We start from the raw sequence: 72089 nt of genomic DNA, 5'->3' as shown, positions 1-72089 counted from the left end.
CCTCATGAGACCAGTCAACAGAGATGAGAAAAATGCTGAAGAAACCTTTATGAGTCTTACACCTGTGATTTTGATATAAGCATTTATGTAAGCATCATCTTTTATTTTTTCCTACCCTTCCTCTCATTTGGGTAACATGCAATCTGAAAAGCTACTGGGATTCATCTATCATCACATCCATTATCTACACACTGGAGTAGCATTTCCGACAATACTAGTATTACACTGTTTTATTTCTATTTGTATATTATGTGAAATTGGATCCATTTTTGATGGACAATTCATATTCTAAATCACCAAAGGAGACCCATTTAGATTTGGAATACTGCATCCAAATTTTGTGACACATCACATGTTGAGACATATTTTAGTGCGGAATCGGTATGTAATACAGCCGGACCTAAGCCCGGCGGATGAAATTCCAGTGCCGGAAGGCCGGCAGATGACGATCCAGACTAGGGTAAGTATGTCCCCTAACCCTCCCTTAGTGGTGCCTAACCCTAATCTCCCCCCTTAGTGCCTAACCCTAACCTACCCTAAGGGGTGCCTAAACCTAACCCCCCTTCCCCGCACCCTAAACGTATTTCGACCACCGGCATCCTGACTACATCCCCTTAGCGCATGTATGACCAATCTTTTTCATACATGCATTTGTGAGTTGGTGACTCTATTTTGGTCATTGTGCTGCTTTGGAGTGTTGCGCTATAGTATTGATTTGTTTTTTTTTACTTTTTAGAAACATTTAGATAATAAATGCAACAGTGATAAAGCCATGTACTCTTGGTATGTTAATCAGTTGCTCAAAAAATTCATATATCTCATCAAAATAATATTTTTTTTTGTAGACAAACACATTTACCATTATCTTTTTATAAAGTAATAAATGTTTTCCCACATATTCATTTGACATTAAATATATCAAAATGTATTTCTTAACATAATTCTAATATTGCAGTTGTTATATTATTGTATGAACATATTATTCTAATATAAAATGTTAGCACTCTGTAACTCGAACATTCGTATTTAAAATTTTACTTAAATGTATGCCTTTCTTTAAAATTAACATTATGGAAATTGTCTTTACCATTTTTACAGCAGATAATTGTTTTTTTAGAATTACAAATGTTTATAGCATGGGAAAAATTTAATGAAACAAGATTACCCACCTGGCAGCTTGCAAATTATATCTAGCCTTGGCTGTTTCATGTCAATAAAGCAATGTACACGCTGGAAAGATTTTACTCACAAAATTTTTAATTTGAAAGATGAAATGATCTTGATAACACCTGATTTCCAGTGTATACACTATTGAATTATCATTATGATCTGAACAATTATACGTCAAAGGTGATGTTTTTAAATGTACTATCAGGCAAACATGTTGTACAGATAATGTACACACTGCAGGTCAGATCCAATCAGCCGATCTGACTGGTTTTTAAATGAAAATTGGCCCTGGGTGCTGTTTACATACTCTAATGCTGGGCATACACTATACAATTATCTGTCAGATATCTGTCCAATCTGGCTGGTTGGAATGAAAACCTGGTAATGTATGGGAGCAAATGACAGTCAATCATATGGTCTTAAACACTGGAAAACGGGCAAAAAAAACAATTGTTCAAATTGGTTAAATTAGTGTGTTTTAACCAATTTGTCTGAACGACCATATTGCTCTGTTTTCCAGTGTTTGTGAGCAAATGGTTGATTGTCATTTGCTCCCATACATTACCAGATTTTCATGATTGGACAGATATCTGACAGATAATTGTATTATGTGTGCCCAGCATAAGATTATTGCACAGAGCAGTCGAAAATGGGCTGAACAACCTGATTATCATGTAATATGCATCTAGCATTAGTCTGAATTTTCAAGCCAGCTGACTAAAATACCCCGTGTCAGACCAACTTTACACTTCTCTGTAGTACAATGTATTGCCATTTTAGATTACATAAAAATGAAGAATCTTAACATTTTTTACTTTACAAAAAACTACTTATATTTTTGCCTGCTAATAAAAATGATGTAACGACAGTTGATATGAACTCTACTATCTGTGTCAGAGATGTTACAGGAAAGAGGGCGTGATGTACTAACACTAAAATGCAGCCATTTTCTGAGAGTGACTGCATTTGCCATGCGTATCAAGCCTCAGAAAGTGAAACTTATCGAAAGAGCTGTCCTTTGCAGTTAATACATGTCACTGTCCAAGCGGTAAGTGGCGAAATGTACCGCATTTAAAATGCGATGCATTATACATCCCACCTAGGGCGAGATGTATATCAAGCCTTGGATAGAGGTAAAGTGGACAAATTGCCCAAAGCAGCCAATCAGCTTCTAACTGTAATTTCAAAGACTGCTAGATAAATGACAGATTGGTTGCTTTGGGGCAACTTCTCCACTCTCTATCTCTCTCTAAGGGGGCAAATTCAATTGCCAGCCTGGTGCACTTTCCGCCTACATCGCTGGTTTGGATACGGAAAAAGTATCGCGCGCGCGTCCGCATTTCTCCCTATTCAATTCCAAGGGACGCGAAAACGGGACCCGGCAAAATGGGGGATGCACTGAAATGGGGGATCAGTGTGGATACACCCGAATAGCCCTGCTGAAGGTATTTGGGGTACTTAAATGGTGTCAATAGGTGCTTAATTAGCGTATTGGCATTAGGGGTGAAGAATAGTATTTAGCAATATTTTTTCATCAAAATTACTAGTTCCAGCAAATTTGGGGTACCTGAAAAATGGGGGCTAGCATATTTAAAAGTTGCTAAAGTGAAGTTTAAAAAAACATGGAAAAATCCACCTGCCGCTAACACCTGCAAAGTAAAAACCATCAGGGGCATACTTGGGGACCCCCTGGGAGTCTATTTGCTAGTTTTTAAGTTTGTCCCCCAACTTTGCACTTTTTCACCCCCAAAACGAAAGTACTTTTTTGTGGTGTTCTAAAGTGTTTTTTTTTTTACTTTTTGATGCAGTTTACCTTTCGGGGACTGTCCTAACACTGCACGGGAGTTCCCGCAACTTTGGACCTCAAAACCCCAAAACTGCACTTTATTCTGCCTCCATTCATAGGCAAATCTTTTTGCCTAACTGAATGCATTGACTTTCCGCTTTGGCGGAAAGTCATTGCAATTGAATTGGGCGGAAAGTCTCTGACTGGCGAAATTACGTCATCGGCGAAAGCTTTTCGCCTGCAATTGAATACGGCTCTAAGGCTTGATACATCTTCCCCCAGAGAGACAGGCAGTGACAGGGAGACATTGGAGGCGGTAGGGAGATAGTGATGGGGTTGGGAAGAGAAAGAAAAGGGGGGGAGAGATTGTCAGGGGGAGAGAGTGTGTGTGGTGGGAGGTGGGGGGGGAGAGAGAGAGGAAAGAAAGTGTGTGGGGGAGTAAATAAATGTTAGGCAATGCAGGGCATCATAGTTAGTTTAACATACTCTTTATTTACAATTTTTAAAACATATTTAGCATGTACTATAAATACTAAACTGATACTAAATACATGCATAAAATACTCCTAGACATAGGATAGTTTTCGTTTCCAGGTTATAAACTGTTACAAAAATAAAAACAATTTTTAGAAATTATTAACATTTCTCTAAGAGCAAGCACATTTACAGAATTATCTTCTTACGCTAAAGCAAAGTTTTTATTTGCAAATGCAATATATTTTTAGATATTGTGTAAAATGAAATACACAAAATGATACAAAATGTTTAGATTTTCTTAATTAGAATAAATAGAGGATAGTGATCATAACTTAGTTTCTTTATTATGCTCCTCATCAGGTTTTCACTTTGCCTGTTCTTTATAACCGGCAAATCATTTTGCTGTAGTGTCGCTCATGGTAATTACACATAGTACATGGAATGCACTTTGCAATAGACAAATAAACAGAAAAAATAACTTAGGGCCCTGCTTCACACATAAAGACATATTTTGTAAATACGTGTATTGTAGAAAATGTACAATTGTCACAATGGGTGAATATTCCCATGTTAGGTCTATTTATTTTTTTAAGACCTGTACTAAAAGTAAAATTTGATATTGACCACTGTAGATTAAAAAAAAATCCAAATATTAGCTATAGATATTCTCATCAGCCTATTCATACATACTTCACATATATATCCAAAACACAGGCAGATTTATACTAAATTCATGTTTCTCATGCACATGTGAAAGGGCTCTGTCTGTTTATCCAAATTAATTACACATTACAATTACATTTAATTTTGCACAACATTTAAAAAGGTCACCTTTAACTTTAACAACAAAAATGGAGAATATGTTACCTATCAACAATTTGGGAACTATAAATGCTTTGTGAAGAATGAAAAGAAATGTAGACAATGTCAACAATTTCATCAAATACCATCAAATATTATAAATTCTTAGAATAAAATAAATTATATAGATGGTAAAGTTAATCTAGAATTACTTACAAAAGTTAACACTGTAAAACATATCTTTCAAATAAAGATCTTATACAGAGATTTAGGAAAGTCCCCCCCACACGTAGTGACTGTGTGCTAAGTGTGGGACAGACAGTGGCAAGCTCCAGAGGTGGGAGTGCAGCGGCAGTCCAAAATTCAAATGGAGGAGCCACACCAACTGCCACCCCACACACTGCCCAACATCGCTAGCCGGGACTCACTGGCAGTTGGTATGGCTCCCCTTTTTTAGTTTTGAACTGTCACACAGGGGTAGATGTATGAAGCAGTGAAAAGAGTGGAGAATTGTGCGAATTGAGAAGTACTTTCTATAAAATGACAGATAGAAGCTGATTGGTGCCATTGGTAACTTCTCCACTGGCACACTTCTCCATGCTTTTCACTGCTTCATACATCTACCCTACAATCACTGCAGAGAGACTTTCCGAACTCCCTGTACAATATGCCAAATGGCATTTGTTTTCAACCTAGTGCCATACAGTTTTCATTGTTGTATAGGTACATAACGTAAAGTGCCTTTATTTGGAGCCAAAGTGACTGAGACTCTATAGCTACGGTAGCTCAGACCACTGAAGATAGTGCTATATAAGTTTCAATTGTAGTGCCCGGGCTTTAGACTCATAGCAGCAGTGGAATCATTAGGTTGTTTTAGTTTTAACACTGCTAATGATGAGACCAATGTTGAAAGTTGTAACTTTGTTTAGTGAACCACAAGTACATACCAACTACCAATAATTTAATGTACTTAACCACAAGTACATAACAACCAGTCCAAGAAATTGTATTTACACCTGACATTTGCAGGTCTTAATTGCTAACACAGAACGTATGTGCCCATTTCTGCTTCTGAAGGAGTGTGTATCGTATTCCTGGGGCACACATCCCTTGCCTAGTCCTTCAGCCCATACTAAGCAGTGATCCCTGTTACGAGAGTCCCTGAAAAAGATAAAATATTTATAATGGAATTAGAGATTTGCAGCAAATGATTCCCTTCCCACACCGTATGTGATAAAAAATGTTAAGAGCAGTATACTAAATTTTAATATAACACAAATATGCCACTTAATAAAGAAACGCTCCAGAATCAAGAGGTTCCACAAAAAAAATGAAAGGATCTAATTTAAGAAACCAAGGAAAATGTTGCATAATAAAAGCAGGTCAAAAACACAGTAAAATCAAATTTTATACCATGATTTAGCCTAAATGCATAGCTTACAATGGAAAAAAAAACCTCTTAAAAATGTTAATTAATATTCAGACCTTTTTTTTTTAAATATATTGTATATTACTTTAAGAAAAATATTTTACGCAGTTCGTACAATTGTGTACTGCTATAAGGGGTGATTTTTATTCATGCTGATTGATTGAGGTGTAAAAGGAAATCAGGATCTAGGAAGAGGGAGAGTCTAGACAGCTGTGCTTACCTGAGCAGACAATGATTTCCTGATGAGCAGCCTCCTAAGCACCGTCCCACATCAATTTCCTACAAGATTTACAGAACAAAGACATTTAAATCACATCCAATGCCTACTGATGTAGCACAAAAGACATTGGTTTTAGGGGAAATTAGTTTGCATATCAAAAACTGTTGAAACACAATGTAAATTCTTCACACACACAGCTGGCATGATCAGAAAGAGCAGAGGCATTGTCGGACAGTAACAAAAAAAATGCAAACAAACCCTAGAAGACTAAAGAGTGTCTAAACTACTTATTTATATTATAAAATGGAGTAGTGTCTAGCATGTTGTCAGATACCTATAGTGTCAGCAAGGTCATTTAAACTATTTATCTTATAAAAGTAGAGATTAGTAAAATAAAAAAAGGTTCTAGTCAAAAACTATTCCCTTGCTTATGTTTTGTTATATGAATGTCAGTTCTATTATTATGCTGGTTTGTGTTACAATAGATCTGTAAAAGACAGTTCTTGGCTATCCAACTAGTTTCTGTATTTGCCAGTAACTGTGGTAAAGAGGCAACACGAAAGCTTTTTCCTACAAGTAACCCCACTAGTATTTTGAAACACATCAGGCATGAGTTATAAAGCTGCGGAATGCATATCAGTATAGATTGCTGACATATTGCACTCGGTGGCTTTATTAAAGCTGGCAAGTCTTACCTTAAGTCTCTCCTCTTTGACACCCTTGGTGTTATATATAACTTCATAGTAATACTCCAGATAGGTGACCCTGTAACAGTTTTCTTTCATTTCACATGTTTCTACAGTCTGAACAACTTCTGCTCCATTTGGACTTTCAACAATCACTGTGTCAAATTTCGTTGGAGCACACTGAAGATCTGTAAAGCAGCAGATAATGAAACATTAACTTAGTTTAGGATAAACTATAGTAGGTGAGAGACAATGCCGGATCATTGACATCAGCATGAGCTAGTGAGCCAAAGCTTGCAAAATCCTGAAATCTTATAACACAAAACAGGGATAAATAAATTCCCACCAAACTGCTTCTTCATTTATCATCACATTTCTTTTTTATTGCCAGTGTTGTCTGTTGTATTACTTAAAACAATTATTTTCTAAATCTTACAGCAAAGAGTATAATGTACATTAAATGTCTGAGTTTTGGAGGGCAAGTAGATTCAGAGTAGTTACGATACCTGTGCTAGCTTCATGACTTGAACATTTCCCAACATCCACTGTTGACTCAAATGGTGTATCTGGGAAGTAGGTCTTCAGAAATGGCATTCGGATACACTCTTGTGGGGTGGGATTGCACTGACAATCCTCGATCACTTCTACTTCTTGAATTCCCTGGATTAGCAGCACCCTTTCTATACCGACTTTTGTGGGTTGACAGCTGGACTCATGTGGACATGAAGGCTCTGAGCCAGATGGAAGAGGTGTATCTGGCACCCTCTCTCGTAACTATAAAAACAATATGACAGCATTACTGTACAGTGAAAAGGATATAGCTTTAAAATATATATAAATTAATGAATCAAGTTAACTGATACAATTGCAAATTTTCTAAAAAATATATAATATACATTCTTGTGTAGCAGTCAAGTACTAGTAATAAAGCTAGCAGCATTACATAAAAAAAACATTAAATCAAAATACTAACCTTTTTATTTTTCAAGAATTCCAGCATTGAAGAGTGCTTTGGAAGTCCAGGAAAACCGGTATTGTAGTTTATTCTTTGGGGTGCTCCACAGTGAGATCTGCATATGCCAACATCCACACTTACAGGACTACTTGATATATCTAGAGAAATACAGACATCATTGTCAAATTTTGTCAGGACTGATTTAAATACATTTTTAAAAATAGGCTGATTAGTTATAATATCAGAGCTATTTTATGTATATAAAATATATATATATATATAACCTCTACAATGTGTTGCTAAAACTGACAGCCTAAAGCCAATTTATGCCACACAACATATATATAATTGCAAGCATCAAAGAGAGTACTTACCTTGTCCAACATAGACAAAATTGCTTTGTCTTTTACAGCATCCTCGATCCGCAAATAAATTCCTCCTGTCATTTGGTCTGTTAATAACACCGTCATCTGCCAAAAGCGTATGATAAATGACATTACATTAAACAAAAAGCACAGGTGTCTATCTGACAGCATATGAAAAATCTAGCGTTGACCAAATACTGGGCATCTTCAGTTAGAGAACTCTATTGATTCCTACTGTAATGGGAGATTATAACATTATGGTTCAAACATAATTGGACAAAAACAATGACAAAATGAGTACTTACAAGCTGTGCAGAGGAAACAGAAGAAACCACAGAGGTATATGATGATCAGCAGTGAATGCTCCATGTCTGATGACTACTCCTATCTGCAAGATACTGGATGGGTTTGAAAACTTCTGACCCAGACTTATATATCCTTAGGGAGACAGATCTAACATGTATATTGGTGCCAAAGCTACAAAAAGAGGCTACTCAGATTGTAATCTTAATTTAACACAAAAGTGGTGTCAAAAACCTTTAAACTAATTGAATTTCCCCACTTAAATGTCTCTGAGACAGTGGTTAAGGCCCACTTCAAAGAGTTGTTTCACATACCAAATTACCCCCTAAGCTTGGGTCATCTTTTGGTTTTATTTACTAGCTCAGCTTGAGGTGTTATTTTAAACTACTTGCACTATCCAAATTAAGCCCTAAGTAGCTTTGAGTCTCCTCCCTTTGAAAGGGTTGAAAAGCACTTAAAAGCTATTCATATGTTTTAGTTGTCTTTTATCTGTAGCTAAAAAGCCTTTATGGCACTTAAATGTTCAAATTCGCAGGTTTTTTTATAAACTGAATCTTCAGGGAATGTAAAAGTTTGCATTTGCAGCAAGTTGGTCGACTTCTTTGTAGAAATGCAAACTCAGACATAATAAAATATTTTACAAGTGCATCATGTAAACAAGCTAAAAAATAAAATACAGCTGTGGTGCATTATATATACGAAATACATCAAATTTACATTTTTAGGTCTTCAAAAGAAATGTTCTGTTCTCAACATTAACGTTTTAAGGGTTAAGGGCCCATACACCTGAGCCGCGATTTCCCGTTCTGCCGACCCGCCTATCAAAACTGCAGATCGACGGACATAGATGACATTGCGGCAATCCTTTGCAGATGTATGGGTCCCTTAAATTTGAATTACAAATTAGCCCTTACCATGCAAACAACAGGAAAAAATCTAAATCAGAAGAACATACTAATAGCATTAATAAACAAAAGTTGCACGGCTCTGGTAAAAGTTGCGTTTGTAACAATTCAGTGATGTTTCTGAAAATTATATAGCTGTGCTAATTTAATTTTATTTGATACAAATGTTTCTAAATTCTCATTGTGTTTGGTGAATGCAATCTTCTTAAGAAACAATATATTGGCATCTATTGGGGCAGTTATTATAATCATTTATATAGTGGCAACTATATTAAACAGCACTCATCATGATATCAGGGGGAAGATTTTCTAAGTGGTGGGTTTGCTGGGATTTAAAAACCAATGGGACCTGGCGTGAATTTACAGTGGGCTTTAAGCCTCAAATACAGTATGTACAAAGATTGTTTGGTTTCTCAACCCCTATCCTGCTGTACTTTAAAATCACTGCACAGAACCCTAGGATATGTGCAGGCTTCTATATTTAAATGCATTATTATAAAATTGGAGCATGATTTAAATTATTACATTTGTGTCCCCTAATCCCCTTCTGGTTATACCACTAACAATATCAGCACACAGCCTAAAACTACACTTAAATACCTCTGACACAACGAATTTTGGCATGCTGGAAGCGCTCGCAGATATCTGATGGAAAGACCACAACTTCAGGCATGCATTTTCAGCAGTGTGCATCCGCCTGATAACAGGCTGCTGGCCGCAGATGAGGTGGTAATGTTTCAAAGTAAAAATAACCGATAGAGCTGGCAGAAAAGAGAAGACCGAGGGGCAGGCTAGACAGAGAGGGGCAGGAGAGTGAAAGGGGGAGAAACAGCAAGACAGAGGAGGGGAGAAACAGGGGTACATAAAGCAAATAGTGGAAGATATATAAAGAGGGGGAAGATATAGCTAGCGAAGGGAGACATGGATGAAATCAGGTCACAATTGCCCGATCTCCAGACGCCGGGGCATTGGTGAAATAAAACATGTTGGATTTCTCGGTTTTGCCGATCATGATCAAAACATAATCGTGATCAGCAAATCGGGACTTTTTAACATGAAGAATTTCGCTGCTTCCCTGACGGATCAGCAAACATCGATTGCCATTGATCGGCATTTTTGACTGGCGGATGCATCCAATTGGGGATCAGCTGGTAGATGTAGGGGGGCCCTTTAGAGGGGGAGAGACAGAAAAGAGCAGAAAAAAAAGGCTAGAGGGGCTGTAGATGAAGAGAGATACGAGGAAAGAGGGGGAAAAACCAAAGCAATACTTTTTTTGGTAACTAAAAGTATTAAAAAAATTTGTTAACACAACAAAAATAAAAAAGAACATGATTTGAAACAAAAAAAAAATATATGTATAATTAATACAAGTCAACAAGTGTTTTATAATTTTAAAACAATAATTTAAAAAAAATCCAAACAAAGCCAGGCAATGCTGGGCTATTCAGCTAGTAATGCATAAATTCACAATCCCTGCCAAATTGATAACCAACCATAGGTCTTTAAAGCTGGGCTAGTAGTTTAAAAATCATGGGAAAAATGTAAGATCTCCCTGATTTTCCACTAACTCGCACTAGGTTTTACTACCAAGGGCTGGTGGAACAATAGAGGAGAGACCAGCAATGTGGGGTACCCCACCATCATTCCACAAGCCCTAGGTCAGTAGGTACCAGTGCTGGCTTTCTCTAGTGGGGTCAGTCCTTCAAAAATAAATGTGGACCATCCCTCCTAAGCATAGCTAGCCCTAGTGCCAATAGCACTATGGCTATTTTAAACATCCCTTGGGTGGTGTGTGTGGGGATAGTAATTGGTTATGAATTTATTACATTGTGTCAATTGTGACTATTGCTAGTCTGAATCTTTAATACTGTGTATTTTAAATTTTATTACGAGTCGTAAGTGTATTGTATTGCATTATAATTTCACTCATGCATTTTTTAATGTTGTAGTGACAACAATAAATTATTCTATTCTATTAAATTGTTCACATAAGTCAAAGCATGTCCAGCTGTCAAACATGACTGCTAGGGTATTTAGGGACTTGGAGAACTTATCCTGGCACCTGGACAAGGGAAAAATAAAATAAAAAAAACCCAGAGAAAAGTTTAATATGTTAACAAACTTTATTAACAAAAAATCTCCCCAAAAATCCCTGTATGAAGCCATGTTATGTGAAAGGGTTAAACTAGAACTACTTGCCTATGTTAAATAAAGACCTTTCTCATGGTAAGGCCTAATAGTGGGGTGGGTACGGGATGCCAGCGCTCGGGATCCCGGCGGCCAAAATCCTGATGCCGGCATCCCGACAGGGTTAGGTTACCGACACCTGTCGATAGGTATCCTAACCCTCATCCTCTCCCTACTCTAACCCTCCCTCCCTGGTGCCTGAACCTAGCCACCCCTTCCTAGTGCCTAAACCTAACCATCCCCCCTAGTGGCTAGCCCTAGCACTAACCCTCCCCCAGGGCCTAATTAGCTCTAACCCTCCCCCCAACTCCGCTACTTACTTTCGGGATGACGGTGGTCTGGATGTCAGCGTCGGGATTCTGCCAGGTGTCGGGATTCTGCCAGGTGTCGGGATTCTGGCGCCGGTATTCTAAGCGCCAGCATCCCTTGCGCCGGGATACTAAACGTATCCCCCTAAAGTGACCATGAGATAGGTCTATACTTAACACAGGCAAGTAGTTCCTATGTCAGAGACAGGTCCTTTATTTGTGCAGGTTTGTGGTGCTTAGTAGATCTGGGGTTTCTATACTTTTAATGGGGAAAAATCGGAAGGGACATTTCTTTTCTATAGTAAGGTTTGGCGGTGGGTTTGCAGCAGGTTTTTAGTTTAGTAAATTGATTACAATCCTGCCAAACTGCAGCAATCCAACATGCATTTCAACCCAAGAATTCCAAAGTCAATCAATATAAAGTTTGTTTTTTGGACTGTGGGAGGAAAACAGATTCCACATATAGGGCTTGGTTGGAATTAAACCCAGGACTCTGCCACTGTTCCATTATACTTGTTTCCTCTTTTGTAGCTCCTGCTTTGTTTCTTATACACCGTACAAGATATAACATAACAGGTACTAACTAAATACTATACAGGATTATTTATTATTATTTATTATATATGTTGGGAGTACCAACAATTATTTATCTAGCTCTTGACCAAATTAAGCCATAAATAGCTCCATCTTCCTTAAAGAAAATCCTTAAATATAGCTTTAATAGCCCTCAGTGTATTCTGTATATTACACACAATCTCATTCATTAATTTAAGCAATTTTTTTAAATTATAGTAATTATGTTTTACACATATATCTACAAAACATGTTTACCATGTAGAAAGTCTATACAATTGGCTATTTTTAACTAGAATTGACAAAGTATGGACCACTGGTTTTCAACTCCAATCCTCAAGTAGCCCCAACATGTCATGTTTTTAGGATTTCTATCTGTGGAAACAGGGTGGGGGGAATAATTAGTGACCCACCAAAGTAGATCAACACACATGTGCATGATTAAAGAAATCCAGAAAACATGACCTGTTGGGAGGACTGCAGTTGAGAACAACAGGTCTAGGCCATAAAAACTGTACCTGATCATCAGCTGAAGACAAATGGCCCTTGTGGCCTTTTGTTTTTGCACCTATTATTGATTTTTCCAGTTGTTATATGCCAGTCCTTTTTATATGGTTAATTCTTTCGTATATCCAAAAAATATAGGCTTCTTGTTTCCTAAATTAGCTAATGAACAATGGGTAGAGTTTGGAGGCTGCACTGGTTATGTGACATTCTGTGTAATATATTTTGTCTATAGCCTGTTTTTATTTTTGAGTTGCTAGTTCAGTGAATATAATAATTACAATATTTTTTGTTCAAAGTACAAATTTGTTTTCAGTGATTTTTTTTGTCTTTTCTTTTTTGTTATATAATGTCACAATATATCACTATTTGTACTTCTTAATTTCACAAAGCAATGGTCAAAGCTTTATAAACTAACCTGTAATCCTCAAAATAATTGCACCTTTAAAATGTAAAAGATGTTGGAACACAAATCATGAGTCCAGCGCAGCATTTGTTATCCTCTTTCTCAGGAGAAACGATAATTCCTCTCTCATCATAATGTCTGAACCTGGTGTTTCCTACAGAAAAAAATTTTTCATAAGCATTTTATTTGTACTACACCATTTAGACGAATGGAGAGATATTTCAGGAGACTGTGGGCTTATTTCTTTCTTTTCTTCAACATATAACTGCTTTTTAGCACTCTGAATTATAGGTGGTGAAATCCTGCACATGCAATTTTAGTCTAGAACACCTAATATGACTGATTAAATCAATTTGCATTATCAACTAAGTAGTATGCATCATATGTAAAAATTATACAGTATATAAATTATTATTAATTTTCCACTACTTGGACATTTAACTTTTTTAACTCACAAAAAGAAATACTCTGGAATGCTAGTTAACTTCCAGGCAGAAATGTTTAATTCTAATGAGTGTGTGGAGGAATTGTGAAGAATTGAAAAACTTCACAATTCCTCCAATATACTGCTATCAAATACATTATAAACTAGCCTACTTTCCCTTTAAAATCCAAATGGAATACCTTTTCAGATGTTAAGACAGCTGTGTTTATTAAATAAATATTTAATTCTTACGTATGCTAGGACATTCATTAACTTCTCTCCTCAGGGACCAGTGACATTTTCACATGTCAGAATTGGCACAATACTTACAAACAGTGGGTAGCTCCGCATAACGAAACAGGAGGATTCAATGGCTGGCATATGTAGACTCTGCACCTGTTCCCTCTTATGATGGGCGTCCAGAAAAGGGTCTTGTTAAATGTGAGAAAGAGGACCCTGCTGAACAAACCAGCAATGTGGAGCCTAAACTAAGTACTATAGGGGAAGTTAATTAAAAAGAATCCTGAAAGGTAGAATATCCCTTTAAAATTCTAAGTAGAACTTTAGGTTTTGCACCAAGACAATTTTTGATCTATGTGTTCCTCAAAGCTTGGGGGTGAGGGAATGTTACAGAATTGTCAAAGCACTGTTGATTTGGTTAGTAGAACTTTTATTTTACATTTTTTAACAATGGATATTGGTTTTGAAGTGAAACTTCAAAGACAAAGAGGAAAGGTCTATTATAGTGGTTCTTGCTGGTTATTAGAAAGGGTGTTTGTCAATGATGTAAATATGTGTTGACAACTATTGTTTTACAACACAGTAGATGCTACTGCCAACTATTTAACAACTTAGTTAACTAAAAAAAAACCTTTGAAGTTCTAAAGGTTCGCTGATGTTTTATTAATGAGAGTACAAGCAGTTCAAACATATGGTGTCTGTTGTATTAATTTGCTTGGTAAGTGTAGTACTTCATATATGTATATTAGAAAGTGATAAACTTCCTTGGGAAACAGTCTCCTAAGATAAAAAAAAAACAAAGTGAAAAGTAGCATGACACACAGGGGTAAATTTACTAAAGTGAGAGTTTTTAGAAGTGAGTTTTAGAAGTGATGTTGCCCATAGCAACCAATCAGATTCTACTTAACATTTATCTAGCACCTTCTAGAAGACAATAGCTAGAATCTGATTGGTTGCTATGGGCAACATCACTTCTTAAACTCACTTCTAAAAACTCACTTTAGTAAATTTACCCCATAGACACTTCACGTAACTAGATGCAATAGTGAATTAGATAATGCAACATAAATATACACTTAAAGTGTAATAACTGTAAGAATTTCCTTTGCAATTTATTTAAAAAATGCTCATATTCCACCTTGGTGAAGTCAGTTAACTTAACAGGGTAAATGTACAATAAAATAACCAAAAGCAATTTATCAGCTTTGAGCACTTTAATACATGATAGACAAAGAAAGTAGATGTTTGATTGGCTTTGTCAGTAAAGGAGAATTGTGCAGTTTGTACTTTGTGTTAAATTTTACCATCCAAATTATATAAAACTGATGTAGCAATAGACTGCAATTGCTAAAAATACTAAACAAAAACAACAGCTCTTTCTGTATAAGGTAAGGTAATGTCTCTGATGAATCTGACCCAAAGTGTCCAAAACTAAAGCTGGGTACACACTATATGATGTAACAAAGGCTGTGACTGTCACTAAATCCCAGAATATACAATAAAGAGTCAAGGGATAGTACCCAATAAACTGTTTCTTCTGTACGCTATGTGTGGTTGTACGTACAAACTACATCATGTGCACCACATCGTTCATTGCATCATCACATCTGACGTGCAGCACAACAGATGGGACAATGTGATTAACAACGGCGAGAATGATGAATTGGGCATACACACTATACGATGTATATGATAGATTGTTCTGATCCACGTTGAAACCATATATTGGATGATAGATCGTATAGTGTGCACCCAGCTTTAGAAAACAAAAATGTAAGGCAGGTAATATTCCAGGTGGACTATCATTATTATTATTATAATAAATGCAGCTACATGGTTAATATGATTAAGTTGTCCCAAATTATAAAATCATGACAGTGTACATATACAAGACATCATGACAGCGTACATGTACAAGACATGATACTTAAAATCATGACAGTATACATATACAAAACATCTTAAAATAGATAATAGCGCATAAATATGAGATTGAACTAAAATATGCACTTAAATCCTATTATTGTCTATACGGATGTGTCCACATACATCTATCCTCCGTGCACTACAAGTCGTGTTACACATAATGCGCGAACGCCGTGCGCCTCGGTAAGGCCGGCCTATATTCTGTAATTGAATGTGTTTATATCTGCCTGTGTAACCGGCGTACGATTCCGTAGCACAAAACATCTTTTCGTGCAACTTTTTCCCTAAAGCAGCTTCTGCTGATAAAAATGATATGCGGCATGCTATATTCTGTGTGCGACTACGGTTATATCTGCACTGTGACACTGTAACATAGCATTTAACATGCAGATACACCCACAGTAGCACACAGAATATAGGCATGCCACATATAATTTTTTAATCAGCAGAAGCTGCTTGCGTGTCCTATTTGCTTCGAATTGCGAATAAAACGCATTTAAAAGGTAAAAAGTCAAACAAAAACACGCTCGGCCATGACATGGCATGACTAGAAGGGCTGTTATGCGCAAGGAGGCTAAATGTATGTGGACACAACTGTATAGCACCAATAACATAATACAGATATGTAATCATTGGAGAGATTACAATATAAATTCCCTATACAGATTGGGCTTTGGGTGGAATCAAACCCATTTCCCCACCAAATCAATGCTAACCACCATGTTGCCCATATTTTGAATACATTATATGGGCTACAACTGTAAGAATATCTCAAAAGGATTAATAAAGTCAATGGCATTTAAAGACATACTATGTAATTTGAGGGAGTTTCTGTATAAGCATCATATTTGAAAATAGTTCTGTGAGTGTTTGAAGATACAATATATCAACAAGTTTTTACAAACCACACTCATGTATTGCTTTCTTGTGATCACATGGCTCATTTCCCACTTATCTGTGTGTGTAATCAAGGATTATTCCAGGCCAAATGACCCAGTTTTATGGTGCAGAAGTCCTTAATGCTGAAATTTAGCATAAACTTATGGCAGAAAATCACATCCCGGCAGGTCACCTGATCACTGGCTGTGCTACTGAAGTTGCTTCACCGATGATTGTGCTCAGCTCTGTAAATATAACATATATAATGGAAACTATAGCAGCCCTCCTTAACATACACCGTAATGGTATCATCTATGTCAGTGGTTCTCAACGCCAATCCTCAAGTACTCTCAAAAGGTCATGTTTTGAGGATTTCTGTCTGTGAAAGTCAGTGTAATAAGCTCTGACCCAGGATAATAATAATAATAATAATAATAATAATAATAATAATAATAAGAGTTATGGTATAACATACCTTTTGTTAACTTTTTTACTTTGAGGTGCATAGGGTCCACATAAACTACCTTGGAGTATATAGTTGGAGCCAATGAACCAAACAGCTACAGCTTTGGAGCTCCCAGCATGCACTGGTCCTCCTCTCTATATACCAGCACCACAGGCATTCAGTTTGTAAACAAGCCTAATGGCAAGAGACGGATAGTGGAGATGGAAGTACAATGTACAAAAGAAACACTCAACATACGAAGAGGGAATCAGTGATACAAAAAGGACAAAGAACAGATCCCAACTGAGGCCAGGTGCGTCAGGGTGGGTGCCCTGTGGACCTCGAAGAAAAAGAGTTAACAAAGGTATGTTATACCATAACTCTTATTTTCTTCTTCAGAGTCCATAGGGTCCACAGGAACTACACCTTGGGAATGTCCTAAAGCAGATCCCTTAATGGTGGGGACGCTCCTGAGCAGAGAGAAGAATCCGCCACCCAAAGAAAGCATCCTGGGAGACAAAAATATCAAATGCATAGAATTTGATAAAAGTATTGACGGAAGACCAAGTGGCTGCCTTGCACAGCTGTTCAACCGAGGTGCCGTGTCTAACCGCCCACGATGGTCTCACAGACCGAGTGGAATGTGCTGTCACCTTATTTGGGACAGGGAGACCAGCCTGTGTATAGACCTGAGAAATAGACGTATGCAGCCAGCGAGCAAAAGTCTATTTGTTTGCTGGCCAGCCTTGTTTGTGAAACTCATAACACAAAGAGCAAATCTGATTTCCTGATGGAGTCGGTACGACCCACATAAATACGAAGGGCTCGAACCACATCCAGGGAAGCTTCACCTGTAGACAGGTCTGAAGACTAAAAGGCCAGGACAACAATTTACTCATTTATATGAAAACGGGAAACCACCTTTGGAAGGTAACCCGCTTTAGTACTGAGGACAGCCCTATTTTGATGAAATCTCAAATATGGAGAGCGACATAACAGTGCTGCCAAGTCAAAAACTCTGCGAGCTGAAGAAGTAGCGAGGAGAAAAAGTATCTTCGTTGTTAGCCATCACAAGTCCACCGTATCCAAGGGTTCAAAGGGAGGAGCCTGCAGTGCAATGAGAACCAAGGATAAATCCAACGGTGCCACCGGAGGGAGAAATGGAGTTTGCAGCCGAAGAACCCCTTGCAAGAATGTTCTAAACATCCAGAAGAGGGGCAATTCTGCACTGAAACCAAACTGCCAATGCAGAAACCTGGACTCTCAAGGTCGCCAGGGGAAGACCTCAGTCTAAACCAGCCTGAAGAAAAGCAAGTGCTCTTGAGACCTTGAAAACCTTCGGATTATATTTTCTGTGAGAGCACCAAAGAACATGTGGGTGGAAGCAGGCTTCCTTGCCGTCAGCATCGTCTGGATCACAGAAGCAGAAAAACCCTTGGCCTTTAAGACGGAAGATTCAAGAGCCATGCCGTCAAAGCCAGCCGAGGTAAATCCTGATATAGGCAGCGACCCTGCACTAGCAGATCCGGCCGTAGAGGCAGTGGGTGGACTGTCTATGGATAGGAATGTCATATTTGGAGAACCAATGCCTCCTGGGCCAGGCGGGGCTATTAGTATTATCCTGCCACCTTCCTGCTTGAACTTTCTGACGACTCTTGGGAGGAGAGAGATTGGAGGAAACAGGTATGTCAACCTGAAGTCCCACCCCAACGCCAGAGTGTCCACGAAGGTGGCTGAGGGGTCCCTTGTTCTGGACCCGTACCTGGGGACCTTGTGGTTGTGACATGATGCCATGAGGTCTACATCCGGTAATCCCCACTTGTCCACCAGGAGTTGAAAGACGTGGGGATAAAGAGCCCATTCTCATGTGTGTATGTCCTGGTGACTTAAGAAGTCCGCTTCCCAGTTGAGAACTCCTGGGATGAATATTGCAGCGATTGCTCGAAGATGGTATTCTCCCCACAGCAGAATTTCCCCCACTTCCTTCATGGCAGCCAGACTTCGTTGGCCTCCCTAATGATTGATGTAGGCCACTGCTGTCGCGTTGTTGGACTGAACCTTGACAGGCCTGCCTTGTAGGAGGTCCTGCATCAATATGAGCACTCTGTGCACTGCACGAAGCTCCAAGATATTTATTGGTCGGTGACTTTCCTGAACCGTCCACCTTCCCTGAAAAATGTAGTGACCTGTTACTGCTCCCCATCCTCGCAGATTTGCATCCATGGTGAGAAGTACCCATTCCAGTACCCATAACAGATGACCCTTGTTTAGAGGAGTCGTCTCTAGCCACCAAGCGAGGGAGAGCCGAACCTCTGTTGAGATGCAAATCATCAGAGACTTTATTTGATGATAATGACCATCCCAATGAGCCAGGATCCATTGTTGCACAGACCTGGAGTGGAAATGGGCATAGGCCACCATGTCAAATGTGGATACCATGGAGCCCAGCATCTGCATTGCCAGGTGTACTGACACTGTTTGCGTGCAGAGAATACTGCGCACACGAGACTTTAGTGCCACAATCTTGTCTTCTGGTAGAAGAATCCTCTGTCCCAGAGAGTCCAGCAACGCCCCCAAATGCATCCTCTGCTAAGTTGGAGAAAGAGACAACTTTTTCCAATTGATTACCCATCCTTGTTCTTGTAATGTAGACAATAGTCATCTGCAGATGACATTGTAACATCTCCTGAGATTGTGCTAATATGGCAGTATCCTGACTGCCATTATCTTGGTAACTACCCAAGGGGCTGTGGCTAGACCAAAGGGTAGAGCCTGGAATTGGTAATGTTGCTGATCTACCGCCAATCTCAGAAAGCCTTGGTGGGATTGTGCAATTGGCACATGCAGATATGTATCCTGTATATCCAGGGATACAATGAAATCTCCAGGCTCCATCGCCAGCATAATTGACCGTAGGGTTTCCATATGGAATTTGGGCACCTTGATGAATCTGTTGAGAGATTTCAGAGATTGGTTTTTGAATCAAAAATACATTTGAATAATAACCCCTTCCCTGTTGCATCACAGGGACAGAGACTATAACTCCTGACTTCAGGAGGGCCCCAATAGACAACCGGTAGGCCGAAGCTCTGACGGGATCCACAGGCAGGGTTGTACCAACAATGCTCTGAGGGGGATGCCTTAGGAACGTGATGGCATAACCATGAGATCAGCTCTCGAACCCAAGCATTCATAGTAGTCTGATGCCAGGCCTGGGCGAACTGTAGAAGTTGGCCTCCAACCCTGATATCCTCCAGAGGGAGGCCCGCCAGTAGGTTTACTGTTTAGCCTGGAAGCAGGACGATTAGTTGACCAAGATTTCTTGGGCTGCGGCTTCCTGTGGGAATGACTCTGTCTGGAGAAAGACTGTTTCTTTGCCCTACCCTGTGGGTGAAAGGACCGAGATGACGACTGCCTAAATTTAGGGGTAGTCGTGGATGGCAATTCAGCCGACTTCCGTGTTGCCAAAGGGATCTTCGGGCTGCAACTGAGTTTGCAGAGACCCTCAAAGCCAAGATACCTGTGTCAATCACCGCTTCCCCATAAACACAGCTGCTTCTTGCATTTGACTGAGAAGAGTCTGTTGTTCTCTGGTTGCATCATGCATAGTATCTTCCAGAGATTTTGTCCAATCTGTCATAGCTTTGGCTACCCAGGCTACAGCCATGGCTGGTCTGGTAATAGCTACAGATAATGAAAACATTGATTTAAAATAATTGTCAAGTTTTCTATCTGTAACCTCTTTCAAAGAGGATGCTGCAGGAATGGGTAATGTAGCGCTCCTGATCAATCTTGTAACATGAGCATCTATCGTCGGGGGAAATTCCCATTTGTCACTCTAACCAAGTGCAAATGGGTATCGAGAGGTTATATTTCTTGTAGCATGAAAATGCTTACCAGGAGTACCCCATGCCTCAGACATGAGATTCATCAGGTGCTCTGACTGAGGGAAATAATCCTTAGCCACCTTCTGTCGTCTAAAGACCGAGTTTTAGATGTCATTGAAACCTCCTCTTCCTCTATACTGAGGACAGCTCTAACCGCTCTCACCAGAGAGTGGACATCCATAAGGGACTGATGGTCTTCTACCACTAAGTAAGATCCAGAACTCTAAGTATCAGAGTCTGCTGAGGAGGCCGAGTCAGACTCTCGAGGCAATGACTGACGAGAACCTCTCTTATGCCCCTGCTTTACCGCTACAGGTCTATCTGCCTGCTGAGAGGCTATAGACGGCAGCATACTCTGACTAGAGTGAGCAGTTGAATTAACCCAATAGGAATTCATGGGGGGCATATACATAGAAGGATGCACATGCTGTGAACACCTCATAATATGAGGTAATACCGCAGCAGCAGGAGTCTGTGCTTCTGAAGCCTTGTCTACTAGGTATGACAAAACCTGAGGCAAAATGGCCACCCAGGGTGGCTCTACTGCTGGTGCAGGTGTACTGGATAGCCCAGGTAGCTGTTTACAACAGTTACTACAAAATCCATCCTGTTTAACATCCTGGTCAGACAGGCCTGCAAAACAGGACTTACATGTTCTCAGCACTGGCGGTTCATCCTTCTCACCTTTACCTTTAGACATTACAAATGTGTAAATGGTATAAGGTGTATAGTATAAATGCAATGTGACCTCTATCAATGAAAAACCCCACACACCTCTGCAGAGGGATTTAGGAGAAACACAGTGATAGGTATAACTAACAGCTTGAAAAAAAAAGGCAGCATGAATACAGCAGCTAACATTACAGTCACATACAATGCATAAATACGCACAATTGCTATTGCAAATGGACTCTGAATCAACAAGCCAGCCCCGGAGGGGTAATGGTAGGATGTAGAGTGCTATATACCAGACCCAAGGGAGAGGTATACAGAGAGACACACCAAAACCTCTGAGACCACCTTCAGCAGTACACGAGGTGGTCAGATATAGTAAACCAGAGGCGGGAATCCGTAAACGGAAGTTTGTGTCTGGGAGGAGGAGCGGCCGGGGGAGTGCCTATCTCCCCTAGGCTGCGATTTTGACGACCGGGTACACTGACCTCATGGTAGCAAGATGTTGACTAGTGCGCCTCTAGTGTGTCTTACCACCCGTCCCTGGTGACAGACAATATGCTCCTGGCCACCTTAGTGAGGACACGTTACACGAGGCCTTCACACACAGCCACCTTCGATGCATCTCTACACCGGAGGCCAAGACAAAAACCTCAGGGCATATAGCGGTACTGGAGTTTCAGCGTAGGCGGAGGTAGTCGCGGTACATGCGTCATTATCGGCGTCTGATACCGCTAGACTCTGAAGTTCAAAAACTAAAATAAATCATAAAATGAAAAATCCTGGGACTGCCTTGGCAGTCACGCTGTATAATAGGTACGACTGGTTTTTGCCACGCACCAAACAAAAAAACTGAATGCCTGTGGCTGAGGGCGGGGTATATAGGGAGGAGGACCAGTACATGCTGGGAGCTCCAAAGCTGTAGCTGTTAGGTGCATTGGATCGCTCCAACTACATACCCCAAGGTAGTTCCTGTGGACCCTATGGAACCCGAAGATAGATTAATTCACTTGTGCATGATTAAAGAAATCCACAAAACATGACCTGTTGGGGGTACTTTGAGAACTGGAGTTGAGATCCACTGACATAGGAGATATATTGTTGCAGAAGAGATCTCCATGTCTGACTCTGCTTTGAAGTAGGGATGTGCAGGCTCGGATAGGTTCGAGTTTGCACGTGGAGTTCGGATTTTTCCCTCCAAAAAAACGGAACTCAGAACGAGGCAAAACGTCATCTTACATGGACGAACATCATCATTCCTGGTCTTTTGTCCAGGAATGATGATGTTCGTCCATGTAAGATGACGTTTTGCCTCATTCTGAGTTCAGTTTTTTTGGAGGGAAAAATCCGAACTCCACGTGCAAACTCGAACCTATCCGAGCCTGCACATCCCTACTTTGAAGTCTCCCAGCAACCTCATGTATTTCCTAACATCAATTTGTGATTTATTCAGAGCACACAATAGGAGTGCGATTAGCAAACATAACTATTCCTTGATTACATTTAGTTATGTGTTTTTTCAAAAACTCTTCATGGATATCAGTACCAAGTGTAACAGCTTCCTTCAATTTCATATGTTCTCACGAAGAGCATAGGCAGTAGAAGCACTGATGGACTTTCCAAGATCAACCCTCTTCTCAACTCCTTTACCCTGTCACATTATTCCAGTAATACAGAAGAATCAAGCTAACCTGAAAAGGAAATTGACCAGGCATATTCTATCCAAGCACCTATTAGTTATGCAACATATAAGAATAATGAGAAAATCAGACTCCAATACCCAAATTTGCCTGATTGGGACAATAAAACATTTACAGGTATATGTGTTTTGTACATGTTATGACAAACATATATACATATTTGGGTATTTTTTCCTGGGTGTCTAAAACAGAACTCATCATCTGCTATGGCGAGATTAACACAACCCACACCACCTACCTCCTATACTTCTCTGACCTCTTAGCAATATTCTCATCCACACACCCACTGACAGTTGGGGATGGGAACGGGATCCCGGCGGTCAAAATCCTGAGGGTTAGGATACAGACAGCTGTCAGTCGGTATCCTAACCCTCCCCCTCCCTTCCAAGTGCCTAAACCTAACCTTGCCCTCCCCACACCCTAAACCTAACCCACCCCTCTTAGTGCCTAAACCTAACCCTCCCCCTAACCCCGCTACTTACTTTACTGACGGCACTGGATTATGAAAAGTGTCAGGATTCCAGTGCCGTAATTCTAATTGCCAAAATCCAGCACGCCGGGATATTGACTGCATCCCTACAGTTGTAGTTAATGCACTGCACCAATGAGTATTGCTTTGTGGTGGAGCAGATTTGGATGGCAGGTGGATAGAAATGGGGCTCATACACCAGCAATCACAAAAAAATTTTTTTTTTTAAATTTATGTTTTCCCTCCCTCCCAATTTAACGATTCTCAAATCCACCAATATGCGCCCATTCATCGATTGCCGATATGTACCAAAGAACTGTTCTGCCAATCATGAAAGGCTCATTATTTTACTAGTAATGGTCTGTAAAATTACTGTTTGCAACTGACAGTCCCGATTGGTCGGCAAAATCCAACATGTTGGACAACCTTATTCACAGATTCTGAAACAGAAAGACTTTTACTATCGGCGTCAGTAACCAAAAACACTGCAAATCTGTATGTATCTAGCAAATAAAAGCATGGGATTTTCATCAAAACATTTAAAATTGCAGCTCGTCAAGAAGGGACCACAATTCTCTGCAAGTCCCTACCCTAGCATATATGCCCAACACGCCATTAAATTGCAGTTGCACTCACCTCTCAGGTACAGAGGGTAACATCTATGCAGTGAAAAGTCTGTTTTGTATATATACTATAACCCACCCTGGCTTTGCACGGGAGCAATTTCATCGGCAAAAGCCCCCTACATCTCATAACAACCTACAATGCTACTAGTGTCCCCTGCATCTCACCACAACCCCCTGCTTCTCACTCCTGCCCCCTGCATCTCATCAGTGTCACCTCTACCCTCACTGTTACTGCCCTGCAGTTGGTTAGGGCCAAGCCACTGTGATGTACTGTGAAGAGCAGGAGGATTATGGATGAGAGATTTGTATTGCAGCTTCTATAAACATTATCAGCAGCATGTCTGAGGCACGCACATGTGCATATTTCTGCAGCCTCCATGCGCACTCCCAGCTGCCAAACATGATGATGAGCAATGTCCTCTTTGCACAGTGTACCCTGTATTTCCTGGGCTTCCTGTTAAGCTTCCTCGCCTTGGTGCCCCTGCCAGAGAACAGCGCTGACTTCCATGGGAGGTGCCTTCTGTTCGCTGAGGGCATGTGGCTGAGCAGGAACATCACACTGGAGAGGATGCATTTCACGGTGGAGGTGCTGTGGCTGAAGCCCGCCGGCAGGTTCAGCGTAGGTATGGACATCGGAATCTGATGTTTATAAACCATCAATGTTTTTGTTTCGATGGTAGTGAATTTACCATTTGATGGTGGCGGTCCGATGTTTTCCACCATTGAATGGAAATCATTCGATGATGCTTATATATATATATATTATATATATATATATATTTTTTTTTGAAATATTTGATAACTATGCCTCCCTGGCCTCCTTCCTAGCAATTGAGTCTGTGTCAGGGCTTCTTCTTGGAGGCTGTCTCTCACTATATGTCTGCCTCAGACGTGACCTTGCTCAGGCCCTGACCCCCTACACTCTCTAGGCTGCTGCTAAGCAACACATTGCTAGCTCTGATTGGCTCTCCGAGACAGCCAATCAGAGTGCAGCACTCGCCCCTACAGCAACAGTCACTCACTCACACAGCACAAATTTTTTTCTGTGACTTGAGTCAGTAAAATTGTCATTGTTCGGCTCCCTCTGGTCACAGATGAATGGTTCACACACCTAAACCTTTCTCGACCAATGCTGTATAGAATAGTGAAAACCCCATAAAACTCTGTTAAGTGGTTCAAGAGATTAGCGATTAGCCCGAACAGACAAACCCCTAAACCAGGGACATTATATATAAATATATTGTGACAAGAATCACATAGACCTGGTAAAATCCTTCAGCATCTTTATTTCTCACCACAGGCAGGTATACAGAATACGGCAGTTTTACAGGCAAGATGAAACACAAAGTCTTCCAAACAGCAATATATTTCTTCAGTCGACTCGCAGGTCCAGGACCCCTAACACTAGTAGCCTCCGGGCCTATAAACTGGGCGATTATCTCTCCATTTCTCCAGTGTCTCTGCAGTTTTTAAACAAGCCTCACACAGGTGTCTGTAATCAGCTGCCTTCCAGATTCTGATTGAGGCAACACCTGAACGGGACATTACACATTCCTAATGGCTTTGCTCTGTCAAACCTGGGATATCTGGATATTCCACATTTACCTCAAGTGGAATTTTACTGTCCCTGTCACACTCCTCTCCCCTTAGCTTCAACCACCCTGGTGAAGCTAAAACACTTTCAGGCGAGCTATTTGCCTCGCCCACATCTATTTGTGCCATCCGTCCGGGTACACGGCTCTCTACCATTGTCCACCATTCGCCATCCTCACACCCTTCTTCCTCCTCCTCTAGCTTTACCATAGGAATGCTTGGAGGATCGGGCCCAACAAACCTTCTGGAAAGGGCATCAGCATGGAGGTGCTGTTCCCCAGACGATGCTACACCTCAAACTTAAATGGCTACAAACAGGAACGGGTACTGTTTACCTTGGCCCAGGCTTCCTGAGGGGCCCGGCACCACCCCCCTCCCTTCTCTCTCCTACACAGCAGCCCAGCAAACAGCGTGTGCTGAGCTGCAGTGAGAGACTGCTCGTGGCTGCTGAGCAGCAGCCACAGCGGTCTCCTATGCCTGTGGGGGGGGAAGCGATTACATTGATCGCTCCCCCCCTGGCTTTGTGCCAGGCTGAGGGGCTCACAGCGCCCCCCTTCGCGGTGCTTCAAGTGTTTTTTTTGTTCAAGGGAGCATGGCCACGCCTCCCGCAATTAGGCCACGCCCCCTCTGTACCTGGGCCCAGCAGAGCTCTCTCTACGGCCCTGGCTACATAGACAAAACCCAGCGGGTTACACGAGCATTCACTTCTTTGTTCGTGTGCATCTACTGTAAAGGGGCATGATCTGTAACCAACAAAAACTCCCGCCACAATAATTTTAACGAGTCTACTGCCCACTTAATTGCCAAGCACTCTTGCTCCACAGTTGAGTACTTGCGCTCCCTTGGCAGCAATTTCCGGCTAAGGTAGAGGATGGGTTTCTCTTCCCCTTCTACCACTTGGGAAAGGACTGCCCCCAATCCCGTACCTGAGGCATCTGTCTGCAATATAAACTGCTTTTTAAAGTTAGGAGCCTGCAGAACAGGTTCTGCACACAAGGCACACCTTAAATCCTGCCATGCAGCTTCTGCTGCTCTAGACCATACTATCTTGTCTGGTGACTGTTTTTTACTACACTCTGTCAATGGTGCTACCCTAGTGGCAAAATCACGAATGAATCTGCGGTAGTAACCCACTAGGCCAAGGAATGTTCTGAGCTGGGATTTACATTTGGGTTTAGGCCATGTGAGGAACGCTTCCACCTTAGTGGGCTGAGGTTTTATCTGCCCTCTGCCTACAATACATCCCAAATATTTTGCCTCCACCATTCCAATGGCACACTTCTCAGGATTAGCAGTAAACCCATGTGTCTGTAAAGACAGCAACACTGCTTCTACTCTTGGTAGGTGTGACTCCCAGTCAGGGCTAAGGATGACTATGTCATCTAGATATGCAGCTGCATATTCCTTGTGAGATCGCAGCAACCTGTTCATAGCCCTCTGGAAGGTTGCCAGAGCCCGATGCAAACCAAACGGCAGCATTTTATACTGAAACAAACCTTCTGGGATAGAGAAGGCTGTTTTGGCCTTAGCAGTCTCAGTTAAAGGAATCCTCCAATACCCTTTTGTCAAATCTAGGGTAGTGAGATACTGACTGTTTGCTAAATTCTCCACCAGCTTCTCCACCCGGGGCATAGGATAGGAATCAAACTTATTTCATTTGCGAAAATCATTGCAGACTCTTAAAGCACCTGAAGGTTTAGGCATTAAAACTATGGGATTATTCCATTCGCTACTTGATTCCTCTATGACCCCTAGGCGTAGCGTCTCCTCTACTTCCTGTTTAACCGCTGCCCACTTTGCCTCGGATATACGGTATGGTCTGTTTTATTACCACCCCGGGAGGAGTAACTATATCATGCTGGATAATTTGGGTTTTTCCCGGAATGGCAGAGAACACATCTTGCTACTAAACTCACCGCATCCTGTTTCTGGCGGGGATTACGGGAAACTTCAATGGGCACCTGACATTCCGGGGTTTTCTTGGCAACTAAAGAGGGCTGACCAGCGCTCTCTTGCCAGGGATTTAACAGGTTTACATGGTAGATTTGCACTTCTTTCCTTCTACCCTCCTGTCGAACCTTATAATTAGAGATGAGCGGGTTCGGATTTCAGACATGAACCCACCCGAATTTAAGAAATACGATGCAGATCCGAGTCGGCTCGGGTTTTCCCACCTGACTCAGATCTCAAAACAAGGCAAAACATCATCATCCCGCTGTTGGATTCTCGCGGGTTTTAGATTGTATAAAAGGTTCCGCGATCGCTGTAATATTTCATTCCGGCTGTGGAGAGTGAAGAGGGAGGGGGCTGTGAATTTGATCGCTGTGCTGTTGCTGTGCATAGGGGCTGGCTACTGTTGTTACTCAGGGGCTGGTTCCTTAATGTCCATAGGGGGCAGGGCTGGCTGGTGTCATGTCCACTCCATAGGGGCTGGCTGTTGTCCATAGGGGCTGGCTGTGCTGCTGTGTTGGATGGACAGAGCACCCCCTGTGCTCTGTCCATCATGGGTGCTCTTCACCCCCTTTGTGAAAAAAAAATTTTTTTTTTTGCTGTGTGTGCGCGCGCGTTAGCCACACTTATCAGCAACATAGGTGTGCAGGGTTGCTGCCTTTGTCATTTATCAAGGGGCTGCTGCCTCGTTCAGGGGTGCATCCCCCCCAGTGTGAAAAAAATTAGTATTTTATTTGTTTGTGTATGTCGCTTTAGCCACACTTATCAGCAACGTAGGTGCGCAGGGGTGCTGCCGGTGACATTTATCTAGAGGCTGCTGCCTCATTCGGATGCTCTCCCTACCAAGTGTCGAAACAAAATTTAATCAATATTTTTTTTTCTGTGTGCGCGTACGTTAGCCATGACATCACAAACGCCTCAGCTGAGATTTGCATAAACATTTTCAAAAGGTGAAAATAGAGAATATGGTTTAAAAAATAGAATAAACTAAAGCAGCTAAAACTGCGTTCTCTGATTATAGTGTCCCTACTCCCAGTCCCTACCCATGGCCCCTCTACCTGAATTTCAGCAAGTCAGAGGGGCAAATCCATGCAACTGTATTCCAGAGTGCAGCTGCTCCTCCTGAAGCCCAGGTCAGAAGATGTGTAGGGGGTGTGGTGATGATATGGACTAAAATGGAGCTCACATCCACTAAAGGGACAATGAATCTCCAATTTAACAGGGAGCGCAGCTGTAATTTATACACAACACAGGATGGGATGACGATATAGGCTTGGGTGATGGTATAATCTGGGGTGATGTATACATCATCTTCTTCACACAATATTAAATTTGACCTTGCTGGAATCCACCATTACAGGTGGCTCTAAATTTTGCACGTAATTGACGGTAAAGGTCTTTATCGTAGAATTTGTAGTTCATTTTGATGGACATCGTCTTTTCCACATTTTGGGGAAGTAGTCTCAGGCCGATCACCGACAAGGTTCCCGGCTGTGCTGAAAACTCTTTTTTGTACACACTGGAAGGTGGACAGCTCAAGTAAAGCAAAGGCAGTTTTGTGTAGGGGCCTCCAAATTGCCTCTTTTTCCTGCCAGTAGTGATTTACATGTATTTCTTTCTCTTCAGATCTGTGTCCGTTGGGAAGAAAACCAATGTCTTCATCCCTTCTGGGATGAAAAGCCACTCCCAGCAGCAGGCATGGTGCTCAAGAATTCTCAAGAAAGACACAACATAAGACTTAAACCTTAAATGTTGCATTTGCTGCTCTGTTCCGCTTGTCCACAATATCTGCTCCAGTTAAGTGGACAGTGGGTACAACAGCAGTTTGAACTAAAGGCCGCTGTTTTTTTAATGTCCCTCTACAGATTGGGAAATTCTTTTTCGGGAAGGTTTGCAAAGGATTATTTAACAGTCAATTGTTTTTGGAAAGCACTCTTCCTGGTCCACTTCTGGGATGAAAATCCACTCCTAGCCGCAGAAGCAGGATTCTCAAGAAAGACACAACGTAAGGCATTAAGTGGTGAATTTATTTACTAAAGTGAGAGTTTTTAGAAGTGATGTTGCTTGCCCATAGCAAATAATTAGATTCTAGTAATTATCCTCTAGAAAGTGTTAGATGAATGAGGTTAAGTAGAATCTGATTGGTTGCTATGGGCAACATCACTTCTAAAACGCACTTGTAAAAACTCTCACTTTCGTAAATTAAATTTATCCCTTAATATCTTTATGCTGGTTAAGTGGCAGTTTGGAGGCCACTAACAGTTTTTTTAATGACCCTGTACAGGTTAGGAAATGCTTTTTCATGTGGAAAGCACTACTAGAAGTCTTGCTGGTCCACTTCTGGGATGAGAAAATCCACTCCCAGCAGCAGCAGGCATGGCTCTCAAGGAATCTTCTGGGGCAAGGACTGATGTGAATGAGTAAAATATTTTTTTGTAAATGCCTCCCCTCCCTCATAAATTTACTTCAGAATCAAAAAATGTAATTCACTACCAATCAACCCTTCGTGTCCCTGCCTTCAACTATATACATACTCCAACTCCCTCTCTTGAATTATAAAAACATTTGTTTCCTGATGTGCCATGTTGGAAGATGAACTGCCACATGTTTGTGCCACCCACTGCTGCCGCTTAGCTTAGTCAGCCAGCTAGCTTAGTGCAAATTTTGGGACTAAACTGGACGAAAACAATATAGTGAGATGTGAGGTGGTCAAACTTGTTTGAAAATAAGTGGAAATAAATGTTATGGAGGTTAAAAATACTGTAGGCACAAAAACAGGCCCATTTTATGTGATTTTAGCTGTTATGATTTATTTTTTTTAATTAAAAAATCCAGATCCAAAACAAAAAGACAAAACACGGAAAGGAGGTTTTGGCAAAACCAATCCAGATCAAAAACCAGGGGAGATACAGATCCAAAACCAAAACACAGGGGTCGGCGCACATCCCTACTTATAATTAAAAGGTCCCAATGCCTATATAATATCATAAGGGCCTCGCCACTGGGCATACATTTTGCTTTCATTTGTGGGTACCAGAACCAGTACCTTGTCTCCCGGTTTAAAAGATCGATTAACCGCGAACTCGTGATCGACGTTTTTGCCACTGTTTGCCTTAAACGGTCATACAATTGGGTCACAAACTGAACAATGTTAGGCTCTTGGCATGACTGTTGTTCCCACCCTTCTTTCAACAGATCTAACATCCCTCTAGGTTGCCTCCCATAGAGGAGTTCAAAGGGACTAAATCCCGTAGAGGACTGGGGTAACTCTCACACTGCAGACATTAAATAGGGTAGGAGTAAGTCCCAATCTCGCTTTTCCTCAGAAACCGCCCTATTTATAATTTGTTTAAGGGTCTGGTTAAAGCGTTCAACAAGCCCATCTGTTTGTGGGTGGTAAACTGAGGTAGTAATCCTATCCACTTTCAACAGTCGGCTCATATCTTTCATTAATTTAGAGACAAAAGGGGTACCTTGGTCTGTTAAGACCTCCTTTGATATTCCCAAGTGGGTATATAGCATCAACAATTCCCGTGCAATTTTCATGTTACGTAGCGGGATGGACTCCGGGCACCTTGTGGCATAATCTACCACCACTAATATGTATTGATGCCCACAAGCAGATTTTTCCACTGGCCCTCTCAGATCCATACCAATTCTCAAAAGGTTCAGAAATGACAGGGAGGGGAACCATAGGTGCCCGAAACCCTGGCCGGGGTGCTCTCTTCTGACACACAGGACATTCGTGACAAGACTTTTTTACTGCTGCATGAATGCCGGGCCAGAAGAATCTTAACTGAATACGCTGGAGTTTTTCCTTCCCCGAAATGGGCACCCCACAGGTGTGTATGATCTACCCTTAACACCAACTGCTAGTGTTTCCGGGGGAACCAACAATTGGTCTACTCTCTTACCTTGCAAATCGGTTACACAATATAACAAATCATTTTTCAATGCAAAGTACGGTACACCTTCTGCTGGTAAAGCCATGATATCTTTACATTTTCAAATATATTTATCAAGTTCCCATCATTCTGTTGATCCTGACCAAAGTCCTATAAGGACACTTCCTTGCCAATGGGAACCCACTGTGTCTCAGTCTCCCTCCCCTCTGGTTGCTCACTGGCCAAGCAGGGCGTTACAGCCACAGAACTTTGGTAAACAGAAGAGCTTGGCTCCTGGGACACCTCTGATGTGGACTTTCTGCTGTCATCATGCCACGTAACCAACTCTTGTAACAATGGACAATCCGACCCAGGACCAATGGGTAGGGTGGCTTGGCGGCTACTGTGGCTATCACCTTCAGAAATTGCCCATTGATCACTATTGGAAAGTGCACTTGGGGGCATTCTTCTACATACACATATAACCTTTACCAGGGGCAGCACCTGATCAGCCCAAGGTGGAACCAGATTGGCAGAGATGATGGTTAATTCACTGCCAGTGTCCACTAAGGCCCAGATGTCCCAGACTTCCACTCACACCATCAAATGAAACAAGGTGGTTTGCGCCAGGGAAGAGCTTCCAGCAGCCATTCTGACCACTGGTCGAGTCATTTTTCCAGCACTACAGTCCATTGGCTTGCCCTGCTTTGGGCAGTGCCGGCACAGATGACCGGGCTCGCCAAAGTCAAAACACACAACTGGAGGTGGGTTGTTGGCTTTAACAACTGGGACCTGGGTTCTAGGCTTGGGAACTGGCTGGAATCTGTTTGGCTTTGTTTAACTTCCCAAGAGTCAGGTACAGTTCAATCGCCACTGCTAACTCGTTAAATGTTTGAGGATCAGCCTGTAGGGCCCACTGTTGCACCACACGATTTAGTACCTGCACAGCATGGTCCAAAGCCACCATCTCTACTATACGCTGAGCAGAGTTCTTATCCGGCTACAACCATGCCTTACTCAGCCTGGCTAATTTGGGCAGCTGGACCCTTTGAGCTTCACATGGGTTTAGCCTCCATTCCTGAAACTCCTGAGCTTTGCTAGGTCCAGTCACTCCAACTCTGATTAATATGGCCTTTTTCAAGTGCGGATAGTTTGCATCAGTCACGTTTAAATCAACATATGCTCTCTGAGGTTCCCCTGTGAGAGAGGGAGCAAGTCTGGCAGCCCACTCCTCCTTAGGCCATTTTAAACATGCCGAAGTACACTCAAAGGTGCACAGAAAAACTTTGACGTCATCAGATGGGGTAAGCTTCTGTAACCTCTTGCTCATGCCCACCTTTCCTCATTTCAGTTAACTCTGCATGTAATAACTGAATTTGCATTTGTTGGCCCTGAATCAAAGTTCGCTGTCCTTGCACCTGTACTTGTTGTCCTGCTGCTAGGGCTTGTTGCTTTGCAGCTAATTCAACAAAATTTTTCAAAAGCTCCTTCATATTACACTGCTTTATACCTTTATGGACAAACTTAGCAGGCTTTAGAAATTCTCTTTTGCAAGCCAGATTCCCAGCAATCTATAACAACTGGCTTTAAAACTGCAATAATTCCCTGGGCATTCAACCACATACATAGGAATTAAGCAGTTTTTACATTGTGCACAATTTGCATATACACAAATTATTACTGTGAACAACTGCCGCTTTATGGCTGGCCTGCCACACTCACCTACCCCCAGCCGCTAGTAAAGTGGCTCAGACTCACCAAGCCGATGCACAGTGGGTAGCGTCCTGCAATGCATCTCACTGCCACTGTATCCAGGCTCTTGCTGCGTAGTAATTTTCCAGCAAGTCCCTGTTCGGGCGCCAAATGTGACAAGAATCACATAGCCCATAGACCGGGTAAAAACCTTCAGCATCTTTATTTCTCACCACAGGCAGCTGTACAGAATATGGCAGTTTCACAGGTAAGATGCTACACAGTGTCTTCCAAACAGCAATATATTTCTTCAGTGGACTCGCAGGTCCAGGACCCTTAACACTAGTCAACCCTGGGCCTATAAGCTGGGCGACTATCTCACCGTCAGGCTGTTTTCCCAGTGTCTCTGCAGTTCTTAAACCAGCCTCACACAGGTGTCTAAATCAACTGCCTTCCATATTCTGATTGAGGCAACACCTGAGCTGGACATTACACATTCCTAATGCTATATTATATTATATATACAGTCAGGTGCATAAATATTGGGCCATTGACAGAATTTTCATATTTTGGCCTCTATTCACCACCACAATGGCTTTGAAATGAAACAAACAAAATGTGCTTTAACTGCAGACTTTCAGATTTAATTTGAGGGTAATTACATCCAAATCAGGTGAACGGTGTAGGAATTACAACGGTTTCTATATGTGCCTCCCACTTTTTAAGGGGCCAAAAGTAATGGGACAAACTAAACAATCCTAAATCTAACTTTCACTTTTTAATACTTTGTTGCAAATCCTTTGCAGGCAATAACAGCCTGAAGTCTGGTGACCAAGAGGATAAACAAAGAATCCGACTTCCTCACAGAACTAGTCCGGTCCACATAAACTTGGAGTGCCCTTACAACGTCTAAGGAAGTCTCCCCAGCCGAAAGATCAGGTGACTGAAAGGCTGGTACAACAATTTCCTGATTAATGTGGAACCTGGAAACCACCTTAGGCAGGAAATCAGGACGAGTACGAAGCACCGCTCTGTCCTGATGAAAAATCAGAAAAGGGGGACGACATGAAAGCGCCCCCAAATCTGAAACCCTCCTGGCAGAAGCAATTGCCAAGAGGAAAACAGTTTTAAAAGTTAGCCACTTGAGCTCCACTGACTCCAAGGGCTCAAAAGGAGGACCCTGTAAGGCCCTAAGAACCACCGCCAAATCCCACGGGGCCACAGGTGGCACAAAGGGAGGCTGGATTCTCAAAACATCCTGGAAAAAGGTGTGTACGTCCGGCATAGCAGCGATCCTGCGCTGGAACCACACCGACAGACCAGACACGTGTACCTTCAGTGAAGAAAGACGTAATCCTAAATCCAAACCGGACTGAAGGAAAGCCAGAATACGCGAAACTCGGAACACCTGGGGATCATAGTTTCTGGCCTCGCACCACTGAAAGTAAGTGTGCCACACTCTGTGATAGATCCTCGCGGAAGCAGGCTTGCGCGCCCTCAGCATGGTGGTAATAACGGAGCTAGAAAAGCCCCGAGACCTCAGGACGGCTGTCTCAAGAGCCACGCCGTCAAAGATAGTCGACCCAGATCCGGGTGAAGACAGGGCCCCTGAGACAACAGGTCCCGCCGTTGAGGTAGGAGGTACGGAGCGTCGATGGACAGGCTCCGCAGATCGGAGTACCACGGCCTTCTGGGCCACGCTGGGGCCACCAGGATCAGTGTGCCTCCGTCCTGTTTGAACTTGCGCAGGACCCGAGGCAGCAGAGATATCGGAGGGAACAAGTAAGCCAGTTGAAACAGCCATTTCACCGACAGCGCATCTATCAGACTTGCGCCTGCGTCCCTTGTCCTTGACCCGTACATAGGCAGCTTGTGATTGTAACGGGACGCCATCAGGTCCAGTTCTGGCAGCCCCCACTTGTCCACGAGTAGTTGGAATACCTCTGGATGAAGCGACTATTCCCCGGGATGCACATCGTAACGGCTGAGGAAGTCTGCCTCCCAATTGAGGACTCCTGGGATGAAAACTGCAGAGAGAGCTGGAAGATAGCACTCCGCCCAAGCCAGGACGCGGGACACCTCCGACATCGCAGCTCGACTGCGAGTCCCTCCCTGGTGATTGATGTACGCCACCGTGGTGGCGTTGTCTGACTGCACCTGAACGGCCCTTCCGTGAAGAGCGGTGCCGGACGACTGCAGGGCTCTGTATACTGCCCGCAGTTCCAGGATGTTGATGGGAAGAATCGCTTCCTCCGCCGACCAACGACCCTGAAGTGACAAGGAGCCTGTCACCGCCCCCCAACCCCGGAGACTGGCATCTGTCGTGAGCAGAACCCATTCCGGGATCCAAAAGGGGCGCCCCTCCAGGAGATGCGCTGTCTGCAGCCACCAGGCTAGGGACAGACGCACCTCCGAGGACAACACCAGCATCTGAGAGCGGATCCTGTGTGGCAATCCGTTCCATTCTGAAAGAATCAGCCCCTGCAGGGGCCTGGAATGGAACTGGGCAAACTCCACCATGTCGAATGCCGACACCATGGACCCCAAAACTCTCATCGCTGAGTGCACCGACACTCTGCCACTGCTCAGACAACTGTGAATCCGCAGCTGTAAGGAGGAGACCTTCTCTGGAGTCAGAAAAATCCGTTGCTGACGAGAGTCCAGCAGGGCCCCCAAATGAACCATCCGTTGTGATGGGATGAGGGAGGATTTCTTCCAGTTGATCAACTAGCCGTGCGCCTGTAGACAAGCGACCGTCAGGTGGAGATGCTGGATCAGTACCTCCGGGGAGCTTGCCAGCAAGAGGAGGTAGCAACCGTATCCCCTGGCTCCGAAGGTGAGCCGCCATGACCGCCATCACCTTGGTAAATACCCTTGGTGCCGTGGAGAGACCAAAGGGTAGAGCCCTGAATTGGTAGTGGTTGTGGAGAATAGCAAACCGCAGAAACCGTTGGTGCGATGTTGCTATAGGCACATGGAGGTAGGCGTCCTGGATATCCAGGGAGACCATATAATCCCCCGGTTCCATCGCCAGTATGATGGAACGCAAAGTTTCCATCCTGAATTTGGGAACCCTGAGAAACCTGTTCAGGGACTTCAAATTGAGGATGGGGTGATGAGAGCCATTGGGTTTCTGCACCAGAAACAGCGTAGAGTAATACCCCATCCCACGTTGAGACTGTGGTACGGGTATAATGACCCCCGCCGTCAGCAAGGCCTCTATGGCTTCCTGAACCTGCAAGGCCTTGGTTTTGTCCTGAGAAGGACTTGTGCAAAAAAACTGGCAAGGCGGCCTGTGCCGAAAAAACAGGGCGTACCCCTGGGAGACCACTTCTCGCACCCAGGCATCCGTGGTGGTATTGTGCCAGCACTGGGCGAATTGAAGAAGTCGGCCTCCCACTCTGGGGTCCCCCAGAGGGAGGCCCGTCCCATCACGCAGAAGGCTTATCTTCTGGCTTGGAAGAAGGGCGCCTAGCACTCCAGGCTTGCTTCTTTGGCTTTGAGGCGGTCTTGGGTGCGGACTGCCTCGGGAAGGACTGACCCTTTGCCTTGCCCTGAACCCGAAAGGAACGAAACGCAGAGCTCCGGACCTTAGCAGGTGTAGTAGCTGAAGGGAGGAAGGCTGACTTGGATTTTGCCAGGGTATCTACTATTTTGTCCAGGTCCGGACCAAATAGTAATTCCCCATTAAAAAGTAAGGCCTCCAAGCCTTTCTTTGAATCCGCGTCTGCTCTCCAAGACCGCAACCACAAGGATCTACGAGCAGACACTGCTGCCGACGAAACCCTAGAGGTCAACAGGCTAGCATCCAAAGATGCTTCTCCAATGTAGGAGGCGGCATCTCTCATCTGTCCTAACAACGCCCTCTGGACGTCCGGAGATTCATCCGTAAACGTGTCCTCCAAGGCGTTGGCCCACCCCTCAATGGCCTTGGCCACCCAGGAGATGGCCATGGACGGCCGGGCTACAGCCCCTGAGAGAGAATAAATAGACTTTAGACAAGTCTCCACCTTCCTGTCCGTAGGATCCTTCAGCGAGGATATAGACGGCAATGGCAAAGTAGCACTCCTGATGAGGCGTGTTACATGGGAATCGACTGCAGGCGGAGTTTCCCATTTCTTACAATGCGCTTCCGGGAATGGATAATTGGACGCCAAGCATTTCTGTGGCAGGAAACGCTTACTGGGCGTCTGCCAGGCCACCGCCATGTGATCAGTCAACTGATCAGACAAGGGGAACGCTGTAGAAGTAACCTTAGCCTTTTTAAAACTAGGATACCTTGACTTGGGAGCGGGTGCCTCATCCTCAATCAGAATAGCCCGCACCGCCTTAACCAGAGCCCGCACATTGATGGAAGACTTAGTGTCTACCTCCTGGACTGAGGCTGAGTCATCCTGTACCTCACCATCATCCGAGAACCCCTCAGAATCCGAAAGATGCGCAGCCTGTGCCATGACTGAGCGTTTAGATGCCCTGGAGGGCACGTCACTGCGCAACATCGACTGAAAAGCCGAAGATACTGCCGCCAAATCTTGGACAGTGTGGGAAAGCGCATCCACCCAGGGTGGAGGAGCTGTCACAGGAGCCTGAAACGGCACCACAGCCGGCTGTGCCACAGGGGTGGACTGAATATACATTGGCAACCCCGCATAGGGACCAACAGGCTGAGACCCCGGGGGAGTCTGCAATAATTGTGGGACACCCGGGGAATGGCAGGCTGGGGCAACGCCCTAGTAGGGGCGGCAGTCGGGACCAACAGACGGTCCGCGATGGACACCAGCACCTGGGAAAACATCGCCCATGGTGGCTCCTGCGAAATGGGAGGTTTAGACGTACCAGGGACCGCCTGGCACCGTCCGCACAGGCCGTCCTGTGACAAATCCTCCCTATCCACTCCTGCAGAACAGCGCCTGCAGGAGAACAATACCGGAGCCCCGGAGTGCTCAATCTCCTCCTCAGACATGACTTAGGAAGAAAACGTGCGCACTCACCAGTGTGCTGAACAACAGCCCACAATATGGCACTGTGTAGCACACAACTGTATGTGACGGACCTCACAAATACGTGATCTATATAGGTGAGGTCAGTAGAAACACCCTTCCCCCGCACACCTGTAGGGCTTGTAGGAGAAGGAAAGGGATAGGTACAGGCTGACAGTAAGTAGAAAAAAGACACAGACAGGCAGCACTAGCAAAAGTCACATACCATGCAGGAAGATATACTCACTGCACCTTTCCACTACAATCAACCTCCCAGATTCAGTGTCTGGGAGGGCTATAGCGCTGTGTACACTGTCCTTGTCGGGGGAGAGGTACACAAGGGGACCGGTCCGCGTGCTCCCTGAGAGTATCCACGCTGCCAGTAAGAAAATGGCCGCTGGAGACCCCAGAGGGGGAGTGGCCGAGGAATCTGCAGCTCAGCGATGCCAGACTCCGAGCTGAAAGGCGCGCTGAGCTGAGGGGAGGAGCCGCTAGACAGGGAAGGCTTCCTCCCCTGGCTAGCATATTAACCCCCGGGTTGCCGGCATCCCGCTTGCCGCGATATTAACCCTGGTGGTCTAGTGGTCTGGCGGGGTATGCCTCCGCTGGAGGGGGGGCCCGCCGCCACCGCTAGCGCCCCCGGTCTGTCCCCTAGACCGGGGGCATGGGACTGCATTTAAAAGGAACCCGCGCACCGCCGCTAATCAGCGGTGCGCGGCTTACCTGATCTCCCCGGCGTCTTCCGGCAGCAGTCCCGGGGGAAGCCAGAGTCCGGCTAGTACAGACTCTGGCTTCCCCCGCCGCGATCCCCAGTTCAGTGCTGGCGTCGCAGCGCCAGCAGGGAGAAGGAGCGGCAGCGTGGGCGTCTGTACAGACAGCCCAGCGCTGCCGCTCTGCAGAACAAAACTAGTGTAAAAATAAATTTTACCTAGTTAAATAAAAAGCTTTAGGGGGCTGCTCCTGCAGGGTGACCCGACTCCGGCCGGGCACCATCTAAAACTGAGGTGCCTGTGGCTCGGGGGCGGGGTATGGGGGAGGTTGGACCCAAGTGCATCCTGGGAGCAGCTAAAAGCTTTAACTCCGTGGTGCCCGAGGATCCAGGATCCAGCTATACCCCCAAGGTCACCCTGTGGACCCCTATGGACCCTGAAGTAGAAATATATATATAGCGCATTTGTTTCCTCATACCTACCATAATGTATACGTTTATTGTATTGCTGTAGTAGGTTATACATAATGTTAAAACCAATAAAAAAAATAGAATCGGATTCCCAAAACAACACTTTAATCAATATACCCCTGTGTATTTACAGATAGACAAAGCAGTAAGCAGGTCTTGCTTGCATGCAATTAATATGGTTTCTACAGGTATCAAAGAACATTAACAATGTTTGTCCTAGAAATAACTCACTATGTTGAGTAATAACACAAAAAAAATAGTTGAATAGTTTGAAGTGGATTTAATATAAATATATATATTCATATTTGTTTGAACAGATCTGTCCTTGCTCATCTAGCCTCAATACGCCACGTAACAAGATATGCCTGGAGTCAGTGAGCCATCAGGTACAATTCAGCTGTGGTAGCGCCAGGCATCTTTTTGTGCCGGAAATGTGTCTAAGTTGCAATGCGATGCAACTAGAAAGCACCAGGACACTGTGCCGATTAATTTGACACTTGTATATCTGTGAGCACCTGAGATTGTAAATGGCACTTGGTGTGGAAAAAAGTTGCGGCCGATGCATCGTAGTACTTTGCATGCTGATTGAGAGACTAAGGGCCTGATTCAGATATGGACGCTAATGCGATCACAACTGCAATTTCGCACGGAAAGCAGCTGCAAAAATATGCTAATAGTTTCAAAGCTTACCCGAGCATAAGGACGGGTAATCTGCATTGCCTTCTCATATGTGTATGACTTTGTTACCTGCGTAAATATCGTTAACATCAACGCACATCGAGCAACCATCCTGCCCTTGAGGGAGGTCGGACCAGCCGCACACTTGGCAGCTCTCCTGCCACGCAGAGGGCACTTGCGCTGCGTAGGAGATTGCAAGTGCATATTTTTGCACGCCCATGTAACGGCACTTAACGGTCAGACACATCCGTGTTTTGCTGGCCACCCCCAAATCCTGACTACCTGTCACTCACTTTGCAAATGGATCCTCTGTGTGTGTGGAATCCCAAGACAATCAAAGCACATGTGCAATGGCAAACAATCGCTCATTTTGCGTAAAAATCGCATTAGCATCCATCTCTGAATCAGGCGAAGAGTTGCACACAGATATACAAGTGTCACATATCAAATTCATCAGCATTCTCCTGGTGCTTCATAGTCGCATCGCGATTTATACGCATTTTTGGCACAAAAATATGCAGCAAAATCACCCAGCGCTAGCAGAGGCCGCCACGAGGGGCTGTTTGGCGCGACTGCAGCAAAAACATGAGTGAGGACCCATCTGTATGCATGTTCTCAAACTCGTGAACTACTGAACAGATATTGATCAGGTTTTCACTGAAACGTTCCTGGAGATCCTCCGAGCAACATAGGCTATGCATCAACTTGCTCTTGTTAATTGGCTCCACACACCACACATATGCAGCTTCCGGTTTGTTTTCGTGGAGATTTCACAATGCCCAGGATAAAATCTTCACTTTGCCTTGACAGTGTTGAGGAAAAAAGGGCGCGCCCGACTTCAGTGATCACAGACTTTCACCAAAGCAGAGCCGGGTGCAGGACTTTTGCTTTACGGTTGTATGTACTGTATAACCCCTCACCAACTCCCCATACCCTTCAGAACTCATTTCAAACTTCTCACACTAAGGCCAGTATTCAATTAGCCTAGATAATTTTGCAGCCGTTGGCGGAATGTAGTTTCCGCCTACATCGCGTGTTTTGGACGTGGAAACTTATTGGGCGCGCCCCCGCTATTCGCCCTATTCAATTCCAAAGGACGAAAAAACGGCAAGCAGAGATGTCGGAACACGCGGTAAATGCTGTCAGAAATGGGGAAATCAGCCTGAACCCCCCAAAAAGGTGCACTAACATTGGGGATCAATGAAGATGTCCCCGAATAGGCCTAATACAGCTGGTAGGGGTACTTAAGTTGTTTCAATAGCTTCTAATTAGCGTCTTTGCACATGTGGTGAAGAATGGCATAAAGCAGTATTTTTTGGAGAAAATAAGTAGTCCTGTCAAACTTGGGGTACTTCAAAATGGGCGCTAGCATATTTTAAAGTCTCTAAAATGAAGTTAAAAATATCGTAAAAAACACCAATTGCAAGCACCTGCATTAAAAAAAAAACCCTCACCCCTACTTTTCCGCTTAGTGAAATGACGTCATCCGCGATACTTTTCTGCGGATTCCGACTTTTCGCCGCTAATTGAATACGGCCCATACTTACAAGACTTCATCCTATCCTCTCCTATCTACATTGGTGACCTCATCTCCCTCCACACTCCCGCCCACTTCGCTCCACCCATGAATGCCGTCTCTCCTCCAAACTGAATACTTTCTCCAACTCTCGCCTCCAAGATTTTGCCCGTGCTGCACCTCACCTCTGGAACACTTTCTGTTCCCATTAGACTCTACACAAAATTTCAAACGGGCTCTAGACCCACTTCTTCATCAAAGCCTTCCAGCTCCCATCCAGACTCACTGCCCCTTGCTCACTGTCTCTCCACTCTGTGTTACCCAGTCTATCTATCTACCTCCTCCTATAGACTGTTAGCTTTCATGAGCAGGGCCATTTTCCCTCATATCCTTTTCCTGGCTTCTACCTCCACAATCTCCCAACTGCCTACAACAGCATCCAAAATTTGGGTTCTGCCACCCTGCTGCCTATTTGAGTAGCATGACTGCTGATGCAGCAATGTTTATAAACAAGGTCCATGTTCTCCAATGTTCTGTATTGAATGTCACTTTCGTCTTGTGTTTTCTGTTCAGTGTTTGTGTACTTCGTAAGGTGCTGTGGACCCCTTGTGGCGCCATATAATAAATATCAATATTCTATATAAAAAAATCAATTGTTTGCATGTGTTTTCCCAATAAACTTGAGAACTTCTGTACCGGTTTTGATCAGCTTTTCACTGAAATGTTCCTTGAGATCCTCCGATTAACATCGGCTATACAAACACACACCAATCCTTTCTTCTCATCAGGAAGCCATTACAAAGATAATGTACTGTGCCTCTTCCAGCAGCAGCTCTTTGTATATCTGGGGGGCGGAGCTTGTGACTGACATGCTCCAGAGGACCCCAGTGCAGAAGAGGACTGAAATAGAGGGAAGGGGTGGCCACCACAATGCCTGCACAGCTCAGACTGATCTCACTGACAACCATACGAGTCTGTCCCCATCCACATTACTTTTAATCGTCGATTCAGTATCATTGAATAAAATTTATAAGCACTCAGCAACGACAGGTAGGCACTGCTAATATATAATAAAAATAAATAATAATAAAAAAAAATAAAAATACATTTCAAATATCAGAAGTTTATTTTCCCCCAAGAGAAATCCAAAAGGGAACAAAACAAGAAAACAGAATAAAGAATGAACACCTTTTGGAAAGCAGTGATGTCCTTTGTTAAATACTATAAGTCCTAATAATACTTTGGGACAAAACGTTACAATCAGATACGGACAAGATTATTTCCATCCCATCAATCCAGCGTGCCTGTTGATACAAAGAAAATACATTTTAGTTCAAAAACATTCAGTCCCCAAGATGTGGCATTTTCTGTGAGTCTATAACAATGTTAGCACAAGCATCAGAGGCCTCAGTATATGCATTTTTTCCCATTTAACGCAACTCAAAAAGGTATCAATCTGTGTATAGCCCTTCTACAAAGAGCTGCATGATAATTGATGTGAGGCTTTTGAAAAGTGCCAATATAGTTTCTACAAAATCCCATGAACAAATCTTGGAAGGCCAATGAGAGAAACTGCATTAGCAGTTAGCCACTGATGTTTCTATATTAAAGGCACAATCTGGATCTAGTGAGTACCAGGTACCAGATATTACACAGAGCACTTGTGGTAAATCATGCGTTAACATGACGCACCATACAAATGGATATCTAAAGCCGCATACACACTGGACAGTAATGTTAAATCGCATAGAATATCGTAAAGTATGTATGCATGATATCATTAACGATGCACGCTCCCGCGGAACGTTAATGTCTTTCATCGCATGGAGTTGTGCAAGTTCGGGGATGAGGGAGGGTGCAGACACTGAACGTTATCGTTAATGATATCGTTCAGTGTGTATGCTCAATGTCGGGAACGACATTGAGCCCAGTAGTGCAGGTGAAACACTTAACGATATGCTCCATGAGCGATTTCGTTAAGTGTGTTTGAGCCTTAAGTCTATGGTACTGTATTTTAACACATCATAAACAAAATAAAGTAGGTTCTACAAACAGTGAGTGTGTTTGAGTGAGTGTAGGGGTTAAAGATTAAAAGCGGTAAATTAAAGAAAGCAAAATGCACACTAAATTGCAGTTCAAAACATATACAAATAATTGATGCATCTCTGTCAGACGGTGCTGAATAAAATCAGAGGAATTTTGTGGGTTGAATGAATTGTACAAAAAGAATTTTTAATTATGAAGACATTTTTGACATATATTCACCCTTTTCCTGGTAGAATGCCCATAAGAGATTTAGGGGGAGATTTAATAAAGCTTGGAAAGAGATAAAATTGTGTTAGCCATTGTAGCCTATGAGCTACAATTCGCAGACCATTCCAGGGATCCCTCTCCGGCGATGGTCGTTTGCAGATGCATGTTCTGATGACTGCACATGTGCAGTTGTGCGGCTGGGTTCCAAAAACAGAAATAAAGTGGTCACATTATCGATCACTTCATTTCTAAAACATTGCAGCGACTGGCTTGCTGAATGTGAATATTAGTACATTCTGGCATTACTCAATTTCTTGTTGCCACGAAAAGCGGAAATAAGAAAATAATACTTATTGTGACCAATTCCCAGATAATAAATATGCCCCTAAAATGCTCTACAAAAGGAGAGCTAACTTGCCTTCAAACGTTAGAAATACCATATGAACAAAATACCAAGTGTTATAACAAGAAAATGGTGTGGCTTCCTAAGGTGCAGATTTTGCAAACAGGCAGCAGAAAGGTTAAAATAGTTCGATGTACTATTCTAACATCTTAATTGCCAAACATTCTGCAATATTGCAGCCAATAATAAGAGTTATGGTATAACATACCTTTGTTAACTCTTTTTCTTCGAGGTCCATAGGGTCCACAGAAATTACCTTGGGGTATGTGGTTGGAGTGATCCAGGCAAACAGTTAACAAGCTCTCAGCTCCCAGGATGCACTGGGTCCTCCTCCATATATATCCCGCCCTGGCTACAGCCAGTTTGTTACCAAGCCAAAAGCAGAAGGAAAAAGATTAGAAGAAAGGACCCTTGTACTCTAGAACCACTCTCTCAAAGAAGAGGGAAGCACAGAAATACAAAAGAAAAGATTACCCAATAACACAAGTGCGTTAGGGTGGGTGTCCTGTGGACCCTATGGACCTCGAAGAAAAAGAGTTAACAAAGGTATGTTATACCATAACTCTTATCTTCTTCATCTGGGTCCATAGGGTCCACACAAATTACCTTGGGGATGTCCCAAAGCAGTTCTCTTTAAGGGTGGGGATGCTTCTGTGTCTCAGTAGAAAGGATGATTATTCACTGCCAGCCGCAGATCCCAGCAGCGGCAGCCCGACAGAGGAGGAAATCCCGATCGTTCCCAGGTAAGTATAAACTAACCTAATTTTACCCCCTAACCCTCCTTTAGGGTGCCTAACCCTAATCCCCCCCCTGTGCCTAGCCCTAGTCCCCCCCTCTAAGTGCCTAAACCTAAACCCCCCTTACCCACCACCTAAACCCAAGGGGGGGGGGGTGCCTAACCTTAACCTCCCCCCGGGGGTGCCTAACCCTCCCCCCCCCCTAACCTCCCGGGGGGTGCCTAACCTTAAGTCCCTCCCGGTAGCCTTAAACTTAAACCTCTCCCTACCGCAGCTGTCCGCGCCCGGCATCCCTTCGATCAGGATACCGGGCGCCGGTCTCCCGGCGTCAGTAAAATGACAGGCGTCTAGATTTAGACGCCTGTCATTTAACCCTCTCCGGGATTAAGTAGTCTGGAAGCCGGTGGTCGGCATTCCGTCCGCCGGTTTCATAAACGTATACCGCTGTCACTGTGTTAGGAGATCAGCCTGTGTGTACACGAACCCATCTGGCCAGAGTCTGTTTGTTGGCAGGCCAGCCAGACCCATCTGGCCAGAGTCTGTTGTATGACAGCCATACAACACAAATAGAGAATCTGTTTTCCTAATGGAGTTGGTGCGATCCAAGTATATACCTGAAGCCTGAAATGCTGGAACCACAATTTCTTCATTCACACGGAACCGGGATACAACCTAATGGGGGGTATCCACTAAGCGATTTAAACAAGCGATTGCACGATAACGGCATCGTTATCATGCAATCACTTGCAAATCGCACATGCATCGTGCATGTTTTGGACGGAAGCGACCTGCGATGCGCGTGTCCACGGGTCGCTTCCGACATCGCCCGTACATGCAGGTCAACCTGACTATCTCGTCAGGTTCTGCATGTGCGGGGATGAGGGATGTGCCGGGATTGAACGAGTGAACGTTCAGTCTATGCACATCACTAGCTATACAAACGACAGCACGACTGCAATGTCGCAATCGTGCTCTCGTTTGTATATCGCTAAGTGGATACCCCCATTAGGCTGGCAACCCACCCTTGTATGAAGAGGAGAGCGAAAAGAAAGGGCTGCTAAATCAGAGACCCTTTGGGCAGAGGCAATAGCAAGAAGAAATACTATTTTTGCTGTCAACCACTTAGGGTCTACTGATTTCAGGAGTTCGAATGGGGGAGCCTGTAGAGCCCTGAGATCCAAAATCAAATCCCATGGAGCTACCGGAGGGACAAAAGAAGGCTGAACCCTCAGAACACCCTGAAAAAAAAATGTCCTAAACATTAGGTAACGGGGCGATCCTTCGGTGAAACCAAACTGAAAGTGCAGATGCATGGACCCTCAGGATGGCCAGATGGAGACCCAGATCTAATCCCGCCTGAAGAAAGGAAAGCACTTGAGAGACCCTAAACACTTAGGGATCATACTTTCTATGTTCACACCACTGAAAATACGAGTGCCAAATTCTGTAATAAATGCGGGCAGAGGAAGGTTTCCATGCCCTAAGCATTGTCTGAATTACAGAAAACCTTTAGCTCTTAGGACGGAAGTCTCAAGCGTCACGCTTTCAAAGACAGACGAGGAAGGTCCGGATACAGGCAGGGACTCTGTATTAACAGGTCTGGACTTAGAGAAAGAGGCCATGGAGTGTCTATGGGGACACTCTGTAGGTCGGTGAACCAATGGCATCTGGGCCACGAAGGGGCTATCAGTATTACTGTCCGCCCTCCTGTTTGAACTTCTTGATGACCCTTGGAAGTGAAAACAGAGGAAACAGATACGCCAGTTTGAAGTTTCACTAGATCACTAGAATGTTTGACACTTCCACCATGACAGCCTGGCTCCGCGTGTCACCCTGACGGCTGAGGTAGGCTACTGCGGTGGCGTTGTCAGATTGTACCTGGACAGGCCTGCCCTTTAGTACTTCCGGTGCTTGACCAGCGCTCTGAATAGCGCTCGCAGTTCCAGGACATTTATGGACAGGAGACTTTTCCTGGTTGTCCATTTTTCCTGAAATGTGTGTCGACCCGTCATTGCGCCCCATCCGCGGAGGTTGGCATCGGTAGGGAGGAGCACCCAATCTAGAATCCAGAAAGGGCGACTCTTGAGATGGCACTTCTGTAACCTAGTGTTCCCTCTAGCTCTGGTGGCAGGCAGGGCGCTGGAGCTAGAGAAGGCACTTCCACGCGCACCCGAAAAGGGGGCGGAGCCATTGAAAAGGGGGCGTGTCTATAAACACGTCACCTCTTAGTCACACTTGGGGGCGTGCCCGGCACTTACGAACACGCTGGGCAGCCCCCAAGCGCTGCTGACAGGGAGAATAGTTGCCGGACGCATGCGCCCGGCATCTATTCACTGGCGGTGACTGGGTCACCGCACATTTCCCCACCCGCGGAACACTGCAACCCGTGGGTGAAGATGGCACCCGCAGGCTGTGAGGGCAGGGCGCAGCGCCCCGCTAAAACAGCCTAGCAGGAATGCTATAACCACGATGACAGGGACAGTCGCACTTCTGGCAAAAGACGGATTGTCTGTGACTTTGGTTCCAGTGCGAGAGGATTAACTGCTGCAACGGTCTGCAGTGGAACTGGGGATATTCCACCATGTCGAAGGTGGACACCATGGATCCCAGAACCTGCATCTCTAAATGAATAGATACTGACCGTCTGTGAAGAAACCTGCGTATCCGCAACTGAAGGGCCGCAATCTTGTCTGGAAGATATATCCTCTGTGCCAGAAAATCCAAGCGTGCCCCAAGATGCATCATCTGCTGTACTGGAAGAAACGACAACTTCTTCCAATTTATGATCCAGCTGTGTCTGTGTAGACAGGCAATTGTCAGTCTAAGATGAAGCTGCAACTGGGACATCGGGAAGTATAGCAATCCTACGCTGAAACCACACAGAGGGCGGAAACCTGCACCTTCAGTGAAGCAAGGCGAAGACCGTGATCTAAGCCCGCCTGTAGGAAAGCCAAAATCCTGAATATCCTAGAAACCTGAGGATCATAGCCTCTAAGTCGACACCATTCAAAGAAAGTATGCCACACTCGGTGGTAAATTCTTGCAGAAGATAGCTTCCGAGCTCTGAGCATGGTGGAAACAACAGAGCTGGAAAAACCCCTGGACCTCAAGAGGGCAGCTTCAACAGTCACGCTGTCAAAGACAGACGGCCCAGGTCCGGGTGATGGCAAGGACCGTCTGGGGGCACGCTGTAGCTATCAGCAGGAGCGTGCCGCCTTCTTGCTTGAATTTGCGTATCACTCGAGAAAGAAGGAAGGGAGAATGGAGGGAAGAGGTACGCAAACTGGAAGGTCCACCTGACCGACAGGGCATCTACTAGAAGCGCCTTTGCGTCTCTTGTTCTTGACCCGTACACAGGCAGCTTGTGGTTGTGTCGGGAGGCCATGAGATCTACCTCTGGAAGGCCCCACTTGTTCACCAGTAGCTGAAACACCTCCTGGTGAAGAGACCACTCTCCTGGATGCACGTCTTGATGGCTGAGAAAGTCTGCTTCCCAGTTGGACTCCTGGTATGAACACTGCCGAGATGGCAGGGAGATTGCCTTCCGCCCACGCTAGAATGCGGGACACCTGTCAGAGCTGCCTGACTGCGGGTTCCTCCTTGGCGGTTTATGTAAGCCACCGTGGTGGCGTTGCCAGACTGTACCTGCACGGGCTTTCCGACAGACGTACCTCCGGGGACAGCACCATTGTCTGAGTCTTTATCCGGTGGGGCAACCCATTCCATCTGGAGAGGATCAACTTCTGCAGAGGACTGGAGTGAAACTGGGCAAACTCCACCCTGTCGAACATCGACACCATGGATCCCAGTAACCTCATCGCCGAGTGAATAGACACCTGGCGACTCTGCAGGCAACTGCGTACTCTTGCCTGCAATGCAGAGATCTTTTCCTCAGTCATAAAGATCCTCTAATGTTGGGAGTCCAACACGGCTCCGAGATGGAGCATCCTCTGTGATGGTACCAGAGATGATTTCTTCCAGTTTATCAGCCAGCCGTGAGCCTGCAACACAGAGACTGTCAGTTGCAGATGGCGCTGAAGGACCTCTGGAGACCTTGCCAAAAGCAGAAGGTCGTCCAGATAAGGCAACAGGCGGACCCCCTGCGTCCGCAGGTGAGCTGCCATGACTTTGGTAAACACTCGAGGCACTGTGGCCAGACCAAAGGGCAGTGCCTGAAATTGGAAATGTTGGTCTTTTACTGCAAACCTGAGGAAATGCTGGTGTGCTGAGACAACAGAAATATGCAGGCATCCTGAATATCTAGCGACACCATAAAATCCCCAGGCTCCATCACCAAAATTATGGAGCGCAGAGTCTCCATCCTGAACAGAGGAACCCTCAAAAATTTGTTGAGTGATTTGAGGTTGAGGATGGGCCTGTAAGACGAACTGGGTTTCTGTACCAGAAAGAGATTGGAGTAATACCCCAATCCGCTCTGGGACAATGGGACCGGCACTATTACTCCAGCCTGGAGCATACAGTGGATCACCTTCCAGAATTCCTGGGCCTTGTCTTCATGTGACTGAAGGCAGTGGTGAAAAACCCGACTGGGAGGCCTCCGTCGAAAGGAGAGGGCGTACCCCTGAGAGACCATTTCTCTTACCCAAGTGTCTGTGGTTATGAGACACCAGCACTGGGCGAACTGAAGAAGTCGGCCTCCCACTTTGGGGACCCCCAAGGGGAGACCTGTCCCGTCAGACGTCCGACTTAGGAGTTGGACGTCTTGTACTCCAAGCCTGCTTCTTTGGCTTGGCAAGTTTCTTGGCCCCTGCCTGTCTCGGAAAGGACTGCACTTTGAACTTACCCTGGGCCCTATAGGGCTGAAGTACCAGACCCTGATGGGACTGTCGCTGATGGCAGATACGCAGACTTAGCCGCTAGCAGAGTGGCCACAAATTTTGTCCAGATCAGGGCCAAACAGGACCTGTCCTTCAAAGGGCAAGCATTCCAATCCCTTTTTGGAATCTGCGGCTGCTTTCCAAGAACGCAACCAGAGGGCGCGGCGTGCAGCCACTGCTGCTGAGTAAATTCTGGAAGTGAGAAGCCCTATATCCAAGGCTGCCTCATTAATATACGTAGCTGAGTCTCTGAGGTTACCCACTAACTTCACCTGCTCAGGTGACGAGTCAGGGTCTAGAGACATCTCCAAGCTATCAGCCCAACGATCCATGGCTCTGGCTACCCGGCACACGGCCATTGCCTGTCTGGACGCCCCCCCCGTGCAAGGGAATAAATGGATTTCAGGCATAGTTCCACCTTGCGATCCGTGACATCCTTTAAAGAGGACATGGAAGGCATGGGCAATGTAGCACTCCTCACAAGGCGTGTGACATGAGAATCCACCTGTGGAGGGGTTTCCCATTTGGAAAAATAATTATCCGCAAAGGGGTATGCAAAAGCCCAAAGTTTTTGAGGCTGGTACCGCTTACCTGGATTTTTCCACACCTCCTCTAAATGATCCACTAACTGACCAGATAGAGCAAATACAGTGGCATAACCCTTAATATCCTTAAAGAAGGCATATTTAGATTTGGCCACGTGGGGATCGTCATCTGTAATAACCAAGGCCTCACGGACTGCCCGTATAAGGCCAGATATATACATTTTTTACTTAGACTCCACCTCCCTAATACGGGAGAGGTCCAAAATCTCTCGGTCATCAGATGTCATGTCATCCTCCTCATAATGAGCAATCTGAGACACTAAAGGCCACTTTGCGGGCCGCAATGATGACTCCCCCTGTAAAACGTCCGTCAGGTGCTTTACCGTATTGGACAATGAATTTACCCACGCAGGTTCCTGGGAGACCTGGGGGGGTGACAGTGGGAGACACTGGGGTACCATCAACTGTCTAGGAAACCCCTGCATGGGTGATGACCCGAATGACTGCTGCGATAACCCCATTTGGGGAAGCTCAGGGGGAAACGCCAACTGACCCACCAGGGTTGTAAGTGCCGTAGCAAAAACAGGCCCAGGGCAGTTCCTGCACAGGCGCACAGTAATAGGGCGTGAAATTATATAACGTGCCCGACATACACCTTCAGTGTGTCCCTCACTCACCACTAATGGTACACCTTAGCTGGAGAGGAAAATTATGTTCACTCTCAGACATGATGAGTGTAACGGAGTGTATGCGACTCCCCTCACAGACAATATATTTTACTGTGAGGCAATGAGGACCCTGCAACACCGTACCGCAAGGGCTTTAGCAGAAGAAGAACAGGGATAGTAAAATGGCTGTCAGAAATGAAAGTACAGGCAAACAGCGCTAGCATTAAGTCACATACAATGCAGAAATAACTCCCTGCACTATTAACACTGTAATCAACTACACAGACACAGAGCCTGGTAGGAACAGTGCAGCATACTCTGACCTTACTCTGGAGGAGTGGTATGCAGGGGGACCCGGACCGCAATGCCTGTATCAGCTTCCAGCAGCGTTTGTCATTCCCAGCACATGTAGTGAGAAAATGGCCGCTGAGGAGCAGAGAGGAGGTGGGCCCGGGGATGAGCGCTGACACAGCCCGCTCAGACCGCTGTGGAATGGCACTGTGCAGCGGGGGAGGCGCCGGCTGTTAAGACAGGGAAAGCGCTCTCCCCAGGCATGCTATTAACCCCTGGGACGCTGCGCTGTACCGCACCTGTTGCGGTCCGCTGTCCATGGTGATCTAGTGGAAGGTGCAGGATCAGTACCTGGACCCACGCGCAGCCAGTTCCCAGGGAGCCCCCTGCCTGGGGACCCAAAGGACTGTTACTGGCGGGTGCCCGCCGCGGGACCCCGCTGCTTACCTACCCCCTTGAATCCGGCCACAGTCCTGGTAATCCGGGGGTCACCGCTAGCTGTGACCCCAAATACCTATCAGCATCCCCGCATCAGTACCGGCGTTCTGGTCCGGAGGGGTTTAGGAGCGACAGCATGGACATCAGTACTGACTGTCCATGCTGTACAGCTCATCTTGTGCAGCACAGCTGCTCTTTGAAGAAACTTCAGGGGCCATTACAGCCCCACTCTGTGAACGTGGCTCCTGGCTGGACACCCACGAAACTGATTTGCTTCCTGGGAGGCTGAAAATTAGCTCTGTGGTGTCCGATGCCCGACGTCATCACCTATACCCCAAGGTATTCTGTGGATACCCTATGGACCCTGAAGTAAAAAAAAACAAAAAAAAAACTAAGTAGTGCAGTTGAAAAAGAAATCGCACAGGTGAGTATGCATACATCTATAATGATAACAAGAGATATGGTAAGAACTTACCTTTGTTGTCTTTGTTTCTATAGGGTCCACAGGGTTGACCTTGGGGTATAGGTTGGGAACCAAATCCGTGCACCACGCAGTTAAAGCTTTTAGCTCCCAGGATGCACTGGGTCCACTCTCCCTATAGCCCCGCCCCCAAGCCAGAGGCACCTCAGTTTGTAAGTAGCCAAAGGCCGGAGGAGAAAAGAAAGAGAAGACTGGAACACTCAAGAACCATACCCACAGAGGAGGAGACGGGAAACCGGTGACCAGTTACACAGCCCATATGAAGCCAGGTGCGTCAGGGCGGGGCCCTGTGGACCTCGTAGAAACAAAGATAACAAAGGTAAGTTCTTACCATTTCTCTTGTTTTCTACTTCAGGGTCCACAGGGTTGACCTTGGGGATGTCCCAAAGCAGTCCTTATAAGGGTGGGGACGCTCCTGTGCTGAGAGGAGAATTCGTCGCCCAAAGGAAGCATCCTGAGAGGCAAAGGAAACCAATGCATAGAACCTTAAAAAGGTGTGGACAGAAGACCACGTGGCCACCTTGCAAGGTAGAACAGCCGAGGCGTGACAGCGAGCCACCCACAGCTCGAGTAGTATAAGCATCCACAGAAACAGAAAGGCCTATCCAATGTGTAGGCCCCTGAGATAGTCATACGAAGTCATCTAGCCAATGTCAGTCTATTTGCCGGCCATCCTTTCCTGTGAAATCCAAAGACCACAAATAAGGAGTCTGATTTCCTGAAGGAACTTGAACGGATTACATAAATCCGGAGAGGCCGGACCACAGTCAATGAGGCCACACCAGCTGAGGACTGGTGACTGAAATATCAGTACCATAAGTTCCAGAATACTATGGAACGTAAAAACCACTTTAGAAAGAGACACAGGGAGAGTGCAACTCACAACCCTGACATGGAGGGAGAGGGAGAGACTCTGACTAATCTATAGACCATGTAATGGCAATCAAAGCTGGTGGTTCAAATGAAGGTCCCAGGAGGGCACGAAGAAACACTACCAAATCCCAAGGAGCCCCTAGGGGAGACAAACGGAGGCATAATCCAGAAAACACCCTGAAGGATGGATCCGATACCAGAGAGTGGAGCAATTCCACAGCTGAACCCTACTGACCGTGCAGAGATCCACACTCTCAGAAAGGCCAGACTGAAGTAGAGACCCAAGCCAGATGGAAAGAATGCCAGAACTTCTGGAAATCCTAAACACCGGAGGATCGTAGCGACAGGTACGATACCATAAGAATTATGTATGCCACAGTCTGTGGTAGAACCCAGCAAAAGCTGGTCTATGCGCTCTAAACATTTCAATAACGAGAGCCAGAGAAGCCTTAGGACCACAGTAGGGACGTAGTTAAAGACAAACGATCCAGGTCTAGGGAAAAACCAAGGACCCTGAAACAAAAGGTCCGGTTAGTGAAACAGCAGGAACGGAGAATCGATGGGGAGATTCCAAAAAACTAAGTACCAGTGACGTCTGGGGCAATCTGGAGCCACGAGCAGGAAAGCACCTCCGTCTCGATTGAAAACTTCCGAAGATCTCGAGGAAGAAGGGAGACCGGAGGAAACCGGTACACAAAGTGGAAGGTCTACTTCACTGATAATGCGTCACCGAAGGTAGCTTCAGTACCTCTAGTGCTGAACTCTAACACAGACAGCGTGTGATAGAGTCAGAAGGCCATGAGGACCACCTCTGGGAGGCCCCCTCTGCTCAATAGGAGTTGAAACCTCCCTTGGAAAAGAGACCAGTCCCCGGGAAGCACGTCGTGACGGCTGGGGAAGTCCGCTTCCCAATGGAGAACTCCCGGAGTGAACACTGCAGAGATGGCCGGGAGGAGACCCTCGGACTGTGTCAGAATGTGTGACATTCCTGTCAATGCTACCTAACGACCAGTGTCTCCTAGATGGAAGCCACTGTTACACTGTTGGACTGAACCTTTTCAGGTTTACCGTGAAGTATGTGTTAGGCCAGAGTGAAGGCCCAAGACAGCCTAAAGTTCCAACAAGTTAATTGGCAGGGCGGAATCGACAGACTTCCAACTGCCCCGAAAAGAATGCAGACCAGACACTGCCCCCCCAGAGACTGGAGTCTGTAGCAAAGAATACCCTGGATGAGATGGCCATAGCCACCCAGACAGAGACCGACACGCCTCCGGAGAGAGCATCATTGTCTGAACAGTGATCTGATGAAAAAACTCGTTCCATCTGGAGAGGAGCAGATTATGGAAAGGCCTGGAATGGAACTGAGCATATTCTACCCATCCGAAGGTATTAGAACGTGCAGTACAGAGTGTAATGACATATGTCGACTGCGTAGACATCAGCGCACTCCTAGTCGAAGATTGGAGATCTTGTCTTACGCCAGAAGAATTCTCTGATTCTGAGAATTACCGCAGGGCTCCCAGATGAAGTATACCCTGTGAGGGATGCAGGGAGGACTTTTGCCCTGTTGATTAACCATTTGTGCCTGTGAAGAAGCAACGGTTAACCTGACATGGCTGCAAAGTACCTCGGTGATCCTGCTAAGAGCAGGAGGCCGTCCAGATACTGGAGCAGTCGGATACACTGAACAGGTGAACTGTCAGAAAATCCATAAATCTGGTAAACCCCGGTGGGGCTGTGGACAGTCCAAAGGGCAGAGGCCGAAAATTGTAAGTGTTGCTGTGGCACAGCAAACCTGAGCCAATGCCGATGAGGACTCTATATGTACCCGTAGGTACGTGTCCTGAATATGCAGAGATACCATAAAGTCCCCAGGTTCCAAACATCGGATGATGGAGCATAGGGGACTCTTCCTAAGTCCAGGCACCTTTAGAAACTGGTTCAGGGATTTGAGACAGAGGATAGGCAAATCAGGACTAGTCGGCCACTGCCCCAGAAAGAAAGCAGAACAACCAGTCCCTCGCTAAGAGAGATAGTGAGGCTGGCCGAAATAGCTCTGCTTACCGCAAAGACTGTATATCTTTCTGGATTTGTAAGGCCCTGATCGGGTCTGAAGAAGGGCCCGTGTAACAACACATGTGAGGAGGCCGCCTGAGCAATGAGAGGCTGCATCCGTGAGATACTACAACTCCTACCCAAGTTCCGTGGTGACTTGACACAAGCACTGGGTGAACTGAGAAAGTCGGTATCTCACTCTGGAATCCCCCAGATGTAGACCTGTCCCGTCAGGCTGAAGGTTTATCGTTAGGTTTAGAAGCAGGGTCGTCTGGAAGTCCAGGTCTGCTCAGTACCAGGTATGGATGGCCATTGTGGAGGCCGACAACCTGGTACCTGACAACCCTTAGGCTGACCTTGAGGACAAAAAGACTTAACAGATTTAGTCCGATTGTAGCAGGGAGTAGCTGAAGGCGGTAATCCTATATTAGGAATACTGCCAATGTTGCTACAAACTTATCAAGGTCAGGACCAAACAAGATCTTCCCCATAGATGGTATCTGCACCTCTGCTTTCCTAGAGCACATCCCAAGGGTATAGCGGCGGATACAGTCGCAGCCGAAACCCTGAAGGTTAGGAGACTGGTATCCAATGTAGGTATTGCCATATATGATAACTGCATATCTTATGTGAGCAACAAAAGACATTTGAACCCCAGACATGTTGGTAGGACAGGCAACCGCCACTGAAAGCGAGAATATTGATTTTAGGCACAGTTATCACCTACGGATCCATAGAATCTGTCCAGGCAGGAAAGGGAGGCGTAGTAACGCCTGTAATCAGACGAGTAACATGCAAATCCAACCCAGGAGGTGATTTCTATTACTTGTGATGACCCTCAGGGAATGGGAAACAGGAGGCCAAATCGCTTTTGTGAGACCTCGTATCTGGCGACAGCCAGATTCCCGCCCAGAGATCTACCCGCTGGACAGAAACGGGGATCCCCACGTTAAACTGAGGGTGTATGGTACAGGTGCAGGATCGACATTCTGTATAACCAGAATGGACCTGACCACCAGCCCCAAAGCAGGGATAATAATAATACTTGAAATCGGCTCCCCCCGTGTGAGAGGGAAAGAGCCACAGGGTGTATATCACGCCATTTTGTGCTTCGTAGAAAACGACATCCACCCAGGGTGGCTGTTGTGGTAATCCCTGCAAGGGGAATTACAGACTGTTGTGGTACCAGAAGGAATTCATGTACTGTGAAAAACCCCGGCAGGGAGCGATAGTCTGTGTCACAGGGCAAAGTGCAAGAAACTGCGAGATACCGAGATGAAAAGGGCAGTATGGTGAAGTAACCCCAAGTTACAACAACGGGGCCCGCCCAGTGATCCGCAATGGAGAGGATCCTCAGAAACAAACCGCCCAAGGGGATCGTGCAAGGGGCCTGGCACCAGATGGCGCCGCATACATAACCCTTTCTGAGTCAAATCCTCCGCACTAATACCTGTAGTCCAAGACTTGCAGGATAGCAAAAATGGGTGCAGCATCGCACTCTATCTCCCGGTCAGACATATCTGACTATCGCGGAAATATTAAGCAGCGCTAAACTGGTCCAGACTGACGCTAAGATTAGCAACGTGCAGCACGCAACAGTGTGACAAGCCTCACAAATATTGACAAAGTATATATATGTGAGGTCTCAGAACCACCCTAAGTACTTTAGCTGTATTAGGGCAGATAGTAAGGAAAAGGGATAGATAGATAGATAGATAGATAGATAGATAGATATATATATCTATCTATCTATCTATCTGACAGGTGAGAGAAAAAGCACAGACAGTCAGCACTAGCATAAGTCACATACAATGCAGAAATATATATACATACATACATAAGCATGATATATAATATACTACAAAATGTCGCTACATTCAACTGCCCAGATTCAGTGTCTGGGAAGGCTATTGCACTGTGTACACTGACCTGATGGTGAGGTACGCAGGGGGACTGGACTAACTGCCATCTCCGGAGATCTGCTGCTGCAACACAGAGAAAATGGCCGCTGGAGACCTCAGAGGAAGCGTGGCCCGCGGAGGAAGCAGGTCAGCGACGCCAGACTATAACACTGAAAGGTGCGCTGAGCTGAGGGGAGGAGCCGCTACAACAGGGAAGGCTTCCTCCCCTGGCCAGCTATTAACCCCCGGGACGCCGGCTCCCAGCACCGATCATTAAGTCCCTGGTGGACTAGTGGACACGCGGGGTATGCCTCCACGGAGGGAGAGCCCGCTCCACTGCCAGCGTCTCCGGTCTGTCCCCAGAGATTGGAGGCCTCAGACTGCATATTACCTGCGGGCGCCGCAATGTAGCGCTCCGCGACTTACCTGCTTCCCATTGATCCGGCAGCAGTCCTGGGCACCCGCAGAGTCCAGCTAGTACAGACTCTGGGGTCCCGCTGAGATCCCCAAATCTGTACTGGCGCCTCAGCGCCGGCGGCGTGACGGAGTGGCAGCTTGGACGTCCTATGGACAGTCTGACGCTGAGTAGAGTCCAAAGTAAAAATAAAAAACTTTGAACTGAAAAAAATTAAAATAAAGCTTTACGGGCTGCTAATCAGCCCCCCTGTGATAACGGTGAACCGACTCCGACCGGGCACCAACTTAAACTGAGGAACCTCTGGCTTGGGGGCAGGGTTATAGGGAGAGTGGATCCAGTGCATCCTGGGAGCTAGAAGCCTTAACTGCGTGGTGTCCGGATTTGGTTCCCAACCTATACCCCAAGGTCAGCCCTGTGGACCCCCTATGGACCCTGAAGTAGAAAAGGTATTAATCAGGTTTATAAGCTATCCAGGTATTATAACATAGCGTTCCCGCTAGGCTGTTTTAGCGGGGCGCGGCGCCCTGCCCTCCTTCTGGAGGGCAAAAAGCACCCTGCCCTCCAGGAGGAGGGCAAAAAGCGCCCTGCCCTCACAGCCTGCGGGAGCCGTTCTCACCCGCGGGACGCAGTGTCCCGCGGGTGGAGAAACATGCGGTGACCCGGTCACCACCGGAGTATAGACGCCGGGCGCATGCGCCCGGCATCTATTCTCCCTGTCTGCAGGGCTTGGGGGCTGCCCGGCGTGTCCGTAAGTGCCGGGCACGCCCCCAAGAGTGACGAAAAGGGGACGCGTCTTATAGACACGCCCCCTTTTCCGATGACCACGCCCTCTTCTCGGTCTCGCACGGGCATGCCCTCTCTAGCTCCGGCGCCCTGCCTCCCGTCGGAGCTAGAGGGAACACTAATAACATCTATATTTGTAAATACTAAACCATGACATAATGCCCTTAATAAAATGTTCTTACCTTCCAGAAATGCAAATTCATCAATGGCATCTATTGCATTATCTGAAACACAAACAAGACTGTAAGGTTATTCCACACCAAATCAACACAGTGTTTCAAACTGTTCCAGATTGAAAGTTGGTATATTAATTGATGCCTTGGGTGTAAATAGAACTTCAAAACCAGTGTACATGTCAGCCTAAGATTTTGAAGTTATATGCCTTTAAAGTTTTAACAAAAAATTAGCCATTAACATTTTTTTTAAATAGCATTTGCAGTTCACCTAATTGAGCTAGAGTTGGGCAAGGTCTCATTTTAAACCTATTTTTATGGGTTTGCATATGATATATATCACCGCAGAATGTTTTACTGATCGCACCCAACAGGAGCAACAATTGAAAAGCAATACAATTGAAGACGGCCCATAATGTGCTTAGTGTTGAGAAAGTAAAATGCATTTCTGTAATGTTTTCCTCAGCCCCATCAAAAAGCTGTTGTTGTGTAATGCTGGGTACACACTGGAGCAATGTTGTACCGATTTAGCCAAATTAGAACGATAAATCGTGCAGTGTGTACGCATGATAAGCGCGCTCCTATGGTCGCATGCGACACCATGCAGTGTAATGAAGGATGGAAAGAGTGATCGTTCCGTCGTTAATGACATTACATCGTTCTGATGTGTACCCAGGATCCAATATGTCGGCCTGTCGTAACAGATGATCCCAAAATAACACTTTGTTCACACTGATGTTAATAAATCCCAAAGAGATTTTTTTTTTTTTTCTTTTCAAAATTTTTAAAACTTTTTTGAGAATCAAAATTTAGATTTTCAGCATTTTTAAGTTTTATTGAAACATACTGCTGAGTTATACAGTATATGATACTAGCTGGGATACCCGGCATTGCCATGGGTGCGGCTGCTATGGTGCCCGATCTGCATCTGTGGCCCACTGCTCCCCCTGCACCCGGCACACACACAAAGTGGAGTCCGATTGGCTTGCGACCTGTGCAAGATTCAAAATGTTCCGGTGCATGTCTGCCACTGCACCAGCTGTAACTAGCTGGCGGCCCAGGCCCCAAATCCACACCTGCTGGCTGCTGATGAAATATCAAAAAGTGGGAGCGATATGAAAGCGCCCCTAAATCAGATACCCTGATTTGATGTGGTAGCCAGAAGAAAAAGTCTTCGCAGTGAGCCATTTGACATCCACTGATTCCAGGGGTTCGAATGGAGGTTCCTGAAGTGCTTGGAGCACCACTGACAAATCCCATGGAGCCACAGGAGGGACAAAGGGAGGTTGTATTCGTAGAACACCCTGCATGAAAGTGTGAACATCCAGTATAGGAGCAATTCTGCGCTGAAACCAAATAAAGCAGAGACCATCTATCTGTGGTCTCCTTTAAGGAGGATGCAGTATGAATGGGCAAGGTGGCATTTTTAACCAGACGTGTTACATGATAATACACCGTTGGGGACACTTCCCATTTAGTACAATCAGTAGCTGGAAGCGGTTAAAAGGAACTGAATAGTTTTGGAATTTGAAACCATTTAGCTGGCATATTGCAAGCTTCACTCATTTGACCAGAGTGAGAAAACCCTGGTAAAAACCTTTTGTCGCTTAAAAAGTGCATGTTTTTTCTTAGGAGTGGGCTCATCCTCTTATATTTATAGAATAGTTTTAACAACTCTCACAAGAGCAAGTACATTTAGTTTAGGGGGTGAGAGATATCTGCATCTTTTGCCTCCCCAGGTGATATCTCAGAATCAGATAACTCTATGGATTGGGAAGATATAGGGGCATATATGTCAAAGCTTGATGTGAGATAAAATTGTGAAATGTATATCACCAATCAGCTCCAAACTATCATTTCTTAAAACACAGCCTGCAAAAGGTAAGGCTGGGTACACACTGAGATATATCTGTCTAATTCGTCTGATGGAAAGGAAAATCTGTTCTGTCTTCCAGGGTTTTGGAGCAAATTTCTATTGGTATTTACTCCCATACATTACCAGATTTTCCTCCCCACCAGACAGATTGGACAGATATATCTGTCAGTGTGTACTCAGCTTAAGTTAGAAGCTGATTGGTTGGCGATCTATATCTCACAATTTTATCTCACATCAAGCTTTGATACATATGCCCCATAGTATGTTTAGTAGGCTTAGTAGATAAGGGTTTGTAGCGTTCCCGCTAGGCTGTTTTAGCGGGGCGCGGCGCCCTGCCATCCTCCTGTAGGGCAGAAAGCACCCTGCCCTGCAGAAGGAGGGCAAAAAGCACCCTGCCCTCACAGTCTGCGGGTGCCGTCTTCACCCGTGGGTCGCAGTGTCCCGTGGGTGGAGAAATGTGCGTTGACCTGGGCACCGCCGGCATCTACTCTCCCTGTCCGCAGCGCTTGGGAGCTGCCCGGCGTGTCCGTAAGTGCCGGGCACGCCCCCAGGAGTGACGAAAAGGGGACGCGTCTTATAGACACGCCCTTTTTTCAATGGCCATGCCCCCTTTTCGGACGCGTGCGCCTTCGGCGCGCACACAAAGGTGCCCTCTTTGGCTCTGGCGCCCTGCCTGCCGCCGGAGCTAGAGTGAACACTAGTTTATCTTTGTGCAGTATTTGCTGAAAAACCATAGAGGTATTAGCCAAACTGGACTGAGGTAGACAGTATGTCTATCCATGGGGGGAGGCAAAGGATTTGCAGGGGGTGCCTGCTGTGGCCATCCCATAGGTGGAGCTACCACGGAGACTGCTACTTGGTCCACAAGTTTTGACAGCATTTGTGAAAAGGTAGCCCAGGGTGGGTCCTGAGGGAGAGACACCAGGGCTGATGGACCTGGGGCTGTGTAACAATATAGAGAACATCCTGAATGAGGTCCTCTGTGGCTAAGCCCGCAGAGAAGGACTTACGAGATATCAGAGTAGGAGGAACAGCATCAGGCTGCTTGTTATTCTTTCCTCTGCCAGACATAGCCACAAGTATAGAATACACAGTATGATACAGTGCAATGAACACCTTTCAGTATGTGTTGTATGTGGCACAATGTAGTGTGCAACCACAGTATATTTGGCACAGTGTAATGTGCAACTGTGCTGTATATAGTATGTGATAGTCCTCAAACTTAAATAGCAGATGTGAGGTACAATGAACTTCCTATACCTTAGTTTGTTAGGGTATAGTAGAAAAAAGGAACATGTATAAACTGACAGTATAGAAAAGAGATTAGCACTAGCACAAGTCACATACAAATGCAGAAAAAAACATTACATGTCTGCAATGGGCACTAAAATCAACTACACAGACCACAGTGGCTGGTAGAATATAGCACTGTATAACCTGGCCCAGGGAGACTGGACCCAGCGTTTCCCGGAGACCTGCTTGAGTAAAATGGCTACCGCGCGACTCTAAGAGGGCAGAGGGTGAGGGAAGAGCAGCTCAGGGAACACCAAGACCGCAGCAGAATGGCGCCCTGAGCTGGGGGAGGGGCGCTTATCTCCTGGTTGACGTTAACCAACGGGTCCCCTGGCCTTTATAATATGCCTCTGCGCCAGTATCGTTATGCCCCGGTGGTCTAGTGGGCGAGCCAGTCTTAACATCAGCGTCTAAGTCTGTCTCCTGAGACAGGAGGCAAGACTGCACTAAGACGCGGGTCCCCACGAACGGGGTTCCGCCTTATCTATCCCCTCGATTCCGGGCTGCAGTTTGGGGTCCGGGGAGCCAGCTAGTAGTCCTCACTCGGAGCCCCGCCGGGAGTGGCTTGGTGTCACAGCGCCGCAGGGGGGTGATGGAGCGGAAGCTGATCCGTCCGGAGGACAGTCTGGTGCTGCTCGCCCGTTTGGTAAAAAATAAAAAGTTAATGAAATCATAAAATTAAAGCTTGGGCTGCTTAATGCAGAGTAAAAAGAGTAGTGGGAGGCCCCGGTGCGCAACTGTGCAAGACGACAAGTACATTAGAGTCTCTACTTTGAGAAATAGACGCCTCACATGTCCTCAACTGGCAGCTTCATTAAATGGTACCCGCAAAACGCCAGTGTCAACGTCTACAGTGAAGAGGCGACTGCGGGAAGCTGGCCTTCTAGGCAGAGTGGCAAAGAAAAAGTCATATCTGAGACTGGCCAATAAAAGGAAAACATTAATATGGGCAAAAGAACACAGACATTGGACAGAGGAAGATTGGAATAAAGTGTTATGGACAGACGAATCGAAGTTTGAGGTGTTTGGATCACACAGAAGAACATTTGTGAAATGCAGAACAAGTGAAAAGAAGCTGGAAGAGTGCCTGACGCAGTCTGTCAAGCATGGTGGAGGTAATGTGATGGTCTGGGGCTGCTATGGTAAAGTGGGAGATTTGTACAAGGTAAAAGGGATTTTGAATAAGGAAGGTTATCACTCCATTTTGCAACGCCATGCCATAACCTGTGGACATTGCTTGATTGGAGCCAATTTCCCCCTCCAACAGGACATTGACCCGAAGTACACCTCCAAATTATACAAGAACTATTTAGGGAAGAAGCAGGCAGCTGGTATTCTGTCTGTAATGGAGTGGCCAGCGCAGTCACCAGATCTCAACCTCATTGAGCTGTTGTGGGAGCAGCTTGACCGTATGGTACGCAAGAAGTGCCCATCAAGCCAATCCAACTTGTGGGAGGTACTTCAGGAAGCGTGGGGTGAAATTTCTTCAGATTACCTCAACAAATGAACAGCTAGAATGCCAAAGGTCTGCAATACTGTAATTGCTGCAAAAGGAGCATTCTTTGATGAAAGTTTGAAGGACAAAATTATTATTTAAAATAAAAAACCATTATTTCTAACTTTGCCAATGTCTTGATAGTGTTCCCGCTATCCTGTTTTAGCAGGGTGTCGCGCCCTATCCAATTTTTGAAGTGCAGAACGCGCCCTGCCCTATTTCTGAAGGGCAGAACGCGCCCTGCCCTCCAGCGCAGCGGCCGCTGAGACAGACTGCGGGTTCTGCCTCCAACCACGGGTTGCTGTGTCCCGCGGGTGGTCAAAATTGCAGCGCAGCGGTCAGAGCAGGTGAATGGACGCCGGGCGCATGCGCCCAGCATCCATTCACAGTGACCGCAGCGCTTGGGGGCTGCCCGGCATGTCCGTTAGTGCCGGGCACGCCCCCAGGAGTTGCGAAAAGGGGGCGCGTCATACAGACAGGCTCCCTTTTCTTTGGCCACGTCCTTTTCCTGCGCGCGCCTTCGCCGCGCGCAAAAGTGCACTCACTCTGGGTCCGGCGCCCTGCCTCCCGCCGGACCTAGAGTGAACACTATCTTGACTATATGTTCTATTCATTTTGCAACTCATTTGATAAATAAAAGTCAGTTTTCATGTAAAACACGAAATTGTCTGGGGACGGGATAAACAAACATAACCAAGGTTATGTCCAACAACCACAACATACAGGCTGTACAAAAATCATCTGTCTGCTCCTTTGAAATATTTCATTTTTAAATAAGGGGCAACTTCTATTGGCTTATATTAATAAACTACAAGTAATACAAGATTTGAAGAGTGTACATTACAATTACATTCCTAAACTTGTCTGCCCTTCACTTCTAACAGTTTGGCACAGAGCTCTGCAACAATAAGAAAATTGTAGTCTTGTTTAGTCTCCAAATTTTAACGTAATGAATAAGAATGGAATGGTGGATTAGAATCTCCCCTACTAACTTCTTACCATGTATATTACCAGTAGTAAAGAACTTTCAATAGTACTAATTGCATTATAGGTCACTCCTATTATAATACCAATATGTCAGTGTTGGTTGTGCTTTAATTTGGCTGTATAAAGAGAAAGCCATTTATATGATATTATGAAAACTGTTTTATAGTATGTAGCGCTTGAGTTTTTAAACCATGGGCAGCACTGACAGTGTAATGGTTAGTATTACTGCCTCACAGCACTAATGTCATGTGTTCAATTCCCACCATGGCCACCACTGTGTGGAGTTGGTATATTCTTCCTATGCTTGTGTGGGTTTCCTCCCACACCCCAAAAATATACTGGTAGGTTAATTGGCTCCCAACAAAATTAACCCTATTGTGCATGTTAGTGTTCACTCTGCCTGCCGCCGGAGCTAGAGAGGGCAACCTTATGCGCGCCCCCCCGAAAAGGGGGCGTGGTCATGAAAAGGGGGCGTGTCTATAAGACGCGTCCCCTTTTCGTCATACTTGGGGGCGTGCCCTGCGCTTACGGACATGCCGGGCAGCCCCCAAGCTCTGCAGAAAGGGAGAATAGATGCCGGGCGCATGCGCCCGGCATCTATTCTCCAGCGGTGACCAGGACACCGCATGTTTCTCCACCTGCGGGACACTGCGTCCCGCGGGTGAGAACGGCTCCCGCAGGCTGTGAGGGCAGGGCGCTTTCTGCCCTCCTCCTGGAGGGCAGGGTGCTTTTTGCCCTCCAGAAGGAGGGCAGGGCGCCGCGCCCCGCTAAAACAGCCTAGCGGAACGCTATGCATGTGATAGGGAACATAGATTGTAAGCTCCACTGCGGCAGGGACAAATATTCTCTCTGTAAAAGCGCTGCGGAATATGTGTGCACAATATAAATAAATAGTAATCATAATATATTATGAAAATTGTTTTACAGTATGAGGCTTGAGTTTTTAAACGAATAACATAATTTAATGGCTAATAAACCATTCATTACAGTGCCACCTTTATTTATTTTAGCGATATACTCTTAATTAAGATTAAATATAAAAGTTATCATTAAAATCGTGTCACACACTATTAACAGTGCTACATACTGTGCAATAATTAGGCCGATCAGCTGATTCTTGGCTGGTCCATTCGATTAAATATGCTATAATGTGTAAGGCTGGGTACGCACCTCAACGACCAATGCAGCACCCAGAGCCAATTACAGTGTGCAGATCTAATTGAATCAGACTTGATTCATAACATTCTGCATCGTTTCATTGAGGTTTACCCCTAGTATTAAGCTCATTCTAAAATAATTTTGGCTTGTTTTCAAGGTTGAGAAAATTATTATGAAACACTACAGGAAATAAATGAAACCAATATAAACTGAATTAATTCATACCTAGGTCTTTGCGCTGTAGTGTTTTCCTCTTCCCTCGTTGAGCATATATATAGGAGTCTTTGGCAATGGTTTCAATGAATAATTCCTGTAGCAAAAAATAAATATTCTTTATTTTGCACACTACATATCTGCATGTTAAAGTCATGGTTGTATATACTATAGGGCAGGGGTTGCCAACGCAACGATCACAGACACTCGACCAGTTGATCACAGTGGACGCCCAAGCAGCATCCAATAAGAATCAGGTTGATTGTTACTGGCTAGCTCAGCAGTGCTGAAATGAAGCAGCGGCTGTCTGTTGGCTGTCAGAAAGCTGGTTTAAGGGGGTCATGGGAGCAGGGCCGACTTGAGGGCACCAAACCCAAATGGGGTGCAGTGCGGCCATCGCCGGTACTCTGAACGGATCGAGAACGGCGGGGCTTGCACTGAGGCTGCTGCTGGAATGCTCGTGTCACCCGCAGCTTGGGGACAGGGATGGACTGGGAGCTCCTCTCTCTCAGACAGGTCAGTCTTCTGTGGGGGGGCTGGGGCAATTTAATGCAAGTTAAAAAAATTTGTCAGGGACTATTTTTTTTTTTTTTCCTGTGGGGGGGGGGGGGGGGGGGGTGTCAGTGTTTGGCCCCCACGGTAAAAACCCAATGTGTGATTTTGGGGGGTCAGTACCCACGCTCATTGCTGCGAGGTCACATCCCCTTTTCCGTTCGCACACAAATGTGGTTGTTTGGTAGATCACAAAATATTTTCAGCTTTGAAAGCATATCACAAAGTCCAAAAGTCTGGGCACCTCTGCTGTATGCCTGCTATACAGTATGATTACACTTCTGGCTGTATTGCACTTCTTGTATTTGCTGTCAGATGAAGGTTGTAGTTGGTTTTACAGGACAAGATATGTAAATAATTTGGAAGGAGCAGAGTATATCTGAAGACTTGACTAATATTTTACTGCAGGGCTGTGGACTCAGAGACAATGTTGGGTGGAGTCGGTAGAAGTATACCAAACCAGATTCCTTTTCATTTTTTGCAATTGTCACCTGTTATAAGTTTTGGAATCGGTATGTATTACCGCTGGACCCAACACCGGCAGATGAAGATACTGACTAAGGCAAGAAAGTACCCAAACCCTCCCCTCTCCCTCCCCTAACCCTCCATTAGGGGTGCCTAACTCTAACCTCCCCCCCTATTGCCTAAACCTAACCCCCCCACCCCCCCCTCTCGGGGGGGTGCCTAACCATAAGTCCCGTCGGGAGTCCCTAAATACCTAACCCCCCCACCCGTGGCTATGAGGTCCCGACGGGCGGCTAACCTACGTTCGGTATGCCGGGATTTCGGCGTAGGGCTAATGATAGGCGTTTGTATTTAGACACCTATTATTAGTCCCATGCTGGGCTTTCACCGTCTTGGGAAGCCGGCGGTTGGCATTTCGACTGTCTCTTTCCTGACTACATCCCATACGTTTATGCCATTTTTTTTCTAGTTAACACATCCAGCCCTCATTACTGCCAATGGTAACTATGGTGCACAACTCAGCTTAGGAAGTGCCAGCGTCAGTATATTATGTTGACAATGACCATGTCATCATTCATAATCTCAATATGAGAATGTCAATGTGGTCAGAATGTCAATAGAGAACTTGACGACACTGATGAAATGTTGAAAATGTATTTTCCAGGTAAGTCTATAACCTTACTCCTAAACCTACAGCTGGTCCTAACCTAAATGCCAACATTTTCCACTAGGTCAACATTTTCCAGATGTCGACATTTGCAGCACAAGTATAAGAAGCATAAGCTATACAGTAAGCACGGGAAACGTCAGAGACCCAGGTCATCAACAGACCAGCAGCTCTCACCGTAGCTTTGCTGATGATGAACACGGACTCCTGACTGGCGAGAGACACATCCGGGTCCGACTTCATCAGCGCCTTCACCCGAGACATGGGCAGTCTGACAAGCTTCTGTGATGCTGCCTGTGGCGGAGGCGCCGGTGCTTTCTCGGATTCCTCTCCCGTATGTTTACTATCACTGTCAGTACCGGGAGCCTCAGGCGGTGACGCGGCCTCAGCCCCAACCGCCTCCTCCTCAGCAGCCATCGGTCTAGAGTCTATTAGGAGGGACACTCCGCTCTGCGTCCAGAGCGGGAAAACACCACAGTCATGACGTGCCTTCCAATAGTCTCTGGCTGCTGGCAGCAGGGCGGCGCTCCTATTGGTTATGGACACAGTTACATCCGGGGACTAGAGAGGTTGACTCTGTCAGTGACTTTCACTCACCATGGTAACGCCACATATATGAGTGTACCAACCCTCCCAGGACCGTAGAGGGCGCGGTAATGATCACACAACTCCCAATTGGCTATCCTTGCTTACTACCTCACAATAAGGATGGGACATCGAAAGAAAACATTGGAAGTACCGATGTTTTTAACATTGACTACAAAACATTATTTAGATATAAACATTGGTTCCGTGGAACCGATGTTTACCGATGTTTTTTTAAGCAAACTGTTTAAACATATGATAGACCAAACCTTTTAAAATAAACTTATACTGTGGCTATCTCCATGGAGGCATACAGTATATATATATATTCAGTGGCGTAAGTTCATCCCAGACGCCCGGAGGCAAGTTATCATTTAGTGCCCCCCCTATCCCCCATATTTACAGCCCTAAATGGGGTGAATATATTGTGGGTGATAGAGGAGGTGCCCCTTCAGTGCTGGCACCCGGTGGCAGGCGCCTCCATTGTCTCCCATACTTCTGCTCCTGTATATATTACAGTATGGTACTGAAATAGCGCTCAGTCCCGTAGTTTTTCTGTGTAGATGTGGCTGTTTTATATGGATGTCAGCCTCTATTTCACTATAATCCTGTTTTCACAGTGGCAGCTGTATGTTCTCCAGAGGAATCAATTGTTGTATGATCCCAGATTTACGTAAAACAGAAAGGTGAGAACAAGCGCCTTTATAGTGTAGTAGTATGTATAAAGCGGTGCACTCTCACTAGTAAAAATGCGTACCGTATTAACGAAAACAACAAGTGTTGGGTTAAAGATCCTTTTCCTGACTCCACCAGGTTGGGTTTCTTAGTCATCCAACAATAAATGGCAATGTACTCCAACCATAGATTAAAAGGAGAGAAACACTCTCATAGTGTAGCAAACTCCAAAAAACGTTTAAGTCCAATACATACAGATACACACATAAAAATGAAGAATTACATAAAAAAAGTTCAAACAGGCTTATCTGTTATTAGCTGTTCAAAAGTTCCGGGGTACACCCGCAGCCTGAATGAGGGCGGCCGCATCTAAAAAATAATCCAGCCTCCTGGCCGCTCGCTAGGCCACAGCTTTAACGAGCAGCCAGGATGATAGTCGTGATGGTCAAGACCATCGCGACCATCGGGGCTTGTGACGAGACCCTTGAGGTAAGGTCTCGCCTGCCGCAAGCCCCAGAGAGCTTTCGGCTCTAATAGAGCCAGAAGCTCTCCCACTGACATCACTGGTGATGTCAGTGGGGCCGTCCACAAACGGCAGGCGTTCGCTTGTGAAGCCACCCCCCCGCCATGCCTACAAAACGGGTCGAGCTGTCGATCAACATCGACAGCCGCCCCTTTTGTAGTGAGCCCCGGAGCGAGAGAAATTCTCTCTCGCTTCGGGGCTTGCGCACACGCAGTGCGGCCACTGCGTGTGCGCACAGTCAAACATCGACCCGCTTGCGAGCGCTCAAGCGCTTGCGAGCGCTCAAGCGCTTGCGAGCTGATCTGAATGAGGTCCTGAGCTCTAGAGATTGCAGAGAAGCGGAACATCGCAGAAGGCGCCTGGCAGATGGATATCGTGGGCAGCGGCTGGTTCCGTCCCAGAGCACCCTGCACTCTATACGGCGGCACTGGCCGCACAGCCCTAGTTATGGTTCTAGGCTTGACCTTCTAACAGTCTTTCTCCCCAGATACCGCCCTCTTAAAAACTGAAACTCATTTCCTTAAACTAGCTTCTCAACATGGTCTCTGCTATGTGCATGCATCTTGGAGGCTGTAACGTGCAGGGACTCTTTTCTCAATCTATTTTACTGCTGAGCATGGGTTTATCCATTTTTTTTTCACATTCATCAATCTAGAAAGGGAATGTCTATATAGTGATTTTATAAAGGAGTTTGTAAGATATTTAAGCCTGTAAAATGGCCATGGCATTTTAAATTAAGTTTGACGTGTATGAAATAAAATCAGTTTGACACATGTGTAGTGTTCATTCTAGCACCCTGCAACTGTCACAATCTGTGCAGCTCAGCTTTCCTGCCTGGGGTTTCGCTCTCTGCTCTGGTGCTTCTAGCACACTCAGATGATGCAACAAACTGTTGAGATACAGATCCGAGTGTGCTAGAAGCACCAGAGCAGAGAGCAACACCCCAGGCAGTAAAGAGGAACTGCACGGGTTGTGACAGGTGCAGGGTGCTAGAATGAACACTATATTTATAAGTATTGACTATACTTTCAAATGTTTTAGGCCCTTTAATTTCTTTATAATGGATGTGTCATGCAGATTATTAGATAGGTACCCAGCTATTTAATCAAAAATCTGCTGCCATATATGCCTGACTAACAGGGCTGGATTAAGGTCTGTGGGGGCCTCAGCTCAACAATCTTGTGGGGGGACCCTACCAATAAAATTGTCAAAATAATATATTGTTATTAAAAATATAATGTATAGTGTTTATTCTAGCACCCTGCACCTGTCAAAAGTCATGCAGTTCCTCTTTCCTGCCTGGGGTGTCGCTCTCTGCTCTGGTGCTTCTAGCACACTCGGGTGATGCAATGCACTTCTGAGATACAGACCAGTGTGTGCTAGAAACACCAGAGCAGAGAGTGACACCCCAGGCAAGTAAGAGGAACTGCATGAGTTGTGACAGGTGCAGGGTGCTAGAATGAACACTAATGTGTAAATTCTCCCAGCACTGCAAATGTGTTGAACACACTGTAGTGCCCTCAGTTCAAAATATGCTACAGTGCCCCCAGTTTACATTAACACAAAAAGTTATTTATGTAAACAGGGAAAGCTTTAACAATTAGAATAAAAAGCAATGAAAATAGTACGGCCGATACATACGCTTTGTGCTACTGGTCCCAGTATGCAGTATTTCAATCCTGAACCCTGCAGTCACCGTCACCCAAAGAAATGGAGAAATGACTGCCTACTGCACCTAGCTCACAAGCCTATATTCGGTACAGATTACAGAGACAACAAAGGCACGTAATAACAGATTCTCATTGGTTCTTGCTTCAGGTCACTCTGGTCATTGGTTAGTTCATATGGTGTCATTAGGGGTATGCCTCAGTTCTCCAACAGCTTCTTTGTGTAGTTTTCCTGCCGAAGAACTAGTTAAACTGGCTACAGACACTTCATACAAAATGGCTACATGCTAACCAATAACTCCCTATGATCCATAACTAGCGGACGCATGATGCGATCTCCTTGCCGATAGAACCAGAGATCTGCGAATAAAGAGGGATTTAGTATAATACCAAACACCACCTGTCCACTGTATTCTGAACCTCAGATCTCATTTAAGTACATATTACATCTTAAGCATTATCTCACAATTCCTTAAATAACTCTGATTATTAACTGTAGTGAATGGGAACCATTCTATAGATATGCGTTTGCATATGAGCGTCCGTGTAATGTTCATATGTAAGGATGTGAGTACGCATGTGAGCGTCTATGTGTATGTATATGTGTTATGTGTGTGTGTTATGTGCATCAGAGTATGTGTAATGGATTAATATATATATATATATATATATATATATCCCTAACTTTTATCCATTTCTGGCATATTTGACATTAAGCTTGCCTGGACCAAATTCCAAGGTGTCATTTAACAAAAAGGTTGTTCTGCTCAGAGGAGACGAGCAGATGTGTGTTGGAGTCAGAAAGTCTGATAGCTCAATAAAGACTTTCCTCGGCTTATTTGGGGTGCAAATGTCAGTTCCTCTTAACTACATTAGCACTGAACAAACGGCATACAATTGCTAAAGATATGCAGGTTTCTGACAATGGTCTTCCTGTGCGCATACCAATATCTGTGTGCAATTTAATTATTTGGTACAGACATACACAGAACCTGTTTCCAATACACTGACTAAACCTTGCATAAATATATATATATATATAATATATATATATATCTACACACACATTTGTGCGCATCGGATTGCGCCAACGCAGAGTAGCGTCCGATTTACTCTTTATCAGCCCATAGACTAGATCGTCAGATAATAATTGCAAGTGATCATATCCAATTATCTGACTTCGACAGGTGCCACCATGTTTGGATGCCCCTGGGCAACTGCCGCAGCTGCCCTGTTGTTAATCCAGCAGTGCTGGCAAATG

The 72089-nt window shown here is 45.2% G+C and overlaps 2 protein-coding genes across 2 annotated transcripts; both read right to left on the bottom strand.

Annotated features, from left to right (window-relative positions):
* Positions 1-5244: 5244 nt before the first annotated feature.
* On the bottom strand, positions 5245-8258 carry LOC148522192 (uncharacterized). Its single transcript, XM_088474301.1, has 7 exons — positions 8195-8258; positions 7899-7994; positions 7543-7682; positions 7076-7343; positions 6579-6757; positions 5884-5942; positions 5245-5395 (listed from the first exon to the last, which is right to left on the bottom strand). The coding sequence occupies exons 1-7, from the start codon at positions 8256-8258 to the stop codon at positions 5245-5247; spliced, it is 957 nt and encodes a 318-aa protein (XP_088330427.1).
* A 34660-nt stretch (positions 8259-42918) lies between these two features.
* POLE4 (DNA polymerase epsilon 4, accessory subunit) lies at positions 42919-67976 on the bottom strand. Its single transcript, XM_088474295.1, has 4 exons — positions 67556-67976; positions 65707-65791; positions 58682-58723; positions 42919-43119 (listed from the first exon to the last, which is right to left on the bottom strand). Exons 1-4 carry the CDS (start codon positions 67793-67795, stop codon positions 43106-43108), a joined length of 381 nt encoding a protein of 126 aa, XP_088330421.1. The 5' UTR covers positions 67796-67976; the 3' UTR covers positions 42919-43105.
* Between the last annotated feature and the right edge of the window lie 4113 nt (positions 67977-72089).

Source organism: Taudactylus pleione, unplaced genomic scaffold (genome assembly GCF_031769625.1).
Source record: "Taudactylus pleione unplaced genomic scaffold, aTauple2 ptg000152l, whole genome shotgun sequence".
Classification (NCBI taxonomy): domain Eukaryota; kingdom Metazoa; phylum Chordata; class Amphibia; order Anura; family Myobatrachidae; genus Taudactylus; species Taudactylus pleione.
This window is presented reverse-complemented; position numbering and strand designations above follow the sequence as displayed.

Excerpts from the sequence above, each read along its gene's own strand:
- LOC148522192 (XM_088474301.1), bottom strand. The coding sequence starts at position 8,258 with ATGGAGCATTCACTGCTGATCATCATATACCTCTGTGGTTTCTTCTGT. Across the intron at positions 7,995-8,194 it reads CTGTTTCCTCTGCACAGCTT|ATGACGGTGTTATTAACAGA; the intron begins GTAAGTACTCAT and ends CGCTTTTGGCAG. Across the intron at positions 7,344-7,542 it reads AATTCTTGAAAAATAAAAAG|TTACGAGAGAGGGTGCCAGA; the intron begins GTTAGTATTTTG and ends TTGTTTTTATAG.
- POLE4 (XM_088474295.1), bottom strand. The coding sequence starts at position 67,795 with ATGGCTGCTGAGGAGGAGGCGGTTGGGGCTGAGGCCGCGTCACCGCCT. Across the intron at positions 65,792-67,555 it reads TCATCATCAGCAAAGCTACG|GAATTATTCATTGAAACCAT; the intron begins GTGAGAGCTGCT and ends TTTTTGCTACAG. Across the intron at positions 58,724-65,706 it reads ACTACAGCGCAAAGACCTAG|ATAATGCAATAGATGCCATT; the intron begins GTATGAATTAAT and ends TTTGTGTTTCAG.